Below are 72089 nucleotides of genomic sequence, written 5' to 3' on the forward strand. Positions count from 1 at the left end.
ACCAGACTGGAGTTGTAATAACATTAGAAGCTGCTGCTCAGAGGTGGTTTAACCGCAAAGCAAAGGCAGCTAGAGCTGTAAGGCCTCTCACTGCAGTAGCTGCTTCCTGACACTAGGGGGAGCCCCACCACAGTGTTCACACGCACACCTGTTTCTGCAAATTGCTCACGTAAGCGATTTATTGATTTATTGGCGCATTGTAATTTTATATCCTATTGGGGTACAGAGTGTCAGAAATACATGCACACAGCTCTTAGTACCCTCCCCACCGGGCCCCCCTTTCCCTCACTCTCCCTCTTCATGTGATACTGGAATTGATAACTGAATACAATCATAGCATTATTTCAACTATTACACTCTTTGTGACTTTGTCTCCCCTCTCTAGTCCCCCTCAGTCGCTCCCCTGGAACCTCTGCTCATCTATCTGATGTTGTCCTTATTTCTGTAAGGGAGAGCATGCATTTACTTGTGTTTTGAGACTGGCTCTACTTGCTAAGTATGATATGATAGAGTTCCATCCATTTTCCTGCAAACGAAATGATTTTGTTCTTTATTCTCTTTCTTTCTTTATTTTGGCGGTACTGGGGATAGAACCCAGGGGCATTTTACCTCTGAGCTACACCCCCAGCCCTATTTTTTATTCTTTATTTTGAAACAGGGTCTCACTGAGTTGCAAAGGGCCTCACTGAGTAGTAGCTGAAGCTGTCTATAAACCGCGATCCTCCTGCCTCGGCCTCCCAAATGCTGGGATTACAAGGGCACGCCACCACGCCCGGCTGATTTTGTTCATTATGACTGAATAAAATTCCATTGTGTGTATATACCAAAGTTTTGTGATCCATTTATCTGCTGATGGATACCTAGGCTGGTTCCACAATTTGGCTATTGTAAATGGCGCTGCTATGAACTTGGATATGCAAATATCATAATAATATTCTGATTTCATTTCCTTTGGCAAGATGCCCCGCAGCACTGTCACTGGGCCATATGATCGTTCTATTCCCAGTCTTCTGAGAATATTCCACACTGGTCTCCATAGTGGCGGTTCTACTCTGTGCTTCCTGCAACAGTTTCTATTTTCTCACAACCTCGCCAGCATTTATTGTTATTTGTGTTCTTGATGTGATGACTGCCATTTTAACTGGAGTTAGATGTAAACTCAATGTAGTTTTAATTTGCATTTTCCTGGTTACTAAAGATGTTGGACTTTTTAATGTATTTGTTGGCCATTGTATTTCTTCTTTTGAAAGGACTGTCTAGTTCAGTTGCCCACTTTTTTGATCGGGACCAAGAGGATATAGAAAACCAAAACAGACCAATAGGAAGCAAAGAGACTGAAACAGTAATAAAAGGTCTCCTCTCTCTCATCACCATGATTAATCTGTTATTCCATCTCTCGAATCTATTTCCTTAATGTCTATATTTCTATCTTCCTTCATTTATTTCACCACGAAAACAATACAACTTTTTATATACTAGACAACAGACCATCCGAAGATGTTTAAGTATGAAATAGATGTTTCTTGTGACTTCATAAAACAAATCAGGCAATTAGACATTGGCTTTCAGTTTCCAGGAATTTGTCAGGGCCAGCAGTGCCATCTTGTGGCGATTCTATGAACTGCACACTTGCAGCCAAGAACCCTGGATCTTAAGAGACCCAACACCCATTAGAAACCCGAATGCCAGCTGGGCGTGGTGGCGCACGCTTGTCATCCCAGCATTCGGGAGGCTGAGACTGGAGGATCCCGGTTCGCGGACAGCCTCAGTTACTTAGTGAGGCCCTCTGCTACTTAGTGAGACCTGGTTTCAAAATAAAGAATAAAAAATAGGGCAGGGGTGTAGCTCAGAGGTTGAATGCCCCTGGGTTCCATCCCCAGACCCGCAAACAAACAAACAAACAACAAACAAACAAAAAAACCCAAATGCCACGTTGCATGCTTATAATCCCAGTACTTGGGAGGCTGAGAAAGGAGACTTGCAAGTTCATGGCTCAGCTATCTAATGAGGCCCTCTGCAACTTAGTGAGACCCTGTTTCAAAATAAATAATAAAAATTGGGCTGGGGATGTATCTCAGAGGTAGAGGTAGGACTATTTTTTTTTTTTTTTTTTTTTTTGCAGGTCTGGGGATGGAACCCAGGGTCATTCGACCTTCAAGCTGTACTCACTGCCCTATTTTTTAAATTTTTATTTGTTAATTTGAAACAGGGGCTCACTAAGTTGCAGAGGGCCTCACTAAGTAGCTGAGGTTGTCTGTGTACCAGAATACTCCCTCTGGTCTCAGCCTCCTGAATGCTGGGATTACACCACCATGCCCAGCTAGAGGACCATTTTTTGTTTGTTGAACTTACAGTGCAGCCCTCAGATGGACTGGTTATTACCAGATATGGCCACATCACCTTCGCACTATAACCCCCAAGTCCAGAGGAGGAGTTGGTATAAATTGTCAAAAACCTACTTAATGAATAGGGAGGACTTGGAAATGTGCTTGGAAGGTTTAATGGTCTCCCGTTGTACAAGCTGACAACTCAGCTTTATAACAAGGATGGATATGTCTTCCCCACCAACCAGGCACTTTTCAGATGACTAGAGCACCATATTGGCAGGTGAGGTCATTCTCTGGCTTGGACATTCCTTCAGAGGCAGTTCCACTGTCTCTGATGGCCCTTTTATGCTTTTGGACTAAAATGTTAAAACTGTAATTTCTTTTCTTTTCTTTTTTTTTTATTGGTATTGGGGATGAAACCCAGGGGCATTCTACTTCTGAGCTATACTCCCCAGCTCTATTTTAAAAATTTTTTTTATCGGTGCATTGTAGTCATACATCTTAATGGAGTCCACGATGGTAGAGGCATACATGCACACATCACTCAATCAGCCCTTCCCCAGTTCCTGCCCCATTCCCTCCCCCTCCCTCCTTCTCATGTTTGGCTTAGTGACTGACACTGATGTTTTTGTTAAAGAGCATCATGCACATTAGAGAATTTCTCTATCTCCCCCTCCCACCCCTCAGTTAGGTCACCTTATTTGCTCTTATATAGTATCTCCTTCTTCTAGAGTTCTTCCTATGACCCATTTTCTCAAAATCTAACTTCTGCATATTAGGGAAAGCGTCTGATTTCTAATATTTTTTTTTGTTACTGACTAATCTCACTCAGCATAATGTCCTCCACTTCCATCCATTTCCCTGTAAATGACTTAATTGTGTTTTTCTTTATGGCTGAGTAAACTTCCATTGTGTACATATCCCATAGTTTTGTACATATCCTATAGTTTTGTAATTCAGCTGGACATCCTGCCCAGCTCTATTTTTTATATTTTTTGAAACAGGGTCTCAGTGAGTTGCACAGGGCCTCACTAAGTAGCTGCGGTAGTCTGTGAACCACCATCCTCCTGTCTCTCTCAGCCTCCCAAGTTCTGGGATTCCCATGCCCGGCTTTAAAACTGTAATTTCTGACACAATATCAAAATGCAATAGATATAAAACTCTAACATAAGATGACTAATTACAGAAGTAAAACTATTGGTTTGAAGCCCCATGTGGCGGTACATACCTTTAATCCCAGTACTTGGGAGACTGAGACAGGAGGATTGAAGGTCAGCCCTGAACAACTTAGTGAGACTCTGTTTCAAAATAAAAAATAAAGAGGGCTGGGGTATAGCTCAGAGATAGAACGTCCCTGGGTTCAAACCCCAGTACCAAAAAACTTTTTTTCGATTTGATGCCATTTGGCCCTGATACGAACATGGTGGATGTTAAAGAGGTCAGCGTGGCCGGGCGTGGTGGCGCACGCTTGTCACCCCCGTGCTTGGGAGGCAGAGACAGGAGGATCGCGCAGGTTCGAAGCCAGCCGCGCGCGCTGGCTTAGGAGACCCTGTTTCCAAATAAAAACCTAAAAATAGGTGTCTGGGAGTGTAGCCCGGAGGTAGAAGGGCTTCCAGGAACCCCAGTACCACCAAAAAAAAAAAAAAAAAAAAAAAAAAAAAAGAGGTCAGCGTGTGGAGAGAGGGGTGTCTGTGAAGGAACCGTTCTTGTGGAGACAGCCGTTGCAAGGCTGAGACCTTTGCTAGATATTCCTTTCATAGAGGGCAAATATCTAGAATATACCAGGAGCTTCTCCACTTGGTGATATTGGTACCTCCCAGATTTGAGTCATGGACAAGCAACTAGCCTGGATTACTGCTTGAGCGCTGCGGTCGTAGGTAAAGCGATTTAATGAACTGGGAAATGCAGGGTCAGGGCTTGGCTGCAGTCCGCACCCTTGTGTCCCCTGCAGCCCTCTTCCCAGGCTGAAGCCCTTCCCCAGCCCCGCCCCACCCACTTCCCTCGGTCAGCATAGGCTCCGGTCCACCCAGGGACGGACTCACTTTGATGTGCTAACTTCTTTAGGCACCTATTCCCCTTGTCACTGTTATTTCTCTGGAGTTGATTTATGGATGGGCAGGCCCCATTGGTTCACCATTTTGGCTACATAAAGTACATTGTCCTATTTAAGAAGAAATATTTAAGGAGAACATAATGTGTTTGCCATTTTATACATACATATATATTATCTGTGCATTATAGTCTCACATCCTTAATGTAAATACTGGTGATAGTCACACACATATACACAGAACTTGGGCTCCCCCTGGCTCCATTCCCATTCCCCCCTTTCCCATACACGTGTTGAGATTGACATCGGTATTCTCACTATATACGTAATGTCGATGGAAGTAATTCCTTCACTGATCCTCCCCCACCCTTCCCCTAGACCACCTCTCCGGCTCCACCGAGGTTTCTCCTCCATTATCTGGAGTCATTCTGGTATCCCAACTAGCCCCCAGCTTCTGCGTATGAGAGAAAACATCCGGCCCTTCACTGTCTGTGACTGGTTCATCTCACTTAACATAATCTTCTCCACGTCCATCTATTTTTCTGAAAATAACATTATTTTGCTCTTTATAGCTGAGTGGGATTCCATCGTGTGTATATCCCATAATTTTGTAATCCATTCATTTGTTGATGGACACCTTACGTGGGTTCCATAATATGGCTATTGTGAATTGTGCTGCTATGAACATGGGTATGCATGTATTATTGTAGTTCTCTGATTTCAGTCCCATTAGAAAGATACCTGGGAGTGGAAACATACCCAGGACTTTTAAGTCAAATTATATAAAATGTTATTCATTAATACATGCGATTCAACTTTCTAAAATTACATATCCCCTTATCTCTATGATTAATCGATGGTGAGGTTTCTAGTTTACAAAATTCTGTAGATGCTATAGCTATTTGAGAGCAATCTAAGATGCACAGAGCTCACCACAGCTTTCTACCCAGCAGAGATCAGCGAGGCCTCTCACATCACTCTTAATCAGATATGAGAAAAGTTGCCGGATGTATCTGTGCTCATCACTACATCCCTTTGCATTTATAACCATAGTGGTATGTAACAGGAAAAAACGGCGCTGCATCAAAATAAATAACAGCTATTGCTTTTGCGTTCAGGAAAAGGGGTTGGGATGTGGGCAAAAGGAAAAGCTGATGCCCTATGTGTACTGTATTGCAGGATGTTAGCCTGTGTTGATATTAAGATTAGTTTTTCATACTTTGCAGTAAGCTTGCAGTGCTGGCAAGGTACTTGTCAGCACCTACAAACCAGACTGGTTTGCTCGCTAGGCGTCCGTCATGTGCCTGTGTGGAAGTGTGGTCAGTCCCTGCTGGAGCAAAGCACAAGCCTAGCCCACACTGCTCATGGGCAGATACACCAACCCTATTTGCAAGGCTGGCCTGCACTGCTCATGGGAAGATACACCAACTCTATTCTCAAGACTGGCCCACACTGCTCATGGGCAGATACACCAACCCTATTTGCAAGGCTGGCCTGCACTGCTCATGGGAAGATACACCAACTCTATTCTCAAGATTGGCCCACACTGCTCATGGGCAGATACACCAACCCTATTTGCAAGGCTGGCCTGCACTGCTCATGGGAAGATACACCAACTCTATTTGCAAGGCTGGCCTGCACTGCTCATGGGAAGATACACCAACTCTATTCTCAAGATTAGCCCACACTGCTCATGGGCAGATACACCAACCCTATTTGCAAGGCTGGCCCACACTGCTCATGGGCAGATACACCAACCCTATTGGTGCGGTCACACCAAAGAGGTGTCTTGGGCACAAGACACCTCAAATATGGGAATCAGGGAATGGAAACAGGCCCAGAAGTAGCTGTTGGGAGGATAAAACTTTTCTCTGAATTCTTACCCTTGAACAAAACATTTTTTTTGTGGTGTTACATGTCTATAACCCCAGTTTCTTATATATACTTTTTGTATACAGCATGGAGCAAGATGTTAATATCAGCAAATTAACCTAATCTTAATATCCCACCTCTGCTCTTCCCATCACTCTGCCCAAGGGAATTTCTTTTTGTATCTCTTGCCATTTTCACTCTAACTTTGACTATTACTTAGAGCACAGTCTCACTTATTGGCATTTTCTAATTTCTTTCATTTGAAAGTTTTGATATGGTTTTATAACCCTCTTGAAATTGATCCTCCTGTCTCAGGTATAGAGAGGTAACTAAAGAAATCAGTAAAATGTTCTTCCTCCAGCAGAGGCAAAGAAGAATACTTTTGTCCACTTCAAATTTTTTGCTCAAAAGACCCAAAATAGGGGGGGCGTGGTGGCACACACTTGTATTCCCCGCACTTGGGAGTCAGAGACAGGAGGATCACACAGGTTTGAAGCCAGCCTCACTGGCTTAAGACACCCTGTTTCCAAATAAAATATAAAAAAAAATAGGTCTGGGAGTGTAGCCTGGAGGTAGAGGGGTTCCATCCCCAGTACCACCAAAAAAAAAAAAAAAAATAGCCAAAGCAGTTATTAAAGTTATTAGCAATAAAAAACAAACAGGGGCATCACAATATTTGACTTCAATTGACTCTGACTATAGTACAGAGTTATAGTAAAAAACCCAGCATGATATTGGAACAAAAACAGACACATAGACAAATGGAACAGAATAGAAAACAGAAACAAATTCATACATTTAGAGTCAACTGACTTTTTTTTACAAATGTGCCAAAAACAAATGTGGAAAAAGAACAATTTTTTCAACAAATAGTGTTGGGAAAACTGATTATCCATTTGTAGAAAAAAAAAATTAAAACCTGACATCACACACTGCACAAGAGTCAACTCAAGATGGATCAAAGACTTGGAAATTAGACCAGTGACTTTGAAATTACTAAGGGAGGGCGTAAGACCAATACTCCAACCTAGAGGCACTGGTAGACACTTCCTCAATAAACAAAGGACCTGAAAATAAAGAATGTATCATGCTAAAGGGAAAAATTTGCTAGGAAAACAAAACTATCATACCTACCTGTGAAAATAATGAAAGAGCATAAAAGTTCTTTTTTAAAATTATTTTTGGTGGTACTAGGGTTCCTGGAAACCCTTATACCTCTGGGCTCCACTCCCAGACACCTATTTTTTTATATTTTTATTTGGAAACAGGGTCTCTTTAAGCCAGCGTGGCTGGCTTTGAAGCTGCGTGATTCTCCTGTCTCCACCTCCCAAGTGCAAGGATTACAAGTGTGTGCCACCACGTCCGGCTTCAAAATTCTTAAAACATCAGGTATTTACATGATCACAAATATAATTTGGGTCTACCTGCTTCATACATAAGACAACGAGGGCATCATGATATGGTCACATGAAATTTTTTCTTAAAAACCAACACCAAATTTCTCACTTTTTGAATAGTGGTTCACAAAGTCCTCTCTGTTAACCTCTCCATTCTCCACCAACCCTGGCTTCTTTCTCTCTGCTCTTCATGCCTCAAGGTCACTGGGGCCTTGTCTAAGTCCTTGTGAATGTAAAACTCTTTCCTACGTCATGGTAGTTCTGTGTTTTCTGCTACTAGGAGGAACGCTCTCTGCTCCCCCAGACTGCCTGACAAACTCCCACTCTGCCCTCAGACCTTAGTACACACGGGACTCTTATGGGAAGGCCTCCTTGATGGTCCTCCAGCCCTTGTACCCATGCTCCCGACGCCTCTGGCTTTACTACCTTCCTTCTATCTATCATACAAGCTCATCACTTGCTGTGCTTTTCCTTGATAGCTCTCCTCTCACCTACAGTCACTCATTACCATATTTATTTGCATATTATCAGTCTCCATGGTTACACTGGAGGTTTAAGCCACTCTGACGTCTGTAACACTTTATCCTTAATATCTAGCACATGGTCCATAAACAGTAGTGTATAATAGAGAAGTGAGTGCCATCCTTGCGCAGGGGCCATGCTAATCTTATGTTAAGTGAGATTAGCCCATCACAGGGAGTGAAGGGTCATATGTTTTCTTTAATACGTGCAGAATAGGGAGTGATGGAGATACCAGAGACTCCAGATGACGAGGAGAAACCTCAGGAGAGCCAGGGAGAAGATATAAGGGTAGGGGTGGAGGACGACTTAGGTTCATTAAGAGAAATACTACCATCGAGTATGGTATACATGTGAATATATACCAACATCAATCTGAGTACTCTGTGCTGGGTGGGAGGGAAAAGGGAAGGGGATACCAAATGCATGTATGTCATTGTCAACATGACTGACATTTGATGTGAGACTATAATACACCAATAAAAGCACAATATAAAATACTAGAGAAGTGAGAACTATTTGTTAGATGCAATAATTAACTCCATGCTTACCGTGTGTCACCGTGCATGGTGCACGGTCCTTACATATTTTATCTTAGTTTGTCCTCACATCCTCTGGCTGGGGACATCTGCAATCCTGACCGTTTGTTTCCCTGTAGCAAGTAACAAGTGATAAAGAGTTGAGTACTTGATTGCTGATAGCAAGAGCGAGAGAGACACGGTTGATCAAAATCCGCTTCCATTTCTGAGCGCTGTCCTGAGAGCCATTCTACTTAGAGGTTGAGCAGAGGCCAGAAAAGAGTGAAAAGTGGCTCCCTGGTTTGTGTGAGAATGAGGAGAAGAAGGAGCGGCATGGGAAGATGCACTGAGAAAGAGCCGGGGACACTGCTCTCCAGCCGTGCAGACGGGGACAGCAGCCTTGTAAGAAGGGACTGATCTTGTGACTGACGTGTAATCTGTGGGCCACATGCCCCAGCAGAGTCCAGTGTATTCCTGGGTGAAGTGTCTGCATTGGTCATGGCACCTGGGGAACAAAATGTCCTCTGTGAGGTGTAGGAGGAAAAGACAGGTTTTATCAATTCAGACTGTCATCAAGGAAGCCCTAGATCCCTGTGAGGCTTCATGCAGGACCCAGAAATGAGAGGAGAGGCGAGCTCAGGGTGAGGTCAGCGCTCACATCTTGGACATCCACTCACCTCTTCTTCTTCACCCTAGTTTTTCATCTTTCCAATCCCAGTCCCCTCCTCACCCACCTTTTGCTCTTATTGCGAGGGACATCTTGATGTTCTGCAGCCAGAAGGACATCGGAGACCCAGGTTTCACTAAATGAGAGTTGACTTTCCTTGGGCCCATGGGTAGTGGACCTGACCCCAGACCTCACAGCTGACTAATCCCCTAGCTGAGCTGAAGCGGCCACTGAGCCTGGGTGGAGAAAAAAAAATCACATACATTTTTGATGTAGTTTTTCTGTATCAGCCTTGGGGACAGAAAGACACTTGATGTCAGAAAGCTTGGTATTGCATACAGGGAGAAAATTAAGATTGGGAATTGGTGTTTGAACTTCAGAAAGTTTTTTTCTGTGCACAGCTTCTGATAACAGGCACGATGTAAGCAGAGTTTCTATTGGCTGCTGCGAGATGGCCATATCAGGGCACAGGACTGTATAACCCCCTTCCTGCTACAGGGGGCTCATTAGGGGCTGGGAGGGCTCCCTGTACTATCTGAGGATGCTGAGGCTGTGATCTGGGGATATCAGGATGGGGACAACCATGGCTGGACACTGCTTTCTCCCTGGACTTGGTTTTCTCCTCTGTATTATCTTAGTGGGTGCACGTGGTAAGTGCCAATTTGCTCTTAAGGCCATCAGAGACCCTGGGTCTGCTCCAAGGCCATGGGGAATGGTCCCTGGGACCCTAAAGACAATGCCTCCCTATTGGTCATTTGTTGTTGACCACATGGGATTTTTACTGACAGTGAATGCTGATTTTTCTCCTATGGGGTCTTCATTTTTTATGTTCAGCAGTCAAGATGTTGCAAGACCACAAAGTTTGTTCTCATATTGACCAGGTAGTTTAGCCCTGCTGGCTTTCAGTTACGCTTGAAAGCACAGAAAGTGTCTGATCATGTCTCCTTCCTTCCTTCCTTCCTTCCTTCCTTCCTTCCTTCCTTCCTTCCTTCCTTCTTTCCTTCCTTCCTTCCTTCCTTTGTTCTTTTTTCCTTTCTTCTCTTTCTTCTTTTATTTCTTCCTTTCTTTCTCTCTACATCTCTATTTCTCTCTTTTCTGTACTTGGGATTGAACCCAGGGACATTCTACCTCCAAGCTATACCCCTAGCCCTATTCTTTTTGAAACAAGTGTTCACTGTTGAGGTCTCATTGTTGAGGCTGGCCACAAACTCTCTATCCTCCTGTTTCACTCTCCCAAGTACTGGGATTACAAGAGAAAGAGGAAAAAATGCAAAGACAAAAGAAAGAGAGAAAGACAGAGTCATACAGAAAGAGAAAAGAGGGAGAGATAGAAAAATAAAAGGGCAACCAAGAGTTATATACACAGAGAGAGATTGGTGGGGAGGGCGTAGAGAGAAAGAGAAAGAGAGAGGGGGAGAAAAAAATAGGGAAAGAGAAGAGGGAATTTAAAGACAGAAGAGGAAAAGGGACAACGAAAGGGGCACAGAGACAGAGACAGAGACCGAGAGAACAAAAAAAAGAGAGAGAAATGGCACCGGAGAGTTTGAAGACTCTGCGAAGGGTAAGCGTGTCAGCAGGAGTCCCTGCCCAGTGGAGGTCAGGTCTTCCACAGGACTCCAAGGAAAGCACTCTGAGCCAGGCTCTGCTGGATTTGATGGTGAAGGTGCAGAGGCGGAGATGGTGTGTGTGTGTGTGTGTGTGTGTGTGTGTGTGTGTGTGTGTACAATTAAAGCAGATAGACATACCTTGATGCCTACAAAGAAATTCTTCCCAACATAAATTATAATAAAACTCCAGATAACCTTGTACCTGCAGTCTGACTTTCAGTTTCTTTCCGCCCCCCCCCCCCCAACTCATACCTCCTTGTAGCATTTCCCCCAGCCCAGGGCTCTTGGTGGAATTTTTTTTTTTTTGCGGTACTGGGGATGCAACTCAAGGGTATTCTACCTCTGAGCTATACCCCCAGTCCTATTTTTTATTTTTTATTTTGAAACAGGCTGTCCTTGAACCGTGATCCTCCTGTCTCAGCCACCTGAATGCTGGGATTACAAGTGTGTGCCACTATGCCCGGATGGAACTTTGATTTTCATTTGCGGTGAATGCTGGCCTCAGAGAATAAGTTCGGAAGAATTCCCTTCTCCTCTATTATTTGAAATAATTTTAATGATTACTGTTGGGTAGAATCCAGTATTAAGACCATTTGGTTCTGAATTTTCTTTTATCAGAACTTTTTATTACCGGTCACACTCTTTCCTCGATTTTGGTCTGTTCATGCATTCTGTTTCTTCGTGATTCGGCCTTCGTAAGGGGCATGTGCCTGGATCTGTGCATTTCTTCTGGGTTATCAGGTTAGTGGCATCGGTTGTTCATAATCCTCTCCAGTGATTGTTTGTACGTCTGTGGTGTCAGTTGTGATGTCTGTTTCTTTGTTTCCGATGTTATTTACTAGAGTCTTGTCTCTTCCTTTTCATACATAGTTTGACTAAGCATCAAATTCTAAAAGTCTTTGTGAGAAATCAGCTCTCTGTCTTATTGATATTTTGTGATGTTATTTTAGTCTTTATTAATTTCATCTCTGGTCTCGACTATTTTTTTCTTTTTTGATTATAGTTTGGCTTGTTATATAGTTTTTCTAATTCCTTGACATGTAAAAATAGGAGATTTGAGATCTTTCTGCTTTTATAATGTAGGTGTTGATGACTACCCTAGAGAAGTTGAAACTTCTCTATTAAAACTGCTTTGTTGAGCCAGGTGCGGTGGCGCACGCTTATAATCCCAGCATTTGGGAGGCTGAGACTGGAGGATCGCGGTTTGAGGACAGCAATACAGTGAAAATCCTTTAAAAATAATGGCAGAATAAAGGAATTTTAGGATGAATGAGAACGGAGATTTTTTTTTTTTTGGTACTGGGAATGGAACCCAGGGCATTCTACCTCTGAGTTACACCCCCAGCCCTATATTTTATCCTTTATTTTTAAACAGGGTCTCACTGAGTTGCGGAGCCCATCAGTAGTAGCTGAGGATGGCTGCGAACCGCAATCCTCCTGTCTCAGCCTCCTGAATTCTGGGATTACAAGCATGACTGAGAACTGAGATTTTTAACAAATTTTTATTAAACAAATGATAAAAAATAGAGTTTAGGCTGAAGGAAAATGGAAACCCGGATCTAAAAGAAATAAAAATAGCAAGGATATGTAAGAGGAAAGAATAAAGTAATGATGAAGGTCCTTGTATTTCCTCTTACTTGTTTAAAATGTTGATGAATATATTTGAGGCAAAAAATCATAAGATGTAGAATAGTCATTAAGACCCATGTGAATGATGCTGCACATGTGATGTGCCCGTCTGAAGCCCTTCATCAAGCCCCACCCTGCCCATCGTCCTCACTCACCAGGTGAATGTAGGCTTCAATCCACCCAGGGACAGACTCACTCTGACGTGCTTAAGCCTTTGGACATTTATTTCCATCATCACTATCATTTCTCTGGAGTCGATTTAGGGAGTGGGCAGCCCCTATCAAGTCACCATTTGGGCATGAATGGGGAGCCGTGACATTTAAAACACATTTCCCATTAAAAATATATATATATTTAGAGAACACAATTCAAGTGGTTGTCGGTTTTGAGTCAAACTATGTGAAATACAATTCGTTAATATATGAAATTCTATTTTCTAACATAACATGTCCTCTTACCTCTATGATTGATGGATGGTGAGGCTGCTAGTTTAGGAAATTCTGTGGCTGCTGTAACTATTTCAGAGCAACCTAAGATATATAGACTGTTAATCAGATATGACCAGAGGTACAGAATACATCTATGCTCATCACGAAACTCCTTTGCATTTATAACCATAGTGGTATGTAACAGGAAGGAAAACGGTGCTACATCAAAATAAATGACAGATGTTGCTTTTGCGCTCAGGAAAACGGGTGAATTGTGGGTAAGAGCAGTAATAGATAATGCCCTGTGTATACTGTATTACAGGACTTCAACTCGGGCCTAGTTATTATGATTAGTTTTTCATACATTTCAGTAAGCTTGCTATGCTGGCAAGGTACTTGTCAGCACCTACAAACCAGACTGGTCTGCTTGCTAAGCCTCTGTCATGCTCCTGTGTGGAAATGTGGTCAGTCCCTGCTGGAGCAAAGCACAAGGCTGGCCCACACGGCTCATGGGCAAAATGCGCAAACGCTCAAAGGCAGGGTCACCGTAGGCAAAAGGTACCTCAAATGTGAGAAGCAGAGATTCCAAGCTGGCCCAGCAGGGCTGTTGGGAGAATAAAACTTATCTCTGAGTTCCTGTCCATGAACAAAGCATTTGAAGCAGACAGCATTCTTCTGCTTTTCCCCTGCTGGAGGGAGAACATTCTACTGACTTCCCTAGTCACTTCTCTGTTTTGAGACAGGAGGATCAATTTTAAGAGGGATTATGGAGGCCATTTCAAAACCTATAAATGAAAGAAATTAGGAAGGGCCAATAAAGAGAATGGAAACTGTGAGCTAAGTAAGGGTCATAGAGTCAAGATGGTAAGAGAAATTCCCTTGGGTGGAAGGGATAGGAGACAGCGGAGGTGGGATATTAAGTTGAGGTTAATTTGCTGATATTAACATCATGCTCCAGGCTGTGTTCCTCTTATTCTCCTCTTTAACACAAAACATCAGCAAATGTTGACTACAGAAAATGACTTAAAGAGTAATATTTTGGATAAAGAAGAAGCAATAACATGCTCAAACATTAGGTGATGTAAAGCAGAGCTAAAATAGAAAGCACGGGAGGAGAGACAGGGAATGAGAATTCAACAAGAACACACTTACAGGATGTAGTTGTTAGAAGACCAGACACACCCACGAGTCATTAGAAACACTTCCGAGAGTACTAAGGATTCAACCACTTCATTTCTTATTGTTTAAAGATCTTTGGAACTTTGATGCATTTATATAAAACATATTGTTGATGCGCAGTGTATGTGAGACTCTAATAATTTCCCCAGGAAGCTCAGGAGGTTAGCAATTCTGACCCCACTCTGTAGAATGTGCAGTAGGTCAGACATAAACACCACGATGCCCTTTACCTTCCACTGATAAACGCTCTTTGGAGTGTGGTGATAAAAATAAGTACTTAAGTACTTTCTGTGCTTATGAGTTGATCATTTGACTTTCCTCTACGCCTAGCTTGAACCTAGATGGTTGTCTCAGTCTATACAATCAATCCTTTAAAAAAAGTAATCCCCAAATAGCGGAGTAGAGATTGTAATGACTTAGAATAGAGCGGTGTTCCAAGATGTCATGCATCAGTCTCTCCTATGAGTTGAGAAGAATAACCACATTCAGCCGGGCGTGGTGGCGCACGCTAGTAATCCCAGCATTTGGGAGGCTGACTGGAGGATCGCGGTCTGCAGACAGCCTCAGCTACTTAGTGAGGTCCTCTGCAATACAGTGAGACCCGGTTTCAAAATAAAGAATAAAAAATAGGGCAGGGGCTGTAGCTAGGAGGTTCAATGCCCCTGGGTTCCATCCCCAGGCCCACACACACAAAAGAAAAAAATCCACATTTATCCTGGCTCCAACATGCTGAGGAAACAGGCTTGTCTAGTTGTCTATACCCAAACAGAACATGACTAATCCTGCCCCTAATCTACTTCTATCACTACTATTGGTAACCAAGAAACAGGGGGATTCTGTTCTTTTCAAATACACATAGGAAGTGAACAGGAAATCAGAAATTGTTTCCCCAACTAAAACCTGATAGGGGGTAACTTGAATTTGTTTACATTTAAAAATATTGCTGTAGGTCTGGGCGTGCAGCTAAGTAGTAGAGTACTTGCTGAGCATGTGTGAGGTCCTGGATTCGTCCCCAGATGAATAAAAGCAAATTAAATAATAAAATAAGATATCAGTCTAGTTGGGAATATAGGAGATATTCTTCATTGAGAAATATGGAGACGACTGTTATTCATTAGCTATATGTCAGGTGCGTCTTGAATGTAACCAAGTGCAATTCAACCCTAAAATGGTAGAATTGGACTTGGAAATATTTTGGGGCCTTAAAATCTCCATAGCCGTCAAAGTTTTAAAGGTAAGGACTTCACCTTCTGATTTCAAGCAACTTTTGTCTCTTCTGTTCAAGTAAAGCCTCTGGAAAGTGTCTCGATTTCTAGCATTTTGGATTATTTTGACTCCAGAAGTTCTGTCATATCTGCACCTACTTCCATATGACTGAGTTGCAGGGCAACTGGGGGAGGTACCACAGAGAGGCAGGAGGAGATGATGTAATAGAAAGAACATTTCTGGAATATTCCAGTGTTTCTACTGAGGGATCATCTGTGGGGAGAGAAAGCTCATCTTTGGAGCTGGACTCAGCATTTCTCCTGGTCTGACCACAAGTCACTCTTCTAGAAGGACACAGATCCTTGTGTTAAATAAAGCGGGCAGGTTATGAATGCTGTAAAGTGTCTATCTCTGGTTAAAGCGGCCAGGTTATGAATGCAGGTAGTGTTGATGTCTCTAGATGATTACAAAGATTTCTCAATTATACAGAACTGGTCTAGAAGGACCCATGGATTTATTTCCGGAAACTTTATATAAGAGTGGGCATAATCCAGCATTATCCTCTCTGGACACAGCCAGTGATGATGTCGGAGTCCCTAACCTGGACTGTAACGTGCCATGTCTCAGTACAGGCACACTGATTCTTGAATTCTCATCTCCGTATCCTCACATATGCAGTCCTCCTCTTCCTTCAGGAGTGTCGCCTTTCTCAGATCTTCTTCCTCTGAGCAGCGTGAAAAACAAACAGAAAGAACACATTTATGTCCTGGTTATAGTTATGACCCAGAGACAAAGACGCGCCCTCTAGAAGCTTCAGAAACATGAGCAAAGTAAAAACAGCACAACTAGGAAACCAGAGTAAGATATTTTCAATGCTACATTAAATATTTAGCAAAACACAAACTACTGACCTGAAATAATTGTCTGGGGCATATCTCTCAAGGGGATTATTGTCAGAATAAAGAACGGTGACTTGGTCTATACAAAGAACCATTAACTTGGAATCAGAGAAAGGAATTTTTGAACACCCCACTTTTCCCCATGGCAAAATCTCAGAAAATGGGTGGCAGGAAGATACAGCTCTGTTATCATATAATCCAGGAGGGCACGTGGGACCTGTTCCTAACTTCCCAAATACCCACAGAGATAATCTGGATTTTCCTGAAAGGCGTCAAATAAGTGTAGCGGCTATAATTTTTCTTCCTCTCAAGGGATCACATCACTTTCACATGGGCCTCCCAGCTCTGAAATTCTGTGGAAAAGGAGTGTCTTCAAGGGGATAAAACCTATTCATTTCAAAAGGGCCCATGTTTAGGGGAATTTTCTAGACACATTTCAAAAGTCTTAATACTTTAGAACAAGGGATCCCACATTCTCATTTTGCATTGGGCTCTGGAAATTATGTAAGCAGTCCTACTGTGTGTCATAAAGAAACATAGAATAGTTCCCTCCCCTGATATGCCCCCCATCCACACTTTTGAGAATAATCCTAATATATAATCCTATATGATGTCTATAGAGTATCAAAATGCAACCTAATATTCTACCAATATTTTTGTCCTTATAACTGCACTTCTCACTTTGATTTTTATGTCCTGAATTAGTCAAACAATATCTTTTCATAATTCATATCATCATTGGAACTGAAGAGACAGGACTGCAGTATCACTTGATTGCATGCACGGCTGCACCTGTGAGAGGATCCTCCCCACATACTCCAATCTCCTCCCTACTGATACCGAGAAAGAGGTCTGGGGATGTGGATTGCTTCCCGAACATACATCAGGTCCTGGGCTTGATCCCTGGCACTACAAAATCAAGTAAATAAAATAAAGTCCCTAGAAATAAAAATGACTTGGGAAGGTGTTCCTGATTGAAATGAGAAATTATAAGCCTTCTCAGACACTGTCTTGGCAGGAATGACTGGCAACTAGTGCCTCAAACTCATAAGACTCATACAACATCTAGACTTAAATTCCCTTTTACCAATCTATGAGAAATTGTCCCTGAGAGAGATTTATGGGGGCAGGTGCCAGTGCAAAATTAAAATATATTCATAATAGTTAAGGAGTGAAGCTGGGTGTGGTGGCGCATACTTGTAATCCCAGCATTTTGGAGGCCGAGACAGGAAGACTGTGGTTTGCAGCCAGCCTCAGCTACTTAGTGAGGACCTTTGAAACTCAGTGGGGCCCTGTTTCAAAAAATAAAGGATAAAAAATAGGGCTGACGGTGTAGCTCGGAGGTAGAATGTCCCTGGGCTCCATCTCCAGTACCACACACACACACACACACACACACACAAAGTGAAAATATTACCAAGTTTCCATTCACTGATGAATGGATAATATGGCATATCCATACAAGGCAATATTATTTGACAATAAGAAGAAATAAAATATGAATACATAAAGTGCCATGGATAAACCTTGAAAACATTTTGCTAAATGAAAGAAACTAGAACAGAAGACCACATTTTATATCACTGAATATATAGAAAACACAGAGCTTATTTAAAATCTTTTAAGAGTCTCAAGACAGTGGCAGCAGAGGGACAAGCCCCACACAAGGGCACTATGCGGTCACTTAGGCTAAATTCCACCAACGCGGCCCCAATGTGTCCACCTCATCCACTTCACAGACACAAGCCTCAGGAAGAGTTCTAGGTCCAGCACACTCTTCATCTTCATAGCTATGTTCTAGACCATTGGCTTTCTGTTCTTTAAGAGAAAACAAGGATCCTGGTGAAGGGGTGTGTGTGTGTGTGTGTGTGTGTGTGTGTGTGTGTGTGTGTGTGGTGGGGGGACCTGTCCCTAGGAATCAGGATATGGTTGTCGTGGTTCTAACAGAGCGTTTGCTGGCAACCCTCAGAGTCCCGTGTTCACTTTAATTACTTCATATGCACAGTAGTATTTTGCTGTGCAAGCCCTGTGATCCCTCTTAATAAGTACACATAATCCAAGAATCAACAAATTAAAGATACCCTGAAGAACTGTTAAGATGTGACAGCCTCGAAATCTGGTAGTGCTATCCCCTTCAAAAAAAATGTTCAGCAATTCCAAAAGCAGGTTTTTCCACATTGAGTGGGGCAACTTCAAAGCCAACTCTTGGGTGCGCAGTGGCATTGGGCCACTGCTTCTTCTGACTGCAAGAAACATTCCGGGACAGACATAAACAGAGAAGTTCATATGTGTGGGAATTAGGTTCCGAGCAAGAAATCGGCCTTGAAATAGTTTCTTTCTGGAGAGAGGACTGACTCAGTGTCTGGTGGGGATCCGCTGGCCATCCTTAGAACACGGAGGAGCTGCTGTCTGAGCAAGGTTTAGGAGTGTCATGTGCAGATACTACGCGTGAATGCTGAGAATCCCCCAAGATGATGTTTTACAGAAAGAACATGGTGTTTTATACAGAGATGATGTTTTAGAGGGTGGGCTGGGCGCAGAGGGCGGGGTTCCCCTGACTTCAGCCCTTCCTCCTCCTTGGTCTCATGACTATTGAAACATCAGGATGTCCTCACATGCCATCTCTCGCAGAAAATATTCCCATAATATTAAGATTGAAACAAACATCTGAGTGAGAAACTCACATCCTAAAATATCTACATAGAGACACCCCAGGTCTCTGAGGCTGCTCCACAACCTCAGAGTCCCCTCTATCTTCATACATAAGGTGCATACCTTTAATTCCTGGCCCATTCTAACCTGGTTCAGCGCTAACCTCCTTCCTGGCCCTGGTCCCCATCTCCATCCCCCGCACTGAGCTTACTACTCGTACAGTGTGACACCATGTTTTCTTGACACTTCTAACCCCAAATCACTGAGCCTCAGAGTTCAAAGAAACACAGGAGCCATCTTCTAGAAAATGCATTAAAGTAAAAAAGCAGGTTCCGTATCTCTGTCTGTCACAGTGAGGCCCTGTTCACCCACAGTCCATACCTCTCCTTATCCCAGAATGTGGCGTTTCCCAGACCCTACCTTGGTATTTTCTTTTCTTTCTGCAATGATGAAACATGAGGAGAAAGAGAAAAAGGAAGATGCAGGGTCCTAGGGTGAAGCTGAGGATACTTGTTACAAATAAGATCCCGGGAGTAGGGTTTGAGTGGATTTCTGAAGAAAGCATTATCTTTAGCGTGAGAAGGACATTAGGATCCTGCCCTACACTGTTACTAGTTCATGTTCAGGATGGTGAGGTCACAGGTCCAGGCACAATGGGGGATTGTGAGAACCTTGCAGGGTCTGGCCAGCCTCTGCCTTGGCCTCACCCTGTGCTACCCTAGATGTTCAATAGAGGATGCTTGTGAATACCTGGAGGCTTCCCATCTGCCTCAGACTTACAGGCTCAGAGGCATAAGATTCAGGAAGAGCCGCCTACCCATGAACAGGGAGAGAAAGCTCAGAGTATAGTACTTGGCAAGAGTTCTGTTTACCCAACTGTTCTGTCCTAAATCAACCAAAGAGAGGGAAACTTCCCCCAAGGAGGAGTTCTTGATCCGTTCTGAAGGTCCAAGGTCCCTCAGAGCACGCTCAGTCCTAAAATGTGTGGCCCAGAGAGCATCTCAGTTGCCTCTTCTCTCACATGGGCAGAAGGGAGGGAGCATTGCACCTGCTTGAATGTGTAGCAAAATTTCCTCATAGTTTGGACAGTTAAGAAAGAGCCTGGGGTTGTCCCATCATGACTGGGACATCCGTCCTGAATCATTGGCTTTATATAGGCAAAAAGTACCAAATTTGTCCTCCAAAATAATCTGGATAAATCCAGAAATTCAGCAACAGCCTCACTCAATGTAAGAATATTTATCTTCCATAGAAGTACCTTTTTTTTTTTTTGGTATGTGTGGTACTGGGGATGAAACCTAGGGGCATTCTACCTCCAAGCTACAACCCCAGACCTAATTTCTTATTTGTTATTTGGAAACAGGGTCTCACTGAGTTGCAAAGGTTCTCACTAAGTAGCTGAGGCTGTCCAAGAACCGTGATTCTCCTGTCATAGCCCCCAAATAGTTGGGATTACAAGTGTGCACCACCACGCCTGGCTTTCATAGAAGCACTTTTTGAAAGAACATTTGTACCTTTATACCATCGTCTAGGGCTACCACTGCAAATGACCACAGAGTAGGTGACCTAAAACACAGAAATGTATTCTCTCACAGGCCTGGAGGCCAGAAGTCCCAAATCAACATGTTATCAAGACTGCCCCTGCCTGGAGGTTGTAGGGATGGAAACTTTCTTGTATTTTCTCAGCTTCTGATGCTACAACCATCCCAGGCATGCCTTGGCTTGTAGACAAATCACTCCTATTTCTGCTCCTGTGACCACATGGTGTGCTTCTAGTGTGTCTATTGTCTTCAAAGGGCCTTCTTCTCCTTCTCTTTCTCCCTCTCTCCCTCTCTCCCTCTCTCCCTCTCTCCTTCTCCTTCTCCTTCTCCTTCTCCTTCTCCTTCTCCTTCTCCTTCTCCTTCTCCTTCTCCTTCTCCTTCTCCTTCTCCTTCTCCTTCTCCTTCTCCTTCTCCTTCTCCTTCTCCTTCTCCTTCTCCTTCTTCTTCTTCTTCTTCTTCTTCTTCTTCTTCTTCTTCTTCTTCTTCTTCGTCTGTGGCTAAATTCCCACTTCTTATAGGAACATCAGTCATTAGAGTAGGGTCCACCCTATTCCAGTCTGACCTCATCTTAACTTTATTATGCGTACAGAGGTTATTTCCAAAAAGTTCACTTACTTTGAAGTGGTGTGAAAATTCAAATGGTAAAATTTTCACTCTGGATGATGTAAAAAGAATTTCTTCTTTTTTCCTTTTGCCAGAGAGGAGGCACTATTCAATCTGTCATATACTCCAATCCCCCGGGTGATGTCAAAACTTTTCTCATTCATAGTTTCAACCCATTTGCAGTTTCAGCAGACCACCTCACTCAAACATCCTCGTCACTCTTGTCTGTCACAGTGACGGCAAGCACAGCCCCGCAGAGTGGACTCCCTGACTGCGCTGCACCTCAGCCAGCTAGAGGCACTCATTTCCAAGCCAGATACAGCCTCCCAGACAGATAGAATATAGATATGCCCGCCAGATAGGAAGTTCACAAAAGACAAAACACACCTTCAGGTACCTACTAATGTGTATGTACACATTCTGGAAAACATCATAAATCATATAATCAAGACAAACCATGAAAAATTATATATATATTTTCATTTTTGGAGCTTGAACTACCCTTTATAGTTGTCCCAAATGAAGGCAAAGGTGCTGGGACATTGTACCCAGGTTCTAAAGAACCATTGGACAAGAATTGTCCCCAGAGAGTAAACAGCTACCAACACAGTTTCAGTGAACATTCTCACTGCTGTCACCCCAAATACCTGATGACAATGAATACCGGATGCTCACAGTTCTGGAGGTTTCAGATGTTTTTTTTTGACATTAGGAACAATATTTAGTGAAAAGATTATTATTTCCTTCACCAACTGTTCTTGGAACCCTTGTCAAAAATAACTTGACCATATATGGAAGAATTTATTTCTAGGCTTTTTATTTTACTCCACTGGTTTATATATCTGCCTTTATAGCAGCACTACACTGTTTTGATTATTGTAGCTTTATAAGGTTTGAAATAAGAAAATGTACATCTTCTAGCTGTGTTCTTTTTCGAGGTTTTTTGGGTGTTAAGAGTTCATATTTCATGTTAAGTTAGATTTTTTTTCTGAAGAATAAGTCTCAAGACTTTTTTTAAAATAAAGATTACATTAAGAAAAAAATTTAAAACTGCCTATAAAAATTATGTACCATACTGAAGACTGAATTATCCTTCTATTTTCTCTAAAGAAAATATTCCAAAATGCTTTTAAGAGAAAGAAATGATCAAGAATTGTACAGTATGAAGCCAAAATTCTAGAGGGAAAAATAACATATGCTATAACTTATTATTTTCTGAAAAAATTTGTAGCATTATTTAAATAGCCCAAAGATTAGAGTAGAGCTGGGTGTGGCGGTGCACGCTTGTAATCTAGCATTTGGGAGGCTGAGACAGGAGGATCATGGTTCATGGACAGCCTCAGTTACTTAATGGGGCCCTTTGCAACTCAGTGAGACCCTCTTTCAAAAAACAACTCAGGCTGGGATTGTAGCTTGGAGGTAGAATGTCCCTGGGTTCATCCCTCGTACCACAAAAATAAATAAAAGGTTAGAGTAATCTAAATATCTGTCAAGGAGTAAATAGATAAAGAAAATGTTTTATACACATACAAGATATTATTTAGCCTTGAAAAAAGGAAATCCTGTCATATGCCTCAGTCCATGATCTTTCTCTTTTCCCATCAGTAGAACTCAAGTCAAAAGTAAAATATTTAATCTATTTAACCTATGATCTATTGAACCTATTTAATCTATTTAATCTATGATTTTAAAGAAGCTAAAATACCTAAGTTCTTCTAAAATATCTAAGTTCTTCATTTCATAACATTATTAAAGAGAATATAATCTGTGATAAGTACTTTTTAAAGGTAAACAATTATTGATAAAATAATCCAATTTGGCTGGGTGTGGTGGTGCACGCTTGTAATCCCTGTGCTTGGGAGGCGGAGACAGGAGGATCGCGCAGGTTCGAAGCCAACCATGTTGGCTTAAGAGACCCTGTTTCCAAATTAAAAAAAATATCTATCTATCTATCTATCTATCTATCTATCTATCTATCTATCTATATCTATATCTATCTGGGAGTGTAACCTGGAGGTCGAAGGGTTTCCAGGAACCCCAGTACCACTAAAAGTCACTATAAATGTAAATAATTCTTTAATATCTGTTTAAATATATCTTTTAAGGAAAGATTTCCCTTGATCATCTACAATTTCTCCTCTCACTCCCAACACGCTCTGGCCAGGTTATGTTTCTCCTATTATAAATGTTCACTGCTTACTGTGCATTTCCTTGACAACTCGCCTTTCACCCTTAGCTTCCCATTTATTGCACTATTTATTTGCATAATAGCAGTTCCCATAGATAAACTGCAGGTCTCAGACAGTCTCTGATTAATATTTTGTCCCCGATATCTACGTATGGTCAATAGATAGTAGTAAATAATAGACAAGTTGTAAATACTTGTTGGATGCAATAATCAACTCAGTGCTTACCACACAGCATCATGCATTGCACAGGGTCCGTTGATATTTTACCTAAGTTTATCTTCATAATCTATGAATTGTGCTCTTGCAACCATGAAGCTTTGTTTCCCTGTAGCAAATAGCAAGTATTTTTTTTTAAAGTGATAAAATGATGTTTACTGGTTTTGTTGACAGCATGGGTGAGACGTACGATTGACAGAAAGCTGCTTCCATTTCTAAGCGCTGTCATAAGAGCTGTCCTTTTTATTTTTATTTTTTGTGACATGCATTAATAGGATATTTATTAAAATGGAGCTCCTGGGAATACACTTTGGCAAATACTACACTGAAGGAGGTCCTAAGACGGGAAAAACTCAGCTAAGCAACAGAGCTAATTTGCATTAGGACGTTATCTTGAGCGGTCCTTTTTAGACATTGAGCAGAGGCCAGAAAAGAATGGAAAGCGTCTCGCCAATTTACGTGAGAATGACAGGAAGAAGAGGTGTGGAAAAAATGCCCAGAAAGAGGCCCGGAAAAGGGGGCACCGTTCTCAAGCAACACGCAGGCAGGGACAGCTCCCTTGTAAAATGGGACTGATCTGGTGACAGTTTGTGATCTGTGGTCCCTGTGCCCCAGAGGAGCCCAATGCATTCCTGGGTGAAGTGTCTGCACTGGTCATAGCATCCTTGGCACCAAAAGTCCTCTGTGAGGTGAAGGAAGGAAAGACAGGCTTTATTCAGACTGTCGTCAAGGGAGCCCTAGCTAGGTCCCTGTGAAGCTTAACTTAGGACCCAGAAATGAGAGGAGAGAAAAACTAAGTCTACAAAGTCAATACTCACAGACTGTTGTGTCCAAACTCACCTTTTTGAATTCATCTGCAAAATTTAAAATATTCCGATTCGCCTTACTGTTGTTCTGTGAGGTACTTTTTGGTGATCTGCAGCTGCCATATTGCTGATTGTGTGACACTGGACTCCCAGGTGTCATTCACTAAAAACCATCATTTATTGGGTCCATGATGTAATGAAACTGACCCAGAAACAATTCACCTGACCAATCCCCCAGCTGAGCTGAAGCAGCCGCTTGAGCCAGACACCTGGGGGGAGAAATGAAAGCCACATACATTTTCAACACAGTCTTTCTGTATCAGCCTTGGGGAGAGAGATAGAGAGATAGATAGATCTGATGTCAGAAAGCCTGGTATCACTTATAAGGAGATAATTAAGAAATTGGCAGCTAATTGGTGTTTGAACTCTAGAAAGTTTCCCTGGTATACAGCCTCTGGTGGAAGGGAAGATGTAAGCAGGGTTTCTATTGGCTGATGGATCATGGCATGTCAGGGCACAGGGCTATATAACCCCCTTCCTGCTGCAAGAGCCTCATTAGGGGCTGGAAGGGCTTCCTGTACTTAGGATGCTGAGGCTGTGACCTGGGGTGGGTGACCATGCATGAACACTGCTTTCTCCTTGGACTTGCTTTTCCCTTCCTTGCTGTCTTAGCAGGTACTCAAGGTAAGTATAAAATCATTCTGTAAGATGAGCAGAAGTGCTATATTAACTCCAAGGCTCTGGGGGATGGCCTCTGGGGGTATTAAAGACATTGACGCTCTATCTATTAGTTAGTTTTGACTAAATATGATCCTTAGGGACATAGAACACTGATTTTTTTCCCCTGTGGAGTCAAGGTTTTCAAAGTTCAGCAGTGCGGTGTTGTAAAGATAGAAAGCTCCCAGAATTGACCAGAATCTGTATTTCATTCCTGCCCAGTAAAACCTGAAAACTCAGAAGATGTCTGACCACTTCCCAGGCTTCTCATAGCAGTTAATGGCTGAGGGACGATCTCAGGCTGAGTCTCTGGTCTCTTCCTCCTGTGCTCTTGATTATGTCTCCCCACCAGACCGAATGTTGGTATTTCTGCTTCTTTAGCCTGTGAACTGGTGTGTGTGTGTGTGTGTGTGTGTGTGTGTGTGTGTGTGTGTGTGTGTGTTTGGGGGCATTGGGCTTAGGAGTGTTTGAAGAATATATGAAGGCTAATATGTGAACAGGTATACTTCTATAGAGTCAATTTTGTATATAGACATCCATAGAAATCACTCTAAACTAAGCTATTTGTTTATATGATGATGGTGGTGATAAGTGTGTATGTGTATATGTGATAAAGTCAGATATGTAAACCTCAATGCTTATTAAGAAATCTCTTCCAAATAGTAACACCCTAGATAACCCTGCACCTGCAGTCTGATTCTGACTTCAAGTTTCTTTTTCTCCCCCAAATATCTATACCTTAATTTTTTCCCACCTCACTGTAGTATTTCTCCAGTCCTGGGATCTTGGCAGAACTTCATCTTTCTGTGGATGTTGTTCTCCTTTGGATCTATGTGGGGATGGTCCTCCAATCCTACAGGCAGCAAAAACAGCTGACACAGACACATGTACTCCCAGATGGATTGATGTTGGCATGAAGACAGAAATATTCCATTGCTGTTAGAGTTTTGTTAACTTATCCCAGGTTAAAGGCGGTAGCTCTTATCTTAATACACCATTTATGGTCAACAGAAGCTTATGAAAATTATATCACTGAGATAATCTAGTATACGAATAAAGAGATCCAGGTTACAAACTTTGGGATGAGCTGCTCCTGGTCAAATTTGCCTTTCCCCGTGAGCATGTGAACTTGTTCTGGGATGTCCTGGTGAATTTTTTCCCTAGTGAAATCTGGTCTCCACTAGGCCTGTAGCTCGTCAGAGCTCAAGGTGTCAGTGCCTGAGCTTCTGAAATGAGAATCACCTGGCACATCCCCGGGGCGCTGGCTTTTGAGGGTGGACGTTGGTCTTGGATTTCTCAACAATGCTCTTCATGTCTCTGTTTCTTCTCTGTCCATTTCCCTCCATATTTTGGCCCCTCCAGCAAGAAGTCTCTGTTCTTCTTCACTGAAAAACTCCCATCAAAAGCAAAAGAGTTCTGTTCCCCACTCCCTTCTTTGTCTTGGAACACCCAGTTTCTTGAGTTTGGGTCATCTGTCAGTTCAATTCACGATTAAATACTTCCAAAGTTTATTTTGTGGTTAATTATAATCACTTTATAACTCTGAACCTTCCAATTCATGAATATATATCTCTGCTTTTTTTCACAGTGTTTTAAAAAATTACTCTTAACATTTGTTGTCTTGCACATGTTTTTATTTATTTATTCCTAGGTATTTGAGAATTTTGATTCTATTATAAATGGTACCACTTTTGAGTATGTAATTTTTTCACGCACATTTTACTCCTTTTTAAATATACTTTTATTGGTGTGCTGTAATTACACATCACAGTTAGGGTCAAAGTGATAGAAACACATGTTCATGCAGCACTTGGTATGTTTCCCTGCAGATTCCGCTCTGTTCCCTCCCCTTGCCTGCACATGGTATTGAGATTGACGTTGATAATTTGGTATATGGACATAGCATTATTTGAACGGTTTCTTTCATCAAGCCTTCTTTCTCTTCTACCCTCCATTCCTTCCCTTTGCCCCCTCCGTTGCTTTACTGGGATTTCTCCTTTATTTGGAGTTCCTTTAGTTTCCCAATTTCACTCTCACTTCTATATATAAGAGAAAAATGTATGACCATTCACTTTCTGTGACTGGTTAATCTCCACGGTTCCATCCATTTTACTGAAAATGATGTAATTTTGGTCTTCTTTATGGTAAGACCCCACTGTGTGTATATGCCACGGCTTTCCAATCCATTCATGTGTCCCATGGTTTGGTTCCTGTGAATTATGTCTGTACTGATTTCCACAGTGGCCGCACTAGTTTGCTGTCCTATTAGCAGTGTATGAGGGTTCCTATTTCCTCACCTCCTCATCAGCATTTATTATTGATTGTACTCTTGATAATTGCCAGTATAATTGAGGTTAGATGGAATCTCAGTGTACTTTTAATTTGCATCTCTCTGCTAATTTTATTGAACAGTTTTTTGTTTATTTATTGGCCTTTTGATTTCTGACAAGGGTGTCAAAAACATACTAGAGAAAATCCCCTTCAACAAATGGTGTTGGAAAAACTGCTTATCTATTTGTAGAAAAAAAGAAATTAAACCCTAATCTCTCACCCTGCACAAGTGTCAACTCAAGGTAGATCAAAGATCTAGAAATTATACCAGAGACTTTGCAATTACTTGAAGATGACATATGACCAATGCTTCATTATATAGACACTGGCAGAAACTTCCTCAATGAGACCCCCAAAGCTCAAAAAATTGTAATGAAAATTAATAAGTGGGATGGTATTAAGTTAAAAGCTTCTGTACATAATTTATTATTTTAAAAATTAACATTTTGTTTTGCGGGCCTGGGGATGGAACCCAGGGGCATTTGACCTCCGAGTTACACCCCCTGCCCTATTTTTTTATTCTTTATTTTGAAACCGGGTCTCATTGAGTTGCAAAGGGCCTCACTAAGTAGCTGAGGCTGTCTGTGAACCGCAATCCTCAGGTCTCAGCCTCCCGAATGCTGGTATTACAAGCGTGTGCCACCACGCCCGGCAACATTTTTATATTTTATACTTTAATTACAATCTATATAAATATTTTATGGTTTCCTATGTCACTTATTTGATCCATGGTGATCCATGATCACATAAGCGATCCATGTCACGTATTAGATCCATTTATACTTAACTTTATGGAAAATTTCCAGGTATCTTTGTGTGTTGCTTTTAATTTAATTTTCCTAAGTACAAAGAACATAATCTATATATTATATCAATAATTTTAAAATTTCTTAAGACATTCTTTAGCCTGGGAGGTAATTAATCTTGGTGAATATCCCATGTACATTTGGAATATAGATTATAGAATAGTATGGAATATAGAGTCTCTTACAAATTAGTTCAATTTGAAAGTATTGCCATTTCGAATATCTTTCTAAAATATTTTTCATGAAGTAGTTTTAGTGAAATATTAAAAATTAAACATAAGTGGAAAATTATACTCTGCAAACAATATAACATTGATTAAACACATAAAACATGTAAAAAGAGGTATACCATGTTTAAAAGTTGTAAAAGGTATGGTTAGGCTGATGGTAGACCTAATATTATCTATAGATTCAATGCAATGCTTACCAAAATCTTAGTTGGCTTTTTTTTTGGTAAAAATTGATCAGATGATTTTAAAATTCATATTGAAATGAAGGAATCTAGAATATTTCAACACTTACTATTAAGTTATAGTAATAAAAAATATGGCACATATATATAATCTATCAATAAAAAAGTTGTGAGTTCTTAAATAAATCCTCATATTTATGGCCAACTGATGTTCAAAAAGGTTACCAATTCTATTTTTTTCAATAAATGTTGTTTGGGCAACTAAATATCTATTTGCAAAAATTTGAAGTTGAGCTTTACCTCACACCATATACAAAACTGTATTCAATATGGATTCAAGATCTACATGTAAGAGATAGAAGATATAAAACTCTTTGGAGAAAACAAAAGAATAAATGTTTGTGACTTTAAGCTAGGCATGGCCTTCTTACCTAGGACATCAAAATACAAACAACTAAATTAAATAAAAATTGGACCTCACTTAAATTTAAAATTTTTTGTTCTTCAAATGACTTCATAAAAATGAAAATGCAATCCAGAGAATGCAATAAAACATTAAAAATCACATTATTTAGTAAAGAAATTGTATCTAGAATATATAAAAACTTACAATTACAAAAAAATAAAGTCTTGAGATTAAAAACACAAATAACTCAATTTAAAAATGGCCAAAGGATTTGGTGGAACATTTCTTAAAAAAAAAAAAAAACATATAAATGACCAATGAACACATGAAAAGATCTTCAAAGTTATTAGTCATAAAGGAAATGCAAATCAAAACTGTAATGAAATCTTACTCCCATCCACAAAGATGGCACATACAAAAAAAAAAATCACAAGATAATTACAAGTAGGTGAGAATGTAAAGAAATTTATTTATTTATTTTTATTTTTTGGTGGTACTGGTGTTTCTGGAAGCCCTTCTACCTCCGGGCTACACTCTCAGACTTATTTTATATTTTTATTTGGAAACGGTCCAGAGAGGCGGGCTTCGAACCTGCGCGATCCTCCTGTCTCCGCCTCCCAAGCGCGGGGATTACAAGCGTGTGCCACCACGCCCAGCGAGAATGTAAAGAAATTTAAACCCTCAACTACTGACAGAATTCTTTCTCCCCAGAGAGCCCACAGGTCCGCCTGACAAATGGGAATACACGCTGTGCAGGAAGAGTGGAGATCCTGCAGCAGGGCTCCTGGGGCACCATCTGTGATGACAACTGGGAGCTGAGCGATGCTCACGTGGTGTGCAGGCAGATGAGCTGCGGAGTGGCCCTCCTTGTTGCAAAAAATGAGTTCTTTGGAGCCGGATCGGGGCCCATCTGGCTGAATGGCCTTAGATGCACAGGAAAGGAGTCACATGTATGGAAGTGCCCTTCCTGGGGCCAGGGACAGCACAACTGCAGCCACCATCAGGACGCAGGAGTCATCTGCTCAGGTACGATCAGTACACTGTCCACTGCCTGGGAGACTGGAAAGTTCCAGGGAAGTAAGTGTGTGATGGACAGGATGTGGAGGACCGAGATATCCATCCACAGACCCTGACTGCTCATGTAGCTGAGGATCAGGGGCTTCATTTACTTCTGCCACTAGCCTCAACTGTGGCCCTTTTCTTCTCCACTTATCTCATCTGATAAGACAGTATATTCTAGCGTCTTCCCAATTAAACTCGATCATTTTGGTTTTTATAATTTTCTTTTTAAAGAGTGAATCACCTGTAATCAAAACACATGCTTTCTCTGAGTCTGTTAGAGGGAGGCATGAAGGCAAGGCTGAGCTTTTCTTGGTTTCATTGGGTGTTTCCAAATGTAGCGTGTGAGGCACTCTTGTGCACTGGGATAGTGGGTCCAGCTTTGTGTATCAAACATATTTGAGTTGATTTTCTGCTCTTTGTAATGAGAATCCTTGCTCAAAGATTCAGCGTTACATTATCTTCAATGTCTTCAGTCTCAACAAAATCCTCTGGTAATAAGTTTACTTTATATAACGTGTTAAAACTCAAAGCACAATGTTTACAATTCAGGGGTAGAAGACAACTGCTTAAGGAGACCTTGGAAAATGGCCAGGTAAATGCCGACCATTATAATCTTTAGTCATGGTCAAGTGATCACATATGTCACTCTTCAGTATTCAAGCAGAAGATTCAAGAAGAATGATCATATATGATCATTCTGTATTGATATTATAGAATCCTAGGTGAATCAACCACAGAACTTAAATGACTTAAATCCCACGATTCTAGATTGCACAGAGTAATAAGTAGAATATGGCATTATTAATAAGTAGTAATGCATAGAATATTAATATTTTATATTTATATAAAATATTTGCATGCTTTTATTCATGTACATATTTTTATATAAGCCAAGCCAGGAATGAGAAAGGAATCACATGAAATTGATGGCATATTCACCTCAACCATCTGGTATTGCAGGAAAAGGATCAAGTTTTTCTTAAATTCCTATATATCACTGACATATTACGAAAAGGATATTAATTTTGCAATTAAAAAAATCAGTTTTTAAAGTACGATAGTATCAGTTTAGTACCTATTTAACCAAAAGCCCAAGAATACCGCACTGATACCCATATTTTGGAATTAGGTGACCAATGGTGTGTAGAACCAGGTACAGCTGTAGGTGAATCACACTGTGTGCTGTTTATATTTTATTATTTGCAATGGAGTTCTTCCATTTCTGAGAATTACATAGTGTTGGCAACTGGCTGTGATTTCTGAATTATGTATATTTTATTTTTTATTTTTGGTGGTACTGGGGGTGGAACCCAGGGGCTTTTCTACCTCCAGGCTATACTCCCAGACCTATTTTATACTTTATTCGGATTCAGGGTCTCACTAAGTTGCTGAGAGCCTCACTAAGTAGCTGAGGCTGGCTTTGAACCTGTGCGATCCTCCTGTCTCAGCCTCCCAAGTATGGGGATTACAAGCGTGTGCTACCACGCCTGGCATTGAATCATGTATATTTTAAATAATCTGTTCTAAGGATTTAGATGCATGTTACTTCATAATACAATACCTAGAACATAGCAAATGCTCAATAAATATTGTAAAGATAAGCAAAAGGACTGTTGAGTCTTCAGTGATGCTGCTGTTCAGATCACCTCAGGGTCTTTGTCCAATGAAGTTTCCAAGTCTCAGTGTGTGAATTTTACTTTATCATGGCCATGCTCCTAATTTTCATCAAGGGGAATTAAGCAAAAGTTCCTTGCAAGCGTTTTATATTAGACTGGAAATCAGTGCCTAAGACCCAGATATCATCATAGCAACTTAACTAGAGGGGATAGTAATCAGATTTCCGTATGGTTATTCTCATTCCAATTTTTAGTATATGTGCTGCTGAAGTGGGCACGGTTATTCTCAAATAGAATATAGCAAATTGGTAGTGCTCTTTCATCTGAGTCCACCATTCCACCAGCCTTCAAGGAGGAAGAAATATGCCATTTACAATGAACAGAAAACAAAGGAAGTAGTGAGACTGAAGGGAAGTCAGTGTAAGTTGTGAACTTTCAATAAATACTGAATTTTAAAATTCATTAGCAAATGTTAATTTAGTTGGCATTGTTATTCAGGAACAGAGGCATGGGGGATAAAATAGTGAAAAAGATAAGCTTCCTATTTGTATTAATTAAGGTTACATTCAGGATAAAGAGATGGATCTTAGAATAGGAAGAAGATAGATGATAGGTATCCTTTTAACTCACAAATGAATGTTGTTTAAGTAAACACACACACACACACACACACACACACACACACACACACACACACACACATTTATGGAATCAGGAATTTTGAACTGACCCAAAAAAATTCCTCCTGAATTTATCTTCAAACACTTCCTTACCCAAGTAGCATTCTGACACCCCAGGAAAAGACCATCTTCATCACCATTATCTTCTCCTCATTTCGGTCAGATCATGGCCATTCACTGTGTTTGTCTTTTCTCCCACAGGATTTGTGCGTCTGGTTGGGGGAGACGGGCACTGCTCAGGCCGGGTCGAGGTGAATCCTGGAGATGGCTGGATTCTGGTTTCTGATATAAACTTCACGCTGCCCAATGCTCAGGTCATCTGTGAGGAGATGGGATGTGGCAAGGCTGTGTCTGTCTTGGGGAATGTGTCCAAAAAGGCCAGTGCCCGGGTCTGGGATGAGGAGTTCCAGTGTGTGGGGCAGGAGCCCGAGTTCTGGTTGTGCCCCAGAGTGCCCTGTCCTGGAGGCCGCTGCCACCGCGGTGGGTTCGTTGAGATTGTCTGTTCAGGTGAGACTCAGAAAGGGATTTTAACCACCCTGCATACTCTTCTAATATTTCTTGTACTATGTTTTCTTTTTCTCTTCCTCTCGTTCCCATTCTTCCTCCTTCTCGTGTCTCACTTTTTCTCAATATACTTTCCCTCTCACTTCTCCTCGTTTCTTTCTTTCCTTCTTCCTCTCCCCCTTCTTCCCAACCTTTCCTCTCTAAGACTCCAGTTCTTCATGTTAGACCTCTTTAGTATGTTCCATTTGTTTCTGGGGCTTTGTTTCTTTCCGACTTGTTTGCCTTCTGTGTTTTTGTTTGGAAATTTCCTATTGGCCTGAATTCTACGACACTAATTCTGTCCTCGTTTCTGTCTAAACATCTTTTCAACTTGTTCATTAATTCTTAAGTTTAGACATTTTGGTTTCAGGTAGCAACCATTTCTTTGGTGCTTTTTATACAACTAAAATTTACATATATATATATATATATATATATTCTTTTACCATTTATTTCCCCATTTCTTCTCTTTTCTAAACACATTCATTAGCGGTCATTGTCTACTACCTTCAGCGTCTTAAACACAAACGTTTCTATTTTCTCTGATCTTATGTTTTCATTTTGTTAATTTGTCAAGTAATGACTCCTCCTTACATATCATGCAATTTTTATTGAATGACAGAAATTGAGTATTAAATAGTTCTTTTTACATTTCCCGTGTTTTTAGTTGTACCTACTAGGGGCATCGCCCTGCTGTGAATAACTCCATTCTTTATGGAAGCAGAAGTTCTAGGTTTTATTCATTTCCTTACCACTTGTTTAAAGTGAAATATTAACAGGCAGTACTTAACCTCTCTACTAGTTTTGTCAGGTGTGAAAAGAGGTGAATAACAATACAGTGTCTGTGTGGTGTTTATTTGCTTTCAGAGTGGGAATATAACCTATCTCTGCTCTGAGGTAGGGTTAGAAACAAACTTTCCCCTCCAGACAGCAACAAACTCCAAATTTTAAAGAAAGCGACTCCTGACAGGAAGTTCAAGCAGAGAGAAGATACGCTTGGGGGAAGAAACAACACCGTGAAACTTCTGGAGAAATCGGACCAACATCAATATTACTTGACACAATATCTCATGTGAGGTATCCCAATGTACTCACAGAAGAGCACATGTTTTGAAATTATCCAGTCTACAGTTTTAAACCTACACTCAGAGTGAAATATTCTTAGGTAAACTGTGGCCTGCTTCAGGCTACAGTCATTTTTTTGTTTGGAATGACAAAGCTCCTCTGACTCTGCGTAGCTTCACGGTTACCACCCAAGACTTTTGATTTCAGTGAAATCCATAGTTTCAGTAATTTCATTCCTTGTGTTTGAATCCTTCTAAATCCCAGGCCAAGGGCACTGTAGTGTGTTGGGTTTATCAGAAGTCAATCCAGGGGCTGGTCTATTAGAGTGATCATTAGGGCTCATAATGAAAGACAGTCAACTACTTAGCGTGGGATTCTGACATTTCCAGTATGCTTTCTCCTATCATATGCAGGACTATGTGAATCAGAATGCTCAATCTTATGGGAAAGAAGCAGCTTCTAGTTGAGACTACTCACTGGATTATTTTCCACTTAATTATATCTCCTGTTTTCCAATTCTATTAATCCTCTGATCACTTTTGTTTCAGTAGAAACCAGACCCTGCTGCTGTCCTGGTGCAGTGACTCCATGTCTGACTAGCGGGCTCTATAGCCTCCGAGTGGAGCACACCACTGCTTGGTTGTTTGGGTTCCACAGGACCAGAAAATCCTTGCGATTCCCTGTGCAAAGGAAGTCATTTGCATCTTTCTTTCTCCTCAGTGAACCCACAACTCCGCCTAGTAGAGGGAGGCAGTCATTGTGATGGAAGAGTGGAGATCTATCACCAGGATTCCTGGGGCACCATCTGTGATTACAACTGGGACATGAATGATGCACAGGTTGTATGCAGGCAGCTGGGCTGTGGCACAGCCCTCGAAGCTGTGGTCTCTGCTCATTTTGGAGAGGGATCAGGACCCATCTGGATGGTCAATGTGAACTGCACAGGAGAGGAGTCTCACGTGTGGAAGTGCCCCTCCCCACGATGGGGCAAGTCCTACTGCAAGCACAACAGGGATGTGGGAGTCATCTGCTCAGGTATGACCAATGTCTGTCCGCTGCCTGGAAGAATAAAAGAAAATCCAGGGAAGTGTGTGTTTAGGAGTCTAGAAGACCCTGACTGCTGACATAGCGGGACTGATCATGGGACTGGAGACTGAACTCAGGGACATTCTATCACCGCCAGGATGATTTTATTTGAAAACAGGGTCTTGCTACATTTCTGGGCCTCACTAAGTTACTGAGGTTGGTCTTGAACCTGTCTTCTTTCTCTCTCAGCCTTTCAAGGGGATTATAGGCATGCACCACCATGCCTGGCCATTTTTTTTTTTTTAATCTCTTAAGAAAGGCAATCCTGCTGCATATCTTCATTACAAATCTTATTATTACATAACAAGTTCACATCTGTAGCCAGAGGTCTCCCAAGTGCTCTGAACACATACTTGAAATAATTTCCCAGTCATCTTTTTAGAATATCTTATGGTTTTCTCAAATTATCCTCACGAGTATCAAAATAATGCCTCAAAACCAACAGAAAAAGGAAATAAAATGCTCAAATACCTTATTCACTTCCTATCCAGCTTCTATATTTTATTTCTGTCTTCTGTAGTAGAAAGTCTGATGTAAAAATACCCTGGCTATTTTAGTTAAGGTAAGCTGGTTTCTACCTTAGTCTCATACTTTTTAGTGGGCCTTTATCTCATGTCTAAATAGAGAGTAACTGTAAATTGTAAGGTTTTGATAAATATGGATTTTTTCAAATGAAAAAATGAAGGCTAACTTAGTTGACATTATTGTCCAGAGGCTGAAAATTTCTGGGGGATAAAATAGTGATAAAGATAAGCCTAGTCTTTTTATTCATCATTTTATGTTTAGTGGATACACATACATCACACAAAAGTAGACTAAAATAGACTGAGAACAGACAGGTACACACATAGGTATATTTCTCTCTCTCTCTCTCTCTCTCTCTCTCTCTCTTTCTCTCTCTCTCTCTCTCTCTGTGTGTGTGTGTGTGATTCATCCATTCTGAACTGAAACTACAAGTTTCTCTTGATTTCTCTTGACACTGACTCATTGGTTTTCAATTCTGAGACCAACAGTTGAATTCTCTCCCCATATCCCATCCATGGGAAAAGAAAACCTTTCACATCATTGCTTATAATATGTTGTTTATAAATTCTAAGCCAAGGATGTTCAGTTCATTTTCTCTCCCTAGGATTTGTGCATCTTGCAGGAGGAAATGGACCCTGCTCTGGTCTGGTGGAAATAAATGCTGGAGGAGTCTGGACTCCACTGTCTGATGGGAACTTCAGGCTGCCCACGGCCCAGGTCATCTGTGCAGAGCTGGGCTGTGGCAAGGCTGGGTCTGTCCTGAAGGGGAACATGCCCTTCACAGAGCCCAGTGCACAGATCTGGGCTGAGGAGTTCCAGTGTGCGGGGCAGGAGCCTGGGCTCTGGTTCTGCCCCAGAGTGCCATGTCCTGGAGGCCGCTGCAACCACAGTGGGGCTGTGCACCTAGTCTGCTCAGGTGAGATCACAGCAGGGTTTCACCTCCTGCACACTCTGCTGGGGTCAGAAGAATGTGAGCTGTTGCTGAAGTCCTGTCTCCTCCCAGAGTACACACAAGTGCGGCTGGTGACAAACGACACCTCTCAGTGTGCGGGTCAGGTGGAGATGGAGACCTCTGCAGGCCGGAGGACACTCTGTGCCTCCCACTGGACGGTGGCCAATGCCAATGTGGTGTGTCATCAGCTGGGCTGTGGCGTCGCCGTCGCCATCCCCACAGGAGCGTCCTTTGTCGACAGAGGCGCTGAGATCTGGAAAGGCCGATTCCACTGCTCAGGGGCCGAGTCTTCCTTATGGAATTGCCCTGTGACTGCCCTGGGCCTTCCCACCTGTGCCCCAGGGAACACGGCCTGGGTGGTCTGCTCAGGTAAGAGAGTGGTCAGGGTGGCAGGACTTGGTGCTCTTTGTGTAAGGGCAGAGGCCCTACCGCTGACTGCAAAGAGAGACATCCTATGGGGAAATATGCGTCTTTTCGATTATTATTTATCTTTTAGGCCATGTCAAGGGACATTAATAGGAATATTTTTTATTTTTATTTTTATTTTTTTAATTTTTTTTTTTGGTGGAACTGGGGTTCCTGGAAGCCCTTCTACCTCTGGGCTACACTCCCAGACCTATTTTATATTTTTGAAACAGGGTCTCTTAAACCAGCGTGGCTGGCTACGAACCTGCGCGATCCTCCTGTCTCCGCCTCCCAAGCGCGGGGATTACAAGCGTGCGCCACCACGCCCGGCTGGAATATTTTTTAAAATAAGCATTATTATTTAATTGCAATTCATTGAGAGCGATGTATAACAATGAATACATAGTTCTTTCAAACACCTCAACCCACAGGTGCAAAGAAAACATTAGCAATTTTCCAGAAATCACCTGCACATCTCACCAGTCACTAAGACTTCCATCCCCTCCAAAGAAAATCACTCAGTATTTCTGCCAAGGAATATTTTTATGGGGTTTGGACCTTTATATAAAAATCACACGTTTTGTTCTCCTTTGTGTCTAATTTTTGGGCTTAAGGTCAAGTTTCTAATTTGCCCACATTGTTGTTTGTAGTAGACCTTCATTCATTTTTACTACTGTCGAACGTTCCGCCGAATGACCTTATGACCACCTACTGGTCCATTCAACTGATGGTAGAGATCTGAGTTATTTCTACTCCTTGACTATTATGAATAATGATGCTACAGATTATATATACAGATGAATATTTATAGTGTTTCAGTCAGCTTACCTGACGCTGTGACTAAAACACCCGACATGTACAATTTAGAGGGGGAAAACTTTATTTGGGGTTATAATTTTTGAGCTCAGTCCATGGGCAGCTGGCTCCAAGGCAGAAACCTTGGGGACAGGACACACGGTGGAGCCAGTTTCAGTCATGGTGCCTAGAAGCAGAGGAAGGGACCGGGAACTTACATAGTCCCCCAGGCTACACCCTGCTGGTCAACTTTGAGTGAATATACATGTTCCCCCAGCCCTGGGATCAGGCAAACTCTCTGCTGAGCTTTTCAGAATCTTAGCTATTAAAAGGGCAGATGCTGCAAGGGTAAAATAACTTAGATCTTTGCCTCTGTTTAGTTTGATTCCAAAATGTTCTTGTCTTAAAAGCTCTGTATTCTTTTCACAGTACAGACGTATTTCCACCTTCCTAATCTCTTTCATAGTGTTGGTTAAGGCAGAGCAGTCTGGCATGGCCAGAAGCAGAAACCTCCACGTAGGAGATGAGCCTAAGTATAGGAGATCCCTGCCCCTGTGTCATCGCTCCCATCTCAGATGTCCTCACTAGATCATTACTTGGTTTAATCCACTTCCTGCCCTCTCGCTCTTTCTGCAGGAAACCAGACTCAGTTGCTGCCCCAGTGCAATGACTCCTGGTCTGAGCCCTCAGGCTCTGCAGCCTCTGAGGGGCGCGCCACCCACTGCTCAGGTGCGGAGGATGCCCAGCTGTGTCTCATCTCATCCCCTGTGGGAATGCCTGTTGACACTCTCATGTCTTCTCAGACAGCAGACAGATCCGGTTGGTGAATGGGGCAGACCGCTGTGCAGGGAGAGTGGAGATCCTGCAGCAGGCCTCCTGGGGCTCCATCTGTGATGACAGCTGGGACCTGAGAGACGCCCATGTGGTGTGCAGGCAGCTGGGCTGCGGAGTGGCCCTGGAAGCCACAGGGTCTGCTGGCTTTGGGGAGGGATCCGGGCCCATCTGGCTGGACGAGCTGAACTGCACAGGAGAGGAGGCCCAGGTGTGGAGGTGTCCTTCCCATGGCTGGGACCGGCACGACTGCAGACACAAGGAGGATGCGGGGGTCATCTGCTCAGGTGTGAGCTGCACACTGTGTGCAGGCTGAAGGGATGGTCTGAGCCTGGGTAGGGGTGGGACAGTTGTTCATGCGCTGGTATTGGGAAATGGTTTTGGAAAATGTATTGGAAAATAGCTTTGGTGGGGCGCAGACACTCAGGCAGGGAGGAGGCAGTTGTTACCCTGCAGAGTTCAGGGCACTAAAAGTGATTAGCAAGAACACAAGAGAGTTGTAGCCCAGGGCCTTCGTATTTTAAAGACAAGCTTACATAATAAATAACTTCTAGCAAACAGGCTAAAATTCCCCAAGGATGCAGGATGATGGCACAGGTCAAAGAGGGCTAATACTATGTGACCCCTAGCTTTGTTAATCAAGTAACATATTTGGGGTCTTAACAGAGACCTGGGCTTGCACAGGAAACAGGGGCAGGCCTATACCTGCATCAGGTCAGGAGCAAATGGAAGGACTAAACAGAATGTAAGATAAGTGAGTCCTCATAATCATATCAAAAGGTTTGTTGTGGAGTTAATGGGCGGATCTACACCTAGTCGGGTGGGGAAGACTATTGGTTAAAGCAAAGAAGGGAGATAATGATCTTTATAAAACTGTTCGGGTATTCAAAAACTTCAATGTCTTACCTTCAAGGCACTCCACTACGTCACTCTTTCTCTCTCTCTGACGTAGTGCTTTACAATTTCTGTCCCTCCTTTCTACCTTTGTAATAATAAAATTGCTTAAGCTTATAGCAGAACAGTTCTGGCTATGATTTTCTAAAAGTAGCTAAGAACAAGAACCCGTGTCCCCATCTCACACCGTTACAGTTCACAGGGGGAGAGGGGAGCAGACTCCTTCATAAAGCCTGTCCTTCCCGCGGACAGAAGATGAGGTGCCGCCATCTCCTCCTGCAGTGGCTGAGCCTCTGGTCCTTCATCTCAGCACCCTGTCCTGACACAATCATTCACTACAGTTCCCACTGGAAAGCAGAGCTCACTCTTCAGTTATCTATGGATACAAATTTGAGAACCATTCTATTGGTTTCCTATTGATACCGGAACAAATTGCCAACAAGTTAGTGGCTAAAAATAACACACATTTACCATCTTAAAGTTGTGTAGACGTCTGCCCTGGATCTGGCTGGGCTAAAAGTAGGATGTCAGCAGGGTTTTATTCCTCTGAGGCTTTGGAAAGAGTCATTTCTCTGCCTTTTCCAGCTTCTAGAAGCTGCTTGCGTTCCTCGGCTCATGGTCCCTTCTGTCTTAGTTTAGATCAACTAGACTGCAACTCTGATTATTCTTCTGTGGTCACATCTCCTGCTGGCCAGAGCTGAAAACAATGATCTGCTTTTAGGGACACAGGTCCAAGGATATTGTGTAGATTGATTCAGTTTTTAATCCAGGACAGTCTAAGATAATATTACTATGAAATTTCCTTACCTTAATCCAAGATATTACTATGAAACTTCCTTATCTTAATCCTCTTCACAAAATCCCTTTGCCATACCAGGCAACATATTAAGAGGTTCTAAGGATCAAGAATTGGATGTGTCTAAGGTTTTCTTTTTCCATGCTGCCATTCACAGGAGCATGTCAAATGTTTAACCGGGAATCAGGGTTTGGCTTTTTTATTCCCCTCAATCAATATTGTTGCCTGTTTATTTTCCACTACATAATTGTGGTAGAAATAGAAAGGCAGATACAAGTTGGTAAAAGGGATGGAATTTTAGTCTTTATCTCAGTGGAAGATTCCTCTGCAGTCATCAATGCATGTTCACTAATTAGAGCTGGAAACAGAAGGTCTGTAAGAGCTGAATTCTCACTGTGTCCTGTCTTCTCTTGGTTTCAGAGTCCCTGGCCCTCAGGATGGTGAGTGAGGACCAGGAGTGTGCTGGCTGGCTGGAGGTTTTCTACAACCAGACCTGGGGCAGTGTCTGCCGCAGCCCCATGGAAGACGTGACCTTGTCTGTGATCTGCAGACAGCTTGGCTGTGGCAACAGTGGGGCTGTCAACTATTCCGTTGCTCTTAGGGGAGGTTCTAGACCTCAGTGGGTGGATGGAATCCACTGCCAGAAAACCGATACCTCTCTCTGGCAGTGTTCTTCAGATCCCTGGAAATACAGATCTTGCTCTTCAAAGGAGGAAGCTTACATCACATGTGCAGGTGACCCACTGTCTGTTTCTGGGTGTCTGTCCTGTCCATGTTGGTTGCTGTTAAGGAAAATTCGTATTTTCAAATATAAGAGATACGTTAGAAAAAGTCAAATGAGAGAATTTTGGATAAGGGTTATTTAATCCACAAGGAACAACCCAACAGAAGTCCTGCCATCATTCTAGAGATAGTCCCTGCATAGTGTTCGGGGTTTGACAGGATGTTATGGGGAATATATGTCATTTCTAGTATTTCAAGACAAGTTCTCTGTCTATATCTGCTTTCACTATATTGTTTTGTATTAGTGTATATTTCTTTTGGTTTCAATTCTTTTATGAATTTTTTAAGTATCTGCTCATGTACTATTTTTTTTTTTTTGGTGGTACTGGGGTTCCTGGAAGCCCTTCTACCTCCAGGCTACACTCCCAGACCTATTTTATATTTTTGAAAGAGGGTCTCCTAAGCCAGTGCACGCGGCTGGCTTCGAACCTATGCGATCCTCCTGTCTCGGCCTCCCAAGCGCGGGGATTACAAGCGTGCACCACCACGCCTGGCCTCATGTACTATTTTCATCAGTGTATTTATTTGAGTTTTGTGCCGACATTTCTATTAGCTAGCTCTTGTCTAGTGATTTATCTTCCTCTAAATACTACTATTCTATTCCTTTCATAGAATAGTAATCTTTCTATTGTCTTGATCTGTTTTACAATTTTCCATTGGAATTAAATAGAATATTGAATACAAATTACTTTTGTGATTATACACTAAATATATATTTGTGGTACGGGGGTGGGGTGGAACTCAGGGGCCTTTCTACCTCTGGGCTACACTCCCAGACCTTTTTTATACTGTATTTGGAAACAGGGTCTCACTAAGTTGCTGAGAGCCTCACTAAGTAGCTGAGGCTGGCTTCAGATCTGTGTGATCCTCCTGTCTCAGCCTTCTAAGCGCGGGGATTACAAGCATGTGCCACCATGCCTGGCTGCACTAAATATATTTTAAATGCTGAATATTTATTACCACAAACTATTCACATTCATTTATAGTTCCTTTATTAACCTACTAATTAGAATGACAAGGAATTGCGTTTCAGCAGACTTCAATCATCTATTCATTGACTCAATAAATAAATAATAAATATATATATATATTTATATATATATATATTTATTTACACACACACATAGGGGCAAGGTAATATTGGTAATCTTCATGGAAAGTTAGATAAATGTTGATAATCTTCATAGAAGACTCTCCACGTGTGCTGTTGATGAATGCATGGGACATACCAGGCAGGGTTTGAATAGCAGTAAGAGGGAACAGATAGGCAAGGTCCTGTCTCTTGAGAAGCTTACATTCGGGCCTGTGTGAGCCTCTGAAGGCCCATGTGCTTTCGTGTTTGTGTTTGTGTTTTTTTTTTTTCTGAGAATGAGGAGACTGATACACAAGTCAACTGAGAGAATGTTGTCAGATAGTGGCAGAGATATACTCCAGCGACTGTCTCAGTGACACTGTCAGCTGGAGGACTTAGGAAGCTTCTTCCCTCCACCTGTCACCTGGTCTGAGCCCAAGACCTTAGAATGATTTGTCTGGGAAGGCACCAGCTTGGTGAGCCCTAACCCAGTGTTTTCTGCTTTCTGATCCAACAGGAATGAGACCCAAGAGCTGTCCAGTTGCGGCCCCCTGCACAGGTACAGTGGCCCTCACACTTCTCCCAGGGCTCCCAGGGCTCCTTCCTCCCACCATGGCAGAGAGAAGAATATCTTCTGCCTTTTCAGACAAAGAGAAGCTTCGTCTGAGGGGAGGAGACAGCGAGTGCTCAGGGCGCGTGGAGGTGTGGCATGCGGGCTCCTGGGGCACAGTGTGTGATGACTCCTGGAGCCTGGCGGAGGCCCAGGTGGTGTGCAGGCAGCTGGGCTGTGGCGCTGCCCTGGATGCTCCAGGCTGGGCCGCCTTTGGCTCTGGAAACGGCAGCATTTGGCTGGATGAGGTGCAGTGCCGGGGCCTGGAGCCCTCTCTGTGGGCCTGTGCTGCTGCGCCCTGGGGACAGAGTGACTGCAAGCACGAGGAAGACGCTGGTGTGAGGTGCTCAGGTGAGAGGGGACAGGAGAGATGTGAGGGGGGAGGGGGTGTCGGTATCCAAAGCCTCCCAGGCTACCTGGGATCTGCAGAGGTCGTGCCCTGACCTGCTGGCCTCTGAGAAAGGACCATGGACCAGTGAAGATGTTGTGACCTGATGACATCCCCAGGCTACCCCAGTGCACTGACCCATCTTCCTCCTCTTCTCTCCAGGTGTGAGGACACCGGCTCCCCCGACTCCTGGAAGTAAGTGGTTCTTCTGCTCTGAACATGTGATGGAGGACACAGTCAGATTTTCAAGGTCCTTACCATGGAATCTATATATTTATGGTAAAATTACAGAAGGTCTAGTGATGAGGTGAAGCTAGCAGCCACATTAAGCGGTAGCAGCCATACATCACCAGAGCCTCACCAGCACTGACTAATACAAACCCCTTTAACCAGATCTTGAAGACAATGGGATCTCAGGGTGGGCTTTGGGTTGGGTGCATCTTAGGTGTACTGTATCTCAACTAGGGAATTCATGGTTTTGAGGACTTGGAAGTTGCCAGGATAATTTAGCTCCCCTGGGTTTATTACCCTATGTAAAATCGCCTGGTCCTTTGCATCCTTAGTTACGACTTCCTCCTCACTCCCTGTCTCTGGCATCTTCTCCATACCTGGGATCCTCTGTGTCATCCTTGGAATTCTTCTCTTCCTGGTCCTCACGATCCTGGGGACCCAGCTTCAGAGATGGAGAACAGAGCACCAAGGTGGGGTTGCAGGAGCTACCTGGGAAGTATTCAGACGGGGTATTGGAACAGTTGCGGTGGCTTTCAAAAAGAACATGTCTGCCGGGCGTGGTGGTGCACGCTTGTAATCCCCGCGCTTGGGAGGCGGAGACAGGAGGATTGTGCAGGCTCAAAACCAGCCTTGCTGGCTTAAGAGACCCTGTTTCCAAATAAAAATAGAAATATAAAATAGCTCTGGGAGTGTATCCCGGATGTAGAAGGGTTTCCAGGAACCCCAGTACCACCAAAGGAAAAAAAAAAAAAAAAGGACATGCTTGAGTTTCATTCTTATTACACAAAAAATTCCCTATTTACTACAGACTTCATGATTTAAAAGACATGAGTCCTTCATCCTGGGCTGAATATGGAAGATCTCAAATATTTTGAACTCTTATTTGGCCACTGTCAGTAAAATTGAGTATAGTGTAGGATCCAGGTAGGATCAGGAAACCTAGTTCTTTCCTACCAGAGTACAAGCACAGAAAGGTTTATCCAGGGGTGAGCATTGGAGAACACAAGTTTTTCTCTGTTGGTAAGGGATTGTCTCTAGGAGAAATCTCTGAACTCACGTTGTGTTTCCCTGTCTTACTCACATTTAAAGGTACTATTGATGAAGCTGTGTACCAGGAGATAGATTATCTCATAAACCCAGGGGAGGAGCTGTTGCATAGCGCAGGTATGTTCCTTACCCTCTTTTATGTTTACAAATTGTCCAAAGGCATGATTATTTTTAGTAACCCAGGTCCCACCACTAATCCAACCTCACAAGTGGATTAGTTGGCTTCCCCTTATTACAAAATGCCTGAGATAATGAACTTATAAGCAACAAAGATTTATTTTGGCTTACCATTTAAGATATTTCAGTCAATGATTACCTGGCCCATGGCTTTTGGGCCCATATCAGGCAACACATCACTGTGGTGGAAGTACCAATAGAATCAATGAGAGAGCACACTTCAAGGGCATGTCCCAGGTGACCTAAGACCTCCCACTAGGCCCCATTGCATAAAGGTTTCACCAAGCCTTTAACACATGGGCCTTTGGGGACATATAGGACTAAACTATAACACACAGTCAGCTTCCCCTCAAAAAAAGAACTCTAAGCCCCTGCTCTTAAGTCTGAAAACTGCAGATTTATCTGAACCATTGGCATTGGACCTCCTGCTCTGTGTTTATCTGTGTTCTTTTTCTGCCCACCAGGAAATCTGTCTGATGACTCAGTGACTAAGCTGCCATATTACACAGGTGATGGTGAGGAGACTGGAGAACCTGAATCTGCCCCAGGTAGTAGAGATGGGTCTTCCCTTGGATATGGGGGTGAGGCGGTTAGCATCTGTGGATGATAGATGTGGAAGGATCTTTGTGATAGAATGCGAACTATCTCTTCTCTGCCCTCTCTGTGTCCTCAGAAAGTGTTAGGTTGAATTCAATATCCACAGCTACTTCTACTGGGTCACAGACACACATTAAATGTATTATAAATTTAAACATATTGCTTCAAAAAATAACATCTGAACCTGATCAGCTCAAAAATTTCTTGAGAGAGCATTGCATTGTAAAGTATGGTTTTGACTCTGAGATAAAATAATAGATGAATAATTTTGGCTTATGTGAATATTGAGACAAAAATTGACCTTGATAATCTCTGGAATACTTGGCATGCATGTGTCTACACTGATAAATTACCAGAAGCTCCTCCAAAATAGGAATTAGGAGAGGAGAACCTCCACCCTGGACTTTTGTAGCAGTGAAGGTGGGCAGCTCTTGGGATGAGGCAGGTCCAGGTGGGTTCAGTGGAGATGGATTCTAAGATCAACCGAGCACTAGGTGGGTGGAAGCCCAGGCTCCTGGGACTGTGATTGGTAGTACGAGAGATCATTTTAGTAAAATGTTATTGACTTTTATACATAAGAATAATTAGAGGATTTACCTGCTTTCAAAAAATACTAAGATCAAATATATGCCTTTAGTATAGCCTTGGAATACGGTGCCTATATTTTTTAGCTATTAGATTCTGCATTAAATGATACTTACGATATGACCTAGTCCAACCAATATTTTGATTTTTCACCTCATTTATTTTCTATTTTCAGAACCTCCAGGACAGCATGTTGATGGCACTGGAGATGGTTATGATGATGTTGAAGAGTTACCTGTTTCTGAAATTCCTTCTTCCCCTGGGATGAGTGAGTAATATTTTTCTTAGAAGAGGGAGATCATATCAGATATTCTCAGACAGGTCAGTGGACAGCTTTGAATTCAGTAATGTTTTTTTAATTCTTGCATGGAAAAGATGAGTTTGGCCTCATCCATGATAAATTTTTTCCCTGTAAGAATCTGAGTAGTTTTGTATACCAAGAGAATACCAGCTATTCCCTGTTTCTGGTTTATTGTATCTATTTAATCTCTTCTGAAAGGAGGAACTTATTGTGTTCTCTGTGCCCATGCCCACCACACATGGGATGGAGACATTCAGATGCAGAGACTTTGTGGGTTTGTTTCCATTTTTATACCCTAAATGAAGACATGCACTCTAACAATGAACTTGGGGATTCTATCAAATTGTGAGAAGTACTTTGGAAAGTCCTTTGAATAGTAAAATTAATTAAATCTAGGTGAGATAAAACTTTGCTTTGAGAAAGCAACGTTTGCTTTAAGAAAGCCATGTAACCAGTAAAATTGAAGTTGACATTGGCCACTATTAATGCAGAATACGCAATGGATATAATTAGAGTGTATTAAAATTTGACCACTAGAAAGAAAAGAAAATTTCCTCTCATTGTTTTCTTGATATATGACGTCATTCCCAAGAACTAGAATTTCTCTATATATTTGGGCATGTGTTCCATGGGGAGCAGGAAACTATGGGATTTAGTTAAGCTGCTCTTTTTTTTCATTCAAATGAGGGCTCAAATCATTTTCATGAATACTTTAAGGTCGGTTTTGTTACTGAGATCCTGAAGACTCAAGAGAGGATATTTCAGCTGGGCGTGGTGGCGCACGCTTGAAATCCCAGCATTCGGAAGGCTGAGACCCGAGGATCATGGTTTTAGGACAGCCTCAGCTACTTAGTGAGGCCCTCTGCAACTCAGTGAGACCCGGTTTCAAAATAAAAAGAATAAAAATAAAAAATAGGACAGGGGGTATAGCTCAGAGGTTGAATGCCCCTGGGGTTCCACCCCCAGCCCTGCTTAAAGAGAGAGAGAGAGAGAGAGAGAGAGAGAGAGAGAGAGAGAGAGAGAGAGAGAGAGAGGATATTTCCTGCTGCCAGTCTTTAGAGAATCAGACCAGCCTGGTGTGACAGAAAGTGTTTGTGTCTCTTTCCCACTCTTTGCCATTACTGATCCATCTCATTTCCCATTATCAACATCAAGACAAGGCTTTGCATAAAACATTCAACACAAGGTAGCTCTAGGTAGCCTTTGAGACAAGCTCTGGGTCCACATGGATATTTCACAGCCACTTGTTACTGGTGTTTCCTTTTACATAAAGACTCAGTGCTTTTTGTCATTACCAGGATTCTCTTCCTGTTTCAGGAATCTCTCCAGAGCGTCCTAGAGAAGCTACAAAATCTAGTACAGAAAAGAAAGGACCCTCATTGTTCCCAAGGGGAAAAGATTCTATGTATGATGACATTGAGCTTACTGACTTGTAGAACCAAGTTTGAAGCAACCAAGACTGAAAAGAAATCCTCTGTGACATTATTTCCCAAATAAGCAAGAATTCTGTCTTCTTCACTACTGCTAAATCACAAAAGTTGCCTGTGATGAAAGAGAATAATTCCTATAAATACTCTGAGCATTACAGACCAGTGCTGTTCTCCTCCTAACATTCATATGATACTGGAAAATCCAGTCTTCAAACATATCTCTTTCTCCAGATGGAATGTCAGTTGAAAGAAACGAGTTCACATCTTTCAGAGACTACACTCTTCTCTCCCATTAGTTACAAAGAGGTTTGTTCTTCTCTTAAATGAGATAAAACCCTCAAATGTCCTGAAGTAAGTGGTTTCTCTCAAGAACATGAACTTGGAAGCACATAACTGAATATTTCAAAATAGTCCACTTATCCCTAACTAAAACCTAGAAATACGGTTCAAAGTGAACGGGGTAGGTCACCTGGAAAGGAAATTGCTGTATCTCTTATTATTTTTTATGGAAAACAATATTTTTATTGGAATAACAATAGTTTTATGGAATAACAATAAATAAATTTGATTTCAGCCTAACAATGTTTTACACCAGTGTCCTTTTATTACAGTTATTCTCCAACAGTCTAAATATCATCTTGCTCCAGAAAATTATAGTTCCTATTGTTCATCAAATTCTGTTGGTTTCTATCCTTTTCCTGTAATATCTCTTTTTCATGTTTTCCTTTGTCTGAATTTCTTTAGGCACTCAACTGTTCTTACCTCCTTAATTACAGAAGCTTTCTAAGAGGCTATATTTACTACGGATTATTCCCATCTCAAAACATCCTGACATATTTACTGGGATGAGGAGAAGAGGGAGGAAAGCCAAGGACTTTGAATTTCCAGCTAGTTCTGTGCACCAGCCAGAGACAGATTGATTTCGGACAATCGGGAAACAGAACAACCACACTCATGTTCCCTACTTAGATATAAGCCTAGAAATCAATTTATAAATCCAAATGTATATAAAAATTAAAGCAAAGAAAATAAAATGGACATTGGTAGCACATAGTCCTTGACTGTCTTTCCAAAGCATCAATTGAAGGTAGACCCTACAAATGCTGAACAGCTTTTGCAAGAGGCTGTGAACATTATGTGACAAGTCTGGAGTAAGAAGAGCCCTAAAGGAAACTGAAAGATCTGAAATGGAGGTATATTTTTGTTCTTACTGATTTATAAGTGCACAAATTTTCTTTTCTTTTCATGCTTAATTTCTCTAGCTAGAAATTCCAGTATAATCTTGATAGAATGACAAGAAAGGTCATCATTTTCTTATTCCTGCTTTTAGGGGAAATACCTAGATTATCTTTTCAATTATTTTTGAGCCCTCTTTCACCATAAAGTAGGACATTGTGGGATTTTCATAGATGTCCTTTATAACATGTTCATGTAATAATTATACATCTTTGTGGGAGGAAATTTCCGTGATCTTATATTGTTGGTGTCTTGGGCATTTTCGTATTGCACAAGATAGATTTTGTTAGTGAGAAATGAAGTTTATTATTCTAGTAATTTCATGCAATTCTATTATTAAAGATAAATAGAATATAAAATAAATTTGTGAGATACAGTAAAATTTCAGCTGATCAGAGTCAAATATGTTTTTTATTCAAAATATTGTCTATATTGTTACCTGTGTCTGATGCCATCTGTATTTTTGTAGAAGAACATAAGTACAATTTCCTCCACACATGTGGCAGAGCCTGACTAAACTCATCTTGACTCATTTGAGCAGAGGGGGGAATTCTTAGGGTGAAGACTTGGCTGTCTTGTGACCCTGGCTGACCCACTGTCCAGTTCCTAGTCATCTGAAAGAAAATCAGTTTTCATAACCTGCTCTGAAAAATGTCAGGACATATTTTTAGTCAGAAGAAATAGCAGAAGAAAAGCAAGTTCATAAAAAATTACTGTATTTAGAATGAATATATTTAATGTTCTCCCAAAGTCACACCATTGGACTAGCATTACAAAAATTAAAAGAAGCAGCTGGGCATGGTGGTGCACTCCTGTAATCCCAAGACTGGGGAGGCTGAGACCAGAGGATCTGAGGTTCAAAGCCAGCTTCCGAAATTTAGTGAGACTCTCAGCAACCTAGTAAGACCCTGTTTCCAAATGAGAAAAAAAAAAATAGTGCTGGGGTGTAGCTTGGAGGTAGAATGCTCTGGGTTCAATCCCCAGTACCAAAAAAAAAAAAAAAAAAAAAAAGCAAAACCACTGGAATTTGAAATCTCTGTCTTGTAGTACTACAGAATGGTTATTAGATTTTTTTGTGTCATAAATTGTATGAAATACAGACACAGCAGTCAGAAGGAGGAAGCACCAAGGTCCAGATCAAGCATACACGATTCTTCTTAGTGACATGATAGATTTGGAAGGTTGTCCCAAAAAGACTGAAGGTACATGGGTGTGTTTGTCACATGACAACAAGTGAACCCTTTGGTGGCTTCTCTTGGTATGGCAGAAGATGGGTGCTCCTAGGTCAGGTTGGGGTGCTGATTTCTTTCTAAGCAAAGAAGGCATTATAGTCCTCTACTTGTTGAGCATAAATCCACTCAGTCTCACTGCTACTTCCTAGACGTCTCTTTAAAGGTCTTCCTTCTCCAGTATTCTACATGTCTTCTGATAATGACCCTGCTCACCCTTAAGATTAAAGATGATCAAGCTGTAATTACTACTGAAGATGGTAAATCACTGTGTTACTGTTTCATGCCCAAGATGGCAGATGAGAGGGAGAGCAGGGATTTATTCAAAGTTACAGATTTGGAGAATGCGTTCAGGATCCAGACCTGTCCGTTCATATTCATGTTTTATGCCCAAGATGGCAGGTCCTGGGGTAGGTAAGGATATATTCAAAGTTACAGACATGAAGATTATGGTTACATCCAGACCTGCCCAGTGACGACCTTGTCTCATGCCACCCAGTGCCAGATTTGCATTGCAGGTGTCTGCACATGTCCTTCCCTTTGGGCTGGATGTTAGACATCTGTCACATCTCACTTCCCCAGATGATTCACGTCTCCCTTCCTCTCTCACAAGTAGCCTCATTTTCCAAACTCAGTCCACTTGCTAGAGAGAGGCAAACCTGAGTGACAGGAGAATCTTAGGGGCCAGACTTTTAGGAAACTGCTCCTCTGTGTCTGTGCCTGAGCCTGGGATCCCCAGCTCCTCACATCTCAGCCTCTGTGCAAGTCTCTTTTGTCAAAGGAAATGTCTCCATTCACTCTTTCATTCTTACAATGTTTGGACACAATTTTATACAGGAACATAAATGAGGTAAGATGACCAGGTTCGTTTTTAAGATCACCCCTTTGTTTCTTCCCCTGTGACCAAGATTGTCTTCTGCATTCTCCCTGTAGCTGTGACTCATCTGCATCCAGCCAGTTCAGGGCCTCTGACCATTAGACTTCTAATCCATCTGTCTCATTGTCCATCACTTCAGGCTCCTACTTGTCTCTGGCAACAGAACACTGTGTTTTCTGAGATGCTGGGGATGTCTCCATATGATGTGGTATTGGCCACTCAAAGAGCCACATAGATCCAAGTATGGTCCTTGAAGGTCAAACTTGTCCTGTACCCTTGGCCTTCCTGGTCACTTTTGAAGTCCAGTGGTGGCAGTGTGGCCTTCCTATCAAGGTGCAGCAAGGGGCTGGGGCATAGGACACCGGAGGCCCAGAAGTGGGCATGGTGGCCTCTGATCAGGGAATGAGGGAAATGAGGGAGAACAGGTCTCCAAAGGAGGCATACCTAAGCTTTCTGCAGAGGTCTCATGTGTAGAAAGGAGATAGGTAATGGAAGGTAATATTGAGAGTCTGCTTGCATGTTGTTTTATTCAAAATATAAATAACTTTTATGCAGTCTGCCATGTTCCAAGAATGTTGTTGGGACATGGGAATATAAATCAGAAAAACAATGTCCTTGTCTTTGGTGCACTTTAATTTAAGTGGAGAGAAAACCAAGCACGTAAGTTTTAGCCCTTGAAAAGTTCATGAGACATGGATGGACAAAGAAAAATTTGTCCCTGAAAAGGACTGTTGATTTGTATGAAGCAATACAACCAAAGGCACAATTGAAGTCCGCTGTATCCTGCGTGGTCTCCTTCTGTGGAGATGTACTGTGTCCTTACACGAGATCCTTAGTGGGATTTCAACCCTGTGACACTTTCACTTTCTTTCCCCATTATGACCTCTCAGTACCTCAGTCTTGATTCACGATTACAATCCATTCTTTTCTTTTGCTCCATCTAGCCGTGCAGGATCCGTATAATTTTATATATACAATTCTTCAAACTACACCTGAAATCTTAGTGCTGTTCAGAGAACCCTTCTGTTCACTGCCACCCACAGCTTCCATAAGACATATTTTCTTCCAAAATTCTATTTATCTCCATTTTGTTTCTTATTAAATAACCTTAAAGCATGCTTTTCTTATGTCCCAAATGCATCAGGTATAAACTATATCATCTTCTACCATAATACGTGTATCTTAATCTTTTATTGCATGCTACGATGACCTGCCAGCACATGACTAATCGCCCCTTTCGTGTTTGTGTACAACTATGTTGGTTTGAAAAAATTATGGAGAGAAACTATTGTGGTAAAGATGGAAAGCAGAGCCTGTGACTCTGAATATTCCCTCCAGTTACTGGTTCTTCTTACCAAGAAAAACTATATTCTTATTTCTGAAACTGCAAAGGAGACTTGCAACTTTGCAATAATCCATACATCCCTCTGTGATATGTTTAATGATATCCCTGGTGCAAAACTGGCACCGATTGGCCAATGCAAATTTCTGCTACCAGCTCAAGCAGTAGTGATGCCTACTTTGACAACAGCTGCCATGACATCCGAGTGCTCTGAAGAGCTGAGCACCATGAAACGAATCCTGGGGAAGCACTTTCCTAGGCAGCCCAGTGGGAGCGGAGTTCTCTCGTGTTCTTGGAGGCTGCAATGGATGGGGTTTTGCTGATTACCAAAATGCCTTCAAAAGATCTTTTTTTTATTATCTGGGTGTGAATTATTCTGCTTCTTTTTGTTTACTTTAAAATTTTATTTAAAAAAACTATTTATTTTTTATTGGTGCATTGTAATTATACATCTTAATGGGATTTTATCCCATTCTGCTTCTTTTTAATGACACTAATCTCTTCAGCAAACACACCTTTCTCAACCCAAATTTCTTGTGTGTTTTTCTGGCCAAACAGCATTTTTTTTCAAATCTTTCTGTTCTCCATCTTGGTTCCTAAACCTAGCTAAAAGCAGTCAGCAATATCAATGTCACATTATGAATGCTGTGTTTCCTTGAAATATCCTCTATTAAAGGAGTCTTTAGAAACATTCCAGATGCAAATCATGACAGAAAACATTTTTTTTTCCAAAAATGCTTCCATAGAGTAAAATAATTCTTACACTAGGTAAGAATGACTAAATTGATGAATTTTGTCAGGCCCTTTTGGAGAACAGGACCTGGAACTTCTTTATAATGCAAAGCCAAGTATTTAGGATGGATGTCCCAGTGATAGTGAGACAACTCCAGGTTATGTTTTAACTATTCAGATCATGAGTAAAATTTTGCTTCATGTTCAGGTAGGTACAGTGTTCTCTCCCTTTTATCCCATGTGAGAGATGAGACAGCCTAAGATGCTCTCTGGGCCACATTTTTGAAACAGAATTGAATATGCCCTGCCCCAAGGGAGCCTTGGTTCTTCAAAAAGAATCAGAGTTCTTATTTGGGGAAACATTCATTTTTTGATTAATATAGTACAAAATATTTGAAGGAACATTCAACTCTTCAAGTACTGTGCTCTGAGCTTTCTCTCTCTCTGCTCAGAAGATTCTAGCAGAATGGAATCTTGTGCTTCTGAACCCATAAATCTGTGGAAGATGTGCAGCCTTTGGGTGTCCACGAGCAGTGTCATAGTTAATGTCTCTGGGTTGCAGAGGATAGGACTGAGGTCCCCTAGGCATAGGCTGGCCAGACTGCAGGCTCTCACAATCCCCCATTGTGCCTGGATCTGTGACTTCACCATCTTGAGCAGCAGCAGGTAACAGTAAAGGGCAGGATATCCATGTCCTTCCCAATACTGAAGACATGTTACTTCCAGAGATCCACTCAAATCCTGGCCCTGGGATTTTCTTTGTTACAAGTATCCTTGGTTTCACTCTAGGACCTTCCATCTTTGTTTTCCTCCTTTTCCTGCTAATTCATTACTGCAGAAAGAAAAAGTGCCAAGGTAGGCTCTGAAAAACATCAGGAGCCTGGCTGAGGAGAGCTGTGCTCATGGGTGAGCAGGTTTTCATAGTGATGGGGACTTTGAACCTGCTTCCTGTCCTTATTCCATTTGATGGAAGATAATGTCTATACTTCTCTGAACCTCAGTGACTTTGGATTAGAAGTGCCAAGGAGATACAATATCACGTGTGATGTCAGTAAGTTCAGTACCAGGGATGGGGACACAAACTAGAAAGCAGGTCAGCACTGTGCCAGGTTAGGATGGGCTGGGAATTTTCCATGTGTACATAGAATATCAGATGGAATGAGAATTCTCTGACCTGGGGCTCTTCTCTCTGATCTTGTGAGAATAGCCCCAGAGACCTGGAGGGTGTTTCAAGATGTGAGTTTCTCATTAAGACTGCCATCTCAATCCTGACTCCATGTAAATAGCGTGTATGTGAGATGGCATATGAGGACGTCATGATGCTGTGAGACCAGCGAGGAGGAAGAGCTGGAGTTGGGGGGAATGTCTCTTGCCCTGCCTACATGTTCTCTCTGCCAACCATCATCTGGAGTAATTGGCAGTATATATGTGCAGTATCTGAAAATGGCACCCCTGAGCTCTCCTCAGAGTCATAGCTCCTCCATGATCTGAAGATAGCAGAGGTCTTTCTGATCCCCAGAAGACCCTGAGTTTTCTTTGTGGCAAGACAATATTTCAAGGCTGAGTTTCTGCTCTGAACCCTTATCTAGTTCTCTCATGTGTGAGCCTCTCTGTTCATGTCTGTCTTGCAATACTTGTTACAGGCAGAGGACTCAGTGGCAGATGCCTGCAAGTCTTCCAGAGCTTTGTGTATGTGGAGTGGATGAGAAGGAGAAGCTGAGGGCCACTTTCATGGGAGCGTGACCTGAGATGGTGGCACGGTGCCTTCATACTTGGCCTATTGCTCTGCTGTTTTGAAATTCTTAATAGGTTTTGAACAATAGGCCCCACATTTTAATTTTTCACTGGACCTTACAAATTAATTACTCAGTCCAGGGGACAATCCTTTACAGAAAAAAGGGAGGTTCAGTCTCCACAAGTTTTATTATTTCTTGGGAAGATGAAATCAAACTGTTAAGTGTTAATCTTTTTTTGAAAATAAAAAATTTGAGTGGGTGCATACTTCCTAATTTCAACCCTGACCACTCTCCCAAATAATGTATTTCTAGGTATATTTAGGGAGATGTGAAGAGATTGGAGGATACCATAGGCACTCTCCCAACATTACTGCCATGAACATGACCTTATTTCTCCAAATACAGCAATCATATGGATTATAAAAAGATATTTTGGGGCTAATTCAGGATGTACAAAAAAGTGAAAAATTCAGCAAAAAAGGAAAATAATATTGATGTGGTATGAAGTTATATTTTTATATCTTGTAGTTGCTAACATATTATGATTTCTTGAATAAGTGTGTATTTTCATCAGGTGGGTTTTGGTTGAGGGGAAAAATTACCCCATAATACTTAAGAGCCTGTAGCAGGATTGGTTATATAATTTTTAGATTACAATACAAAATGAAAAGGTGGGATTAATTGTTCAAAAACAATTTATATATTTATGATGAATCTAGAACATTCAGCTAAGAATAGGGACCTTTTAATCATGGGTCTTGTGCAATTTCTAGGTTGCATGCCCCTTAAGCCACTTCTAACCCACAGAATTTCAGAGCTTGGAGGCCCAATAAGCCATCACCTGTATGAAAATGGTGTGGTCCCTTAGGAAGAGAAAAATCATAATAGAAGCACCCATTTAAAGATGGCAGAGAAAGCTGGGTTATCTAGCCTAGCCATGCACAGTGATACAGGCCCTTAATCATTGTACTTGGGAGGCTGAGACAGGAGGATTGAGGTTTGAAGACAGCCTCAGAAACTTAGTAAGACTTTTAGCAATTTAGCAAGACCCTATGTTAAAATAAAGAAATAAAAGGGCTAAGGTGTAGCCTAGTGATAAAATGCCCCTGAATCCAATCCTCAGTACAAAACAACAACAACAACAACAACAACAACAACAACAACAACAACAACAACAACATGCGGCTAAATTATCTTTGTGAGCATTAGGGAAATCGGGATCTGGCTCCTAAATCTCATCATGGAATCTCATCATGGAATTGATTATACTGGAGTTTTGCCGTCTTGCCCCAGTTTCTTGAGATTTTGACTTTCTCTGATTCCATGCCTCTTTTGTAAAGACCTAGAAATAGGCATTTATGTAATTCTTCAGTCTGTCAGTAATTCCTATGAGAAATATTTCCAAGACAATTATCTGTGTGATCAACAATTGTTTTCCTTTGTAGCTAATGTTTTATAGATTGTTTCTAAATCTAGGTCCCTAAAGAACCTAGTTTTTTTTTTTGTTTTGTTTTTTTGCGGGCCTGGGAATGGAACCCAGGGGCATTGCATTCGACCTCCGAGCTATATCCCCTGCCCTATTTTTTATTCTTTATTTTTTCTTTGAAACAGGGTCTCACTGAGTTGCAGAGGGCCTCACTAAGTAGCTGAGGCTGCCCGTGAACGGCGATCCTCCTGTCTCAGCCTCCCCAATGCTGGGATTATAAGCGTGCGCCACCACGCCCGGCTAGGACCTAGGTTTTGCTGAATTTAATTTGTCCAAAATTTGTATGCCTCTAGATGGCTGTTTTATCTAGATGGTTATAATTATAACCAGAATTTCAATGTTCTATTTCTGTGTTATTTTTCACATTGTTTAGAGAAAGATCTGGAAAAGGAGAAACTCCTGAATGAAGAGGAGTACCTACGTGAAAATGCTAAAGTCTCAGAAAAGACACCTGAAGAAGAGCCAGTGGGCCTGTACTAAAACGTGGCGCACACCGGTCCAGCCTAGAGGTAAAGAAGTGAGCACTGTGTGTGTCGGATAGAAAAATGTTGGTTGTGTTTCTTTTTTATATACTCCATCCAATAGTAAAGTCTTTGGTCCTTCTAGACCAGTTCTCTGTAGCTGAGAAATCTTTGTGAATGCCTAGCAACATGAATGTGAGCTGCTTTTATAGTATTCATAGCCTGGCTTCTTTTGCCCATAGGTCTATACCCTTCTCTTGGCTGAAACCCTGAGTCAATGACTTGTGGTCGGACTAGGGTAGATGCTAAGCCCAGCTCTGCTTGCTTTGATAATCATGTAATGCCAACCCTTTGAACTAGTTGGGAGGGATGAAAAATGTTGTTGATGACACTGGAACCGTAGATGGGCTTGTGGAAGACAGCGGGCCTTGTGTTCTTAGCTGCACCCACCAGCTTTCGTTTTATGCAGCTGAAGGGTGGAGGCGGTTTGTGGTTCAAATGCAGGAGAGTCTTCTTTCTTATCCGATTTAAATAAGTCCCTTGAATAAATGTTTCTTCATTTTCTTTATGTTTTTAGGACATTATAGAGAGAATTTAAACACTGTCTTTAGTTTTATAATTTCTGATGCTTTGTAAATTTTGACTCATAATTTTTGTGATGTTTCTCTAGGGAAAGGGTCTCTTCACACTCCCAGTATAGATTTCTCCCCACTTTGTTACTTTAGAGCATTAAAAAAATGTGCCTGATCCTTATTCTTTCCTATTCTAGAATGAGGGATGGTTAAAAATGTGTTATAAGTAAATAAACCAATTTTATCCAGGTTTGCTTATTACTGTTAGTATTTCATTACTTCTAGATCTTCTTAGTGGAAAGGGCTTGAAAAATGTACACATAAAATAAATATGTATACATGTATAATTTCTATTCTACATTTGTCTACGCACATAGGTGCAAGTGAAAAACTCAATCTTTTATGTTCGCCTTCTAAAATAGTATCATAATCACAATAAATAAATGAATATTCATGTATAGTACTTGTGAAAATAATTATATACCTTCATGAGACAAACACTACCATGTTTGTCTTAACTTACCTCTCGGGTAAACATTTCTTTCTTTTTTTCAAAGACGTTCTTCAGTACAGCCATCCTGAAAAGTAGTTTAAAGTCTACTGAGGTTCTAACATCTGGTGAAGTAGTAAATGTAATAACTTCTACAAAAATTTAGCAAGAAATAGACACATATTTCAATATCTAGAGTAACTACAAAAGTATAGCAGAAGAATGTATAACAAGTTAGAAGGGGACATAAACATTTGATAGAAAACATAGCAAGTTAAAGGAGTAACAAGTACGTAAACTAGTAGACGAGTTAGGACTCAGATGTCTTGCCTAATTCAGCACTGGGCACATTTTAGGTTCCTAGGCAAGGCCTTCCTGACAGTGATCCTCCTTTGTGTTTTGGATAAGAAACAGGGAGCTTGGAAATTTTCAGAGAAAAATGTAGTAGTATACCTGGCAGAAAATGAATAGGCATGAAGGCTTGTGGAGATGGGACATAAATCTTGGGAGCTGATAGAGACTGGAGGCACATTAGCATCTTGTCAGTGGGTCTCCATCTGTCACCTTAGAGAAGGTTGAGTTTAGAACAATGATTGGGATTTCTGTGTCCATTGGGGAGCTGTACTGGGATAGAGCGACCTTATGGCAGAGGTCTGGGAATCTCTGGAGAAAAAATAACTTTAAGCCTGGGACGACTTCTACTGTAGGATAATCTTTAAAAAGGGGAGGATGCATTGATCGAAATTCTTCAAAACATGCTAGATGGATTTGTGTAGTGGATTAAGAATACAGAGATATTCTCCACAGGGAGTTCCATTGGTGAATGTTGTGGTTTGAATGTGTCCCTAAAGCTTATGTGTTAGGAACTTCATCCCCCATAACAATATTCAGTGGAGCCTAAGAAGAGGTGATTGAATTAACAAACTAGCATCATTATGGCATGAGTAGATTAGACATATTGGGACTCAGTTGTCAAAGTGAGCCCAGCCCCTTGGGTTAGTCTCTTGCATGTGCCCACTTGCCTTCTTGCCTTCTGCAATGAGAGGACACAGCCCAAAGCCCTTCACATGTGATCCCTTGATCTTACACTTTCCATCCTCCAGAACCATGAATTGAATGAAGCTTTACTATTTAAACATCACCTGGTCTGTGGCATTCAGTTATGGCAACAGGAAGGTGACTGAGTAATTAAGATTATGTTCTCGGACCAGGTAAAAGTCGTGTCCTCATCCCTTTGCCATCTCTCCTCTTTGCTTCTGTGGTCACTACCAAGGACCAGGGAGCATGTTCTGGTGATGTTCAGAAACACCCACCACTCAGTTTTCTGTTTAGTTCAGAAGGCAACATAACCCTTGTATTGAAAAGTAAACTTTCCTCTTCCTATTGACACAGGAGATGGGCCAACACTTCCATCATCTACTCCACCCATATTCCTGACATGAATGAGAACACCGAGACAAGGAAGGCTGGGAATTCTAGCAAATAACACAAATTTTTTTCCCCCCAGAAAAATATGTTCTTTTTTTGGCTCTTCAATTTAGCTTACTCTTGCTGAATAAAACTGACATCAGGGATTCACAATCTAGAGGAATAGGCCCTTCCCTTTGTATGTAGATGTAATCCTAATACAGTAAGATGGTTTTTCTGAATATCTGTCTAGCAATCTACCCTGTAGCTGGTGTGACCCGTCAATTGGATGCTTTAGGTTCAATTAAGCTGGGTAGAAGGTAAGCTATCCTAGGCCCTGTACATACAAGATGAAGCTTGGCCAATCCCCATCCAGATATTTCCAGCTCCCATTGTCAGTGAAAATGTGATGTCATCACTCTGGTCACCTAGGCGGTGATGGAACCAGTACAGAGAATTCTGTGTCCTTTCTCTTATCCCAATGGCGGAGATTGGGCGAGGGGCCGTTTTGCTCCCAAATGGTGTTCCCTGGCTCTATGCCCTCCTTGCTATGCTCTTTGTATTTTTTCTCTTTGTCATGATGTCTCCCTTTTTGCTTGAGATAGACCAGCATATAAAGAAACGTAAGTCTCGTGGTGGGCGTCAGGGCACAGGCAGACTCTAATGAGACAATACGTGTTTGGAGGGAGGGAAAGGTATCTATTGGATTGTAAGAAACAAGACAATGTTTGCTCTTCTCTGGTCTCCAAGGTCAATGGCTTAGGGCTTCAGGTCTTAGAAATCATAATCTTATCAAGTGCAGTGGGACATGCCTGTAATCTGAGTACTTGGGAGGCTGGGACAGGATGATCGTAGGTTCAAGGCCAACTTAAAGTTAGACTCCTAGCAAATTAGCGAGACTTTGTTTAAAAATTAAAAGGACTGGGGGTGTAGCTCAGAGGCAAAATGCCCCTGGGTTCAATCTCCAGCACTACACACACACATGTGCACACACATACAAACACAGTCATAATCTTGTACATAATAGAAGAATCTAGGAGACATAAGTCAGGGCTGGGCTGGGAAGGTACACTGCTGGTACTTTCATAGAGCATGAGGAAGTATTTCAGGCCTTGACTGGATTGCTGGATTGATCAGTAGCAACACCCCACAGTATTGTAAATATGGGGGATTTTGTGGAATCTGGGGATATGTGAAGGAATTTGCAGATTGTGGATTCTGACACAGGGTGCTTTGTCTTAGTCTTGCTCAGATGCAGGTATTCTCTGCGTAATGTGCATAAGGACAAAGATGGCAATGAGACAAAGATGGACCATTTGGGAAGGTCAAGTAAGTATTCAAGCTAGCAACCCTAGTCACTTCCACAGGCTATGGGCCAAGAAACTGAGAGCCCCAGAATTAGTTCTGTGCTTAGTGAGATGGCCTCTTCATATCCTTCCCAGAACCTCTCCTTCCCCTAAGCTTAGCCTATGGGCTCTGAGCCTTCTCTCCAGAGAGAACATTTTTCAAGCACAGGTTTGATTCTGAGCCCTCATTAACTCTTTCCTTTAATACACTTTTATTGATGGGTTGTAATTATATATGATAAGGAGGTTCCAAGTGGTAGGTACAAGCATGCACATAGCACCTGGTGTGCTTCCCTTTGGAACTCACCCTACTCACTCCTCCTCCCCATATTTGATATTGAGATTGGTGTTGATAATTTTGCATAACATTATTTGGACTGTTTCTTATTAACTCTTGTTGGTTGAAAGGTTTCTCTTTTGTCACTTGTACTTGGGCTATTTCTCTTCCTATCAAGGTTCCTTTCTCAGTGAATAGAAAGACAACTCTTTTTCAGGAAGATACTGTGAATTTGCTTTTATGATAGGAATAAGAATGAATGGATTGACTTTATAGAGATAACATCATCATGCAAAAACTTGAGATTAAAAGTCAATTTATTTTGGTGATATTCTGACTCCCTATTGACTATGATTCCTATAGACATCACTAACTTGTTTTTATGGTTTTGAGAATCAAATCCAGGGCCTTGAACATGCTAAACACATGATCCACAATTAAGCTACATCCCCAGCCCATGACCCTAACTCTTGTGGACTGTAATCTATTATCCCTGTAATCTGAGTACTTGGGCAGCTGGGACAGAATGATTGCAAGTTCAAGGCCAATCTCAAATCTATCTTATTTTCCTCTACCATGAAGGTCAGATTTTCCTTCCATTTTGCTGTTTTATGAATATCGTGACATCACAGAGAGGGAGCACACTAGATTCTAGATTTCTCTATGCCGGTCTCATCACTCCCTCTTCATTAATATATCCACAAAATAGTCTTTTCAGGTTTCCTTCATATAAAATTGAATTGTCTATTTATTGTGCTTTTCATGTTTTATCTGAATGATAATAAATATTTGGATTTCTCACATCTCCAAACATAAGGAAAAAACATGTCGTTAGCTTTAGTTGTGCAGTTTGGGCTATCTGCAAAGATATTTTCAGGTTCAAGAAAAAAATCACAAAGCGTTGATCTTTTGTTGGGGAATAAATATTCTGAATCTATGTTGTCTTCTCTTCCACATATTGTGTATTCAGATTGTGAAATAATAATCTTTTGTGACAAATATTTGTCAGACTCTGGGTAAAGTGATGCATAATTCTGTTTTAACATGACTGCTTGTCATGATTGATGATACATTAACTTTTTGGTTTCTTGCATTGCTCCTACTCTCTAATATAGATCTTACCATTCTGCATGATTACAGGTATAACCAAGTGATTCTCTTGTTATTTCAGGCTGTCCTCTGGATTCACAAAGGAGAGAAGTTCTGGGAGCGAAGGAAGATGGGAGAGGAAGCACTCCCTCACTACTGGTCAGGGGAGCAAGAGAACAGAGGGAGCCTGAGGTTGAGATCCTTGCCCCTGGATCGACAGTTTGAGAGTGATCAAGCCTATTAGTAATCACTTGTGACAACACATCCCAATCAGGAGAGGGATGCCGACATCTCCTATTAGCTATGTTTTTATTGGAAAAAAGGCAATAAATATTTTGAGACTCTCAGAAAGGTTCTGTGTTTTAAGGGCTTTTTTTGTTGAATGTCTGGATTTTTTTTTTCACTCAATCATTTTTATTCATTCCAAATCTCAAACTGATTCCAGGTGAAATCTTAGGTGAATGACATATGCCATCTTCTGTTACTAAAGCAAAATGTGAAATCATTCTCATAGGGGAAGAAAAGCTCATGATCACTCTGTGACTACACAAACTCTGAATCCAGGATGATCACTTTCTTCTATTTAAAGTAGGTACATAGTACCTGAACATTTTAAGATATTCTGTCTGGATTGTACCGTTTTCTTATATAAGTCCTATGATCCTCTTCAATCTTTTTAATTTTTTAAAATTAATATATTTAATTTTTTCGTGGTACTGGAGATTGAGCCCAGGATCATTCTACCTCAAAACTACTATCCTAGCTCTTATTAACTTTTGTTTTAAAACAGGCTCTTGCTAGGTTGCTGTCACTGGGGCTGGTCTTGAACCTGCACTCCTCCTGTCTCCACCTTCCAAGTACTGGAATTAAAGGCATATGCTACCACACCTGGATGATCTTCTCCAATATTACAGGGGAGTCTGTTTTCATGGATATATATGAATGGGGGAAGTTATTGCTATAATTTTCTTTTCTACCCAAAGCTTCATGACCTCTTTATCAGTCTTCTTTCCATCACTATAAAAACACCTGAGATAATTAGCTTGTATGGAGAAATGATTTATTTTGGTTCACAATTTTGAAGGTTTGGGTACATAATTGGTTGACCCCCATGCTTCTGAGCCAGTGGGAAGGTAGTAAATCCTGGAAGAACCAAATCACTAAACTCATAGCCAAAAGAAAGAGGAAGGAGATGGGGTCCCACTGCTCCCCTCAAGGGCATGTTCTCAGTGACCTGAAGACCTGGACTAGGCTGACCTCTTAATGTATCACTACCCCCAGATAGTGTCAAGCTGGGCCAAGATTATGGGCTTCTGGATGACACTGATGCAAACCATAGTTACCTACAAAATATTACTTTTTTCGTATCAAGTGAAAATAATTTTTCTTTTTTTGTTAAATAAATTTTTATTGATGCATTGTAGTCATACATCTTAATGGGATAAAAAAAACTTGTGGAGATATACATGCACACATCACCTAATCAGCCCCTACCCAATCCCTAGCCCTTCTCTCCCCCTCCCTCCTTCCCATGCTTGGTTTCCTGATTAACTTTGATATTTTTTTTTCTTCCATATATGGTCAAGTTATTTTTGACAAGGTTTCCAAGAACATTTGGTGAAGGAAATCTTTTTACTAAATATTGTTGAAAAGTAATAACTACATAAAAAAGAATAAAATTGGGCCCTTACCTAACACCATATAACAAATATTAACTCAAAATAGATAAAAGACCTAAAAGTAAATCTTAAGACTATAAACTTTTAGAAGAAAACCAAGGGTCATAAAACTTCACAACATTGAAATTGGCAGTGATTTCTTGGATATGATTCCAAAGGCACAGGCAACAAAAGAATAAAGAAACAAACTTCATAAAAATAGAAAAATACTGTACATCCAAAGACAATGTAAACAGAATTAGTTGTCTGCTGGATGGAAAATCTTGTTTCTCTGTTTCTGGTGTGTATTACCTATTTCTTCTTTGTAGTTAATCTCTTTTAGTATTTTCTCTAGCGCTGGTTTTGAAGACATAAATTCCTTCAGTTTCTGTTTGTCACGGAAGCTTCTTATTTCCCCATCTAATTTGATAGTTTTGCTGGGTAGGAAATTTTTGGCTGAAAGTTGTTTATTTTCAGAGTTTGGAATATGTTACTCCAAGCCCCTCTGGCTTTCATGACTTGGTTTGGGAAGTCTGGAGTGATTCTAATTCATTTGCCTCTGAATGTCACTTGGCCCTTTGTTTTTGTTGCCTTTAAGATTCTCTGCTTGGCTTCTACATTAGTCTTTTTGACAATTATGTGGCATGGGGAATCCTTTCTCTGATCCTGTCTAAAGGGAGTTCTATAAGTTTCCTGGACCTGTGTATCGACCTCTTGCTCTATGTTTGGAAAATTTTCTGCTACTATTTATTTGAAGAGATTATTGATCCCTTTGGTTTAACTTTCTTTTCCCTCCTCTATTCTGGTTATTCTTTGGTTAGTTCTCTTAAAATTGGCCTATATTTCTTCAATTTCAGATTCCTGCTGTATGATTATTTTTTCTAAGTTATAAATTATGCATTCATTTTTGGAGTGTTCATCTTCTAGGAGCAAGATTCTATTCTCCATGTGGTCTAATCGATTGTTTATAGTTTGTGTTGATGCCTTTACTTCAATGATTGCATCCTTTATTTCTTTTAGACTCTCTGTGAATTCTTTCAAAAGTCCTGTATTATTTCTACAGTTATATTCCTGATATCATCTTCTGGAGATCTCTGAATTTCTGTGTTATCAGGTTCTGATATTGTGGGGTTGTGGGCGTTCATTGCTCTATTGTTGTTCCTCTTTCCCATGATTTCAGAAGTTTGTGCCTTCTCTGGGTTCTTCCCTGGGTCACCACAACTTCACTTAGGGTGCTCTGGATCTTGAGTTTGTGGTAATCTCAGCTGCCACTACTCGTTTACTAGGTTGTATTGTAAAGTGTCAGACCCAGGGAGTTAATCGAGGCTGCGCGAGAACGTGGGGGTGCTGAGCTGAGCATTTTCTCATGGGAAGCTGGGACTAGGGTGTGGTATCTCTGCCACCACTACTCCTTCACTGGGTTGGACTGCAAAATCTCAGGCCCAGGGAGATTATCAAAGCTGCGCAAGTCCCTGAGGGGTACAGGGCTGGGATTTCTCCTGTAGGAGCCGCAAATTCACTTACAGTTATTGTGCGTGCTGATCTGGAGCTGTCGTGGGCGTGGTGAACTCGCCACCACTGCTGGCAATATGGCGCCAATGACACACCCTCAGCTGTGAGACTGGCGTATTTCTTTTCTGGTTTTGAGCTCCGTTCTGAGTCCCTGGAAGGCGTGATGAGCTTGGCCACTGGGAGTTTTAGACATTCTTTGTGCTGAAAGAACTGCTGAATTACACCTGAATGATCTGCAGCTGCTCACTGCAGCTCCTAGTTTACCTTTCCTCTCTGGAGCCTGGTGCTGTGAGGCATGATGGCGCTGGTGCGGGCTGGTTTCTTTTCTGGTCTCTGGTTGTTCTTCAAGCCTTCTTTTTCTCTGTCTTTAATTTCTCTGCTGATAGTGTTTTCTGGCTATGAAAAGTGCTGATTTTGTGGCAATAGAGATAGAATATTAGCAGGACTTGTAAACACTGCTTAGCTCTGAGGTACAATGACAAATGAGAATGAGGGCCTCGCTAAGTAGTTGAGGCTGGCTGTAAACCTCACCAGCATGATTCTGTCTCAGCCTTCCAAGCACTGGGATTACAAGCATATGCCACCATGCCTGGCTTCTTATCAAATCTTTAAAAAAGATTATGGTAATTTTTTCCATCTTCTAATAATGCTAAAGCCCTCTTGACCGCCCCCTTCCCAAACTATCAAACTATGTCTCTTTCCAGTGTTAAATGAATTTAAGACCAGGGGCTTCAAAAGCAGACATTAAACAGAAAGCCTTCTAGGTATTTCAAGCAGGAAGTGATTTACAACAGGAAACTAATGTGCTCAAAGACCCCTCACCAGGAAGTTCTCTGAATCCACAGGAAACTACTGCTAAATGTTACAGAACTGTAAAATCAAGGTGAGTAATTTTCAGGACAAGTACAAAAACCTCTGCAAAATGAAATCTCACGGGGATAGTCCTCGCTGAAGGAATGGGCCCAGATTCTTCCTGTGAGGGATTCTGGAAAGAAAATGTAGTTTTCAGCCCCAGACTTAGCCATTCTGGGAGAGCATAAAAGGAGGCAAGAAGGGTGAGGAAATTTTAAGAAGCAATGCCCTCAGTCACCTATTCAGTGGAAGGGAGCTCTCAGTTTTCCATTAGAAGAAAACCTAGGACTCACATCTCTGGGTTCCTTCACCTCCTCTGCTGCCCAGGACAGTGATTCCTCATTGGGTCAGAAGGGCTTAACACTGGCCATCCACAATGCAAGATCCAATCCTTTTTGAGATCATCTCCAAGTATGGAGGCCATCCACTCCCATCTTTACAAAATCACACATCAGGCACAATAGCTTCAATCCATTTATCTCAGATCTTGGCTCTTATTTATTTATTTATTTATTTTTGTGGTACCGGGGTTCCTGGAAACCCTTCTACCTCCAGGCTACACTCCCAGACCTATTTAATATATATATTTTTTATTTGGAAACAGAGTCTCTTAAGCCAGCTGTGCTGGCTTCGAACCTGCGTGATCCTCCTGTCTCTGCTTCCCAAGCGTGGGGATTACAAGCGTGCGACCACCACGCCCGGCCTTTTTAAACATAGGTATCTTCACGCCGGGTGTGGTGGCGCACGCTTGTAATCCCTGCGCTTGGGAGGCGGAGACAGGAGGATTGCGCAGGTTCGAAGCCAGCCGCGCTGGCGTAAGAGACCCTGTTTCAAAAATATAAAATAGGTCTGGGAGTGTAGCCCGGAGGAAGAAGGGCTTCCAGGAACCCCAGTACCACCAAAAAACAAAACAAAACAAAACAAAACAAAAAAACAAAACAAAACAAAAACATAGGTATCTTCATGTGCAGGGCTCCAACCTTCTAGTTTAAATTTTTATTCTGGGGAACCATCACTCTTCAAAGATGCTTTTTGGCTCATGATATGTGGGAAGAAGCTGATAGCTGGACCAAGATGACATCTTGTGCTATTGTGACTGCTCTGTGAACTCATTGATGCCAAAGGAAAGCCATCTGGTGAGAAGGACCATCCAGGGACTCTATAAACACACTCTTACCTAGTCACACCGACATGGTTTAAGCTGGCCTGTGCTGGATCAATGAGCTGTAAAAGTAAACTTAGCCACTAATCATGATTCTTGATAATCAAATTATGTAGTGGTTATAGTTTATTGTGGGGAGCCATTAAGACTTTCCCCTAAATTAATGTCTCTGACTCAGCTGACTGTCCTTCTCCCAGAGTCAACAAAGTTTGGGGAGAAGATCAGGTGGTGATGGCACGAAGGTATTGATTAATCTACTTGTAATGTATGTGCTTTGGATTCGTCTGTATTGTATTCCAGTGGCGATGGCACGAGAATGTTGATTGACCTGTAACTGGGTATAAGTACCTCTGGAAAAACAAACCCAGCGTCGGCGCAATAAAGATGAGATTGACCCAGAAGTAGGCATTGGCCAGAAGTGTTGGCGCAATAGAGAATACTGACCCAGGCATAGTCATCGACCTGTAGGAAATATTGACCCAGGAACAGGGGTTGGCCAGTAGAGATAGTAGGCTGGCGGCTCCCCCACATTAGAATTAAAAATTCTTCATCCTCACACCTCTCTTCAGAACCTGTACTCTTGCCGGCTGGCTCTGGCAGTTTATTATTAAATGTTCCCCAAAGACCCATATGTTAAAGGCTTGATTCTCAAGTGGTGCTCTCGGGAGATGACGAAACCTTTAAGAGGTGGAGTCTACTGGGAAGTCTTTAGGTCATGGGGGTGTGCTCCAAAGGTGAACCCTTCCCTTTTTTCTCCTTTTCACTACCTAGCCATGAAATGATTTTGCTTCATTTCACACTCCCTCCATGGTATACAGCCACAAATCCAAGCCACTAGTCCAACCAATCATGGACTAAAACTTTTTTTTTTTTTTTTTTGCTGTACTTGGCGTGGAACCCAGGGGCATTCTACCTCTGAGCTACACTCCCAGCTCTATTTTCTATTCTTTATTTTGAAACACAGTCTCACTGAGTTGCAAAGGGCCTCACTAAGTAGCTGAGGCTGTCTGTAAACCATGATTCTCTTGTCTCATTCTCTCAAATGTTGAGATTACAAGTATGCACCACCACGTCTGGCTCGGACTAAAACTGTGACTTCTAAAACTGTGAACCCAAATAAATCTCTTCTCTTTATAAGTTGGTAGTAACAGGTATTTTTATGGTAATGGATAACTAACGATAATTTATGTAAACTCTCTTTACCCTTAAGAGAAACTTTTAAACCCCTCCCTAATTAATACATTCTGATCTCTGTTAGAATCTGTGCTCTCTGTATTACAATTTTAATACTCCAAGTAAGTGCCATTTTACTTAATAGATTGTTTGAGCTGCTTTGAATGACAAACATGCCTGATATATTTATTTAAAATTATTTTCTTTAGCTGAGCAGAGTGACACATACCTGTAACCCCAGCACTTGGGAGGCAGGAGGAACACAGTTTCAAGGCCAATATCAGCAATTTAGTGAGATATTGCATCAAAATTAAAAAAAAAATTGAGGTGAGGGTGAAGTTCAGAGGTAGACTGCCACTGGGTTCAATTTTTAGTATATAATTTATATATTCTTTTATAACCCAATCCATGTCATTTGTAATCAACCCCATATTTTTTCTTTAATATATATATGAAGCTTGTAATCCCACGCTTGGGAAGCAGAGAGAGGAGGATCATGCAGGTTCGAAGCCAGCCTCACTGACTTAAGAGACCCTGTTTCCAAATTAAAAAAAATATATATTTAATTAAAAAAATATGTAATAGGTCTGGGAGTGTAGCTCAGAGGTAGAAGGTTCCATCCCCAGTACCAACAAAAGAAAAAAAAATATATATATGAATACTTTTTGTAATTAAATTAGTCTTAAAAGTTTTAAACATGCCGGGCTTGGTGGCGCACGCTTGTAATCCCCACGCTTGGGAGGCAGAGACAGGAGGATCACGCATTTGAAGCCAGCCGTGCTGGCTTAAGAGACCCTATTTCCAAATAAAAATATATAAAAAAAATAGGTCTGGGAGTGTAGCCCGGAGGCAGAAGGGCTTCCAGGAACCCCAGTACCAAAAAAAAAAAAAAAGTTTTAAACATTACTGTTAACAGAAAGAGATATATTCATAGTTTTTAAAGTATCCCTTATAATGATAAAAAAAGTTGTTTTCTTATGTTTGCCCATACAAGAGGGTATAAGCAACCAATACAAAAAAGAAGAAAAATATTGAACCAATTTTTGCATTAAGAGCTTTTTTGAAGAAATATGTACTGGAGTGCATACTGAGTAGATTTGAGTATCTCTGTGTCTGAAATGCACTCCATGAGCAATCAGAGTCTTCCTGCGGCAGGTGTTCAAAAAAAAGAAAAGCAAAACAAAAATATTAGATGCTCTTCCTCTAGAGACCCTCAGTGATGATAAGGAAAATACTACCAAAGATTGATTTTGCTCCCATTTGAAAATGTGAAATTTCACTCAATAAATAAAAACTAGATTGAGAAATTTCTATTTTCTCAGAGTGTCCCAAAATGAAGCCAATAAGTCATGTAGACATAGGGACACCTCGTCTCCCTGTTTCTTTTTCCTCGAGTCAGGAAGTCACTCTGACTCAAAAGATCATCTCCTTTCATTTCTTTTTTTTTTATTTTTTTTTTATTTTTTTATTTTTTTAATTTTATTTTATTGGTGCACTGTATTCATACATCATAGTGGGATACAAACTTTTGTAGACATACATGCACACATCGCCCAGTCAGCCCCCACCCGATCCCCACCCCATTCTCTCCCCATCCCTCCCTCCCATGCTTGGCTTAGTGGTTGACATCTAGTATTATAGCAATTTATCCAAAATTAAAAATGATAATCTCACATAACAGTTTCATTTGTCTGATACCAAGCTTTTGATGACTTAAAGATAACATTTCAATATTTCTTTTTGCTTTCTTTCTTACCAGAGAATATTTTTTTCTTTTTTTTAGGTGAAACTATCATATATTTATTTTTCAGAAAAAAATCTATCCTGATATGGAATATGGACTCTAGATACCCAAAACAATCTCGAAGCAAAAACAAAGCTAGAAGATGTATATTTTCTGATTTCAAACCATATAAAGCTACAATAATTGAAACAGTGTAGTACTGTTCTAAAGGCAGATATATAGACCATTGGAGTTAAATACAAGCCTAGAGCTAACTTCTTCCCTATATTGTCAAGTTATTTTTGACAAGGTTTCCACGAAGATTTGGTGGTGGAAATAATAATCTTTTAACTAAATATTGTTGAAAAATAATAATTACATGGAAAAGAATAAAATTGGACCCTTACCTAATCCCACATACAAGTATTAACTCAAACTAGATAAAAGACCTAAATATAAATCTTAAGACTATAAACTTTTAGGAGAAAATCTGGGTCATAAAACCTCACAACATTGAAATTGGCAGTGATTTCTTGGATATGATTTCAATGGCACAGGCAACAGAAGAATATACAAACTCCCTAAAAAATAAAATAAAATATTGTATATCCAAAGACAATGTAAACAGAGTTAAAAGTTACTAATAGAATTGGATAAAATATTTCCAAATGCTATATCTGAAGGTATATTAATATTCCAACTAGAAATCCTAAAAATTAACAACAATAAAGGCAAACAATACAATTTAGAGATAGGTAAAAGACTAACATAAATAATGAATCTCCACAGATAACCAATCTTAGTTGTCTGTTGGATGGAAACTCTTGTTTCTCTGGTTCTGGTGAGTGTTACCTATTTCTTCTTTGTAGTTAATCTCTTTGAGTATTTTCTCTAGCGCTGGTTTTGAAGACATAAATTCCTTCAGTTTCTGTTTGTCATGGAAGCTTCTTATTTCTCCATCTAATTTGATAGAAAGTTTTGCTGGATAGGAAATTTTTGGCTGGAAGTTGTTTTCTTTCAGAGTTTGGAATATGTTACTCCAAGCCCTTCTGGCTCTCATGACTTGGTTTGGGAAGTCTGGAGTGATTCTAATTGGTTTGCCTCTGAATGTCACTTGGCCCTTTGTTTTTGTTGCCTTTAAGATTCTCTGCTTGGCTTCCACATTGGTCATTTTGACAATTATATGGCGTGGGGATCCTCTTCTCGGATCCTGTCTAAAGGGAGTTCTATAAGTTTCCTGGATCTGTGTATCAACCTCTTGCTCTATATTTGGAAAATTTTCTGCTATTACTTCCTTGAAGAGATTGTTGATCCCTTTGGTATCACTTTCTTTTCCCTCCTCTATTCCAATTATTCTTAGGTTAGCTCTCTTAAGATGAGCCCATATTTCTTCAATGTCAGATTCCTGCTGTTGGATATCTTTTTCTAGATTAGAAACTATGCATTCATTTTTGGATTGCTCATCTTCTAAGAGTGAGATTCTGTTCTCCATGTGGTCTAATCGGTTGTTTGTGCTTTGAATTGAGGCCTTTACTTCATTAATTGCATCCTTTATCTCTTTTTGGCTCTCTCTGAGTTCTTTTCGAAGCACCTCTATTATTTCTACAGTTATTTTCCTGATTTGATCTTCTAGAAATCTCTGATTTTCTGTTTTATCAGGTTCTGATGTTGTGGGGTTGTGCACATTCATTACTTCAGTGTTATTCCTCTTTCCCATGATTTCGGAGGTTTGTGCCTTCTCTAGGTTCTTCCCTTGGGTCACTATGGCTTCACTTAAGGTGCTCTGGATCTCGAGTCTGTATTATCTCAGACCCTACTACTCCTTTACTGGGTTGTATCACAGAGTCTCCGACCCAGGGAGTCGATAAAGGCTGCTTTAAACTATGGGGGGTGCCAGGTTGGGCGTTCTCCTATGGTGTGATATCTCTGCCACCACCACTCCCTCACTGGGTCAAGTCCCAGGAGGCACAATACTGCGATTTCTCCTCTGTGGCCCGCAATTTGACTCACTGTTCTTGAGTACGTAGATGTAGCTGTACTGGACTCGGTGAATTCACTGCTGCTGCCGCCGCCGGTGGCAATATGGCGCCTCTGCCACGCCCTCGGCCATGAGGCTGGCGTATTTTTTCTTCTCTGGTTTTGATTTCCACTCTGAATCCCTGCAGCGTGTGCTGAGCTCAGCCACTGGGAGCTTTAAATGCTGTCTGCGCCGAAAGATCCCTCCTGGCTGTTCCGCATCGGCTCACCTCGGCTTGCTGTAGCCGTCCGCTGAGTTCGCCGC

General features: G+C 41.4%; 1 protein-coding gene across 1 annotated transcript; it reads left to right on the forward strand.

Moving 5' to 3' along the window:
• Positions 1 to 24922: 24922 nt before the first annotated feature.
• LOC308269613 (antigen WC1.1-like) lies at positions 24923 to 56566 on the forward strand (the record flags this gene model as incomplete). Its single annotated transcript, XM_080704980.1, has 19 exons — positions 24923 to 24989; positions 29689 to 30003; positions 32537 to 32815; positions 34664 to 34978; positions 36159 to 36470; positions 36558 to 36875; positions 38343 to 38435; positions 38510 to 38824; positions 40648 to 40962; positions 42600 to 42641; positions 42729 to 43043; positions 43243 to 43275; positions 43644 to 43781; positions 44401 to 44475; positions 45000 to 45116; positions 45893 to 45985; positions 50144 to 50323; positions 52289 to 52399; positions 56460 to 56566. 19 exons carry the CDS (start codon positions 24923 to 24925, stop codon positions 56564 to 56566), a joined length of 3540 nt encoding a protein of 1179 aa, XP_080561106.1.
• Between the last annotated feature and the right edge of the window lie 15523 nt (positions 56567 to 72089).

Source organism: Muscardinus avellanarius (assembly GCF_963383645.1).
Source record: "Muscardinus avellanarius genome assembly, chromosome: 11".
In the NCBI taxonomy this organism is placed as follows: domain Eukaryota; kingdom Metazoa; phylum Chordata; class Mammalia; order Rodentia; family Gliridae; genus Muscardinus; species Muscardinus avellanarius.